Below are 72089 nucleotides of genomic sequence, written 5' to 3'. Positions count from 1 at the left end.
CAGTGCGCCACTAGGGAAGCCCTTTTTTTTTTTTAATCTAGTGACTGAACATATTTCAGCTTCTTCTTGATGACTCAGTGTCATCACTGTCAGCATGTATAATTTTACTGCATGACGGATAAAGCAATGACGTCAGGACCTTGTGAGTTATGAGCTGCGCTGGGAAAATTCCTAGGTAAATGTCTTGGGGTCTTAGATTTATTGAGCTCTACCGGTTTTTCTAATGATTTCCTAGATGTCAGACCTTTACTTGTCCCTGTCTTGCTGTATTTGTCTCTAAAAACCTTCCCCCACTCCCATCCTCTTATTCAAGGATGACTTTGCATGCAGCAGCCATGCTAGCAGGAGAGGCAAACAATAAACAAGGTCACTATTCTAATTTGCTTTGGTCTGGGAGAGTGAATAATCATACTTAGGGGAGTTACACATAAATTAAGGATAAACAGGATTTCAGAACATTGCATGCTCAGTCCACCTCTGTTTATTTCCAAGTGACCCCCAAGCACTGGGGTTGTTGGTTTCATGGCTCCCTGAAAAGGTGGAGCTTCTGTATTCTCACAGGATACTGAGGATAATATGGAAAATGACTCAACATCACTAGAACTTGTTTTCTGACATTCTGCCGAAGGGCCCTTTGCCTACAACTTAAAATTGAGGACAGCATGGCTGGCATCTGAGAGTCTAGAGATTCCAAACACGCCTCCGGGCCTGCTCTGCCTTCCTCCTCGGATTTGCTCTAACTGCCAAGCCCGCTCTCCACGTGGATGCCTCATAGCATCTGAAGTTTACGTTTCCACTCCACCCCTCACCCTTGCCTCCCCCAACACCCTCTTCTTCTCGTATTCCCCATCTTAGCAAGTAGTGCTGTGAGCAGGTTTGTTCTGTCTGCTGGAGAGCAAGCTAAGATGTTGAGATGCCACGGTTTAGGCAACAACCACGAGGACAGCAGAACAAGATTCATAGCTGCCTCCACAAAGGCAAGGGACTACGGGTATTTATAGAATAATGAATAAAGAAGCCGTGTGGTCTCAGGCGTGGGGACCTTGGGGAAAGGTGCAATAATATCACTCTGCTCGGGTGTAACTAAGCTCCAGGCCTCTGCACGTTCTAAATGGAGGCGCTTAGCACGCCCTGAGGGTGGAGTTTTCAGCCTCGTTTCAGTTTCTGACGTCAGAAGGTCCCGGAGCGGACACTTGCCCATGCCCAGTTGGAGGGTCGTGGTCCTCTCCAGTCTTATCCAGTGCAGCTCCAACCAGACACAGCTGACTCCAATTCCTGGAAAACAACTCAGGCAAACATTTTCTTGTTTAGGCCACCTGCCTCTTGGAGGACAGGCAAGTCTTAAAACGAACTTGATTAGTGAAGGCAGGGGAAATGGATTTGACTAATTATTACCCAGTGTTTCATAATCTTCCAAAAGTCAAGGAATTATTCTCAAGTTCTCTCCTCATACCCCACTTGCTGAAGCCCTACCCCACATCCAATTCACCAACTAAGCCTGGGAATTTTTATCTCAAAAACATGTCCCAAATCTGAATCAGATCATGATTCTTCCCTGCCTGAAGACTATCAGGCGTCTTGTTCTGCTCTCAAAAAAAAAAAAAAAAAAAAAAAAAAAAAAATCCAAGCTCCCAACAGTGGTTTCAAGGAAGGATAGGCTCCTTCTTGAATGATCGATCAGCCTCCTGTTTATGATTTTCACTGCTCTTACCATCTGCCCCTCTCCTGCCATGCTCCAACCACACTGGCCTTCTTTCTATTCTCCCCACTTATGTCTTGGGCCAATGAACTATATTGCCTGTGCTTGATGGCTCTGCCCCTGACCAGCCAAATAGCAGGTGCCTTCTTTTTATCACTGAGGTCTTGACTTGAATGTTGCATCCTGTCCTTATAGAGGTCTTCTATGCCAGTTCTTCTCACACCTCAATGTGCATACAAATTATTGAGATGCGGATTCTGTTTCAGTAGGTCTGGGCTGGGAACTGAAATTCTACATCTCCAACAAGTTCCCAGGTGATGCTGATACTGCTGGCCTGTGGACCACACTGAATCCTAGCAGGCAACCAATAAATATTTGTTGTTGAGTATGTCTTCTTTTCCTCCCAGCTCTCAGGGGCATGAAAGAGCCAAGTCTCCAGCTTTGGGTGAGAGCAAGCCAGCGAGCATTGGAAGGTATTTCTGATTCAAGCATTAAGGCTTGATGAGGCCTTCATCCTTTATCAAAATGCCCAAAGAACGAGAGTCTAGTCTATTTGAAATGACTGATGACAAAATCAGTTACTGTTTTCGAGTGGGGTTTGGTTTGTTTGTTTGTTTTTAAAGTTCTCCTGATTTAGAGTTTACATCATTCCTTGAAGTAAACCTTTTCAAATACAGTACTGGTTGGAATTGAGAGGAACAAGGGCTTCCCAGCCAACTCTTTCTTTACTGTAGCTACCTTCCCCATAAACACAGCCTCAGAACATGGGTGTTAACCCAGTGAGAGTTCAGACACTAAATCTGAGATTGTTCTTCAGCTTTCTGTTTTGTAAATTTACATGAAAAATGAAACACAGATCACAGCTGGTGATACAGCTTTCTTTATGGACGAAACAGAGACCATACCTTCCTTTTATGAGATGGCTATGCAATAGTGTCACAAATGCTTGATATGTGCCTACTATATGCAGGATATTTTGTGCAAGGATTTTGAGACAAGGCCACTGCCTTTTGAGGTTATTACAATTTAGGTGAAAGGCACAGATATCCATAGAAAGTTGATAAATCAAAGCAATATAGAATTAATAACCTACCATTTTGAAGGCAAGGACCTAGAGCATCTGAACTAAGGATCTTTCCAAGTCCATGATATGCCACTACGTGTTCAGCACTAAATGAATGGTATAGACCAGTGCGTGTCAAACTTTAAGGTGCAAAGAATGCCCTTGTTAAAAAATAAATTCAGATTCAGTGGGCCTGGGTGGCACCAGAGTACTTGTAGTTCTAACAGGCTCCCAGGTGATAGGAGTGCTGGTGGTATGGGGACCACAATTTTCATTGCAAGGGGATAGAACAATGCTACTCAAAGTGTGGTCACCAGATTCCCAGGTGCCTCCCCAGACCCACTGAATCAGAATTCATGGGGAACGGGGCTCAAGAATGGTGTTTTAACCAACTCTCCAGGTAATTCTTACGCAGTCTAAAGATTGAGAAGTCTTGGTACAGACATTCAGTGCTTAGGGGCCAGATGTGTTGAATTCAGGATACAAGTCCTTTCCCCAGCAATTAGCCCCTAGGATGATATGAGGCCTCAGACTTTTCAGGGACTGTTAATTCAGTACCAAGTGGCCTGGTTTGACTTTTCCAACATAAGCAGGCAGAAGGCTGGCCAGCAGCCCTCACTAGAGACTGATGCACCCTAACATGTGGTTAGGTACAGACTAGATCAGACCAGAGAATAGTGGCCAGAAAGGAGCTGTGATTTAGCCAGATTGATGACTATTCTTATTGTAATACTCATGAGGAACAGAGACTATAATGGGTTTAGCAGATGTGGACATCCTAATGCCAGAGAGTCTCTCTGCCTGAAAGGGAATTGTAATCATCCAATATATTTCCCCATCCTCTGGCCTGAGATTGAGTTGTCACGGGCTCCCAGACACTGCGCGAGGCGCCCCAGATGGTACTGGCTGACACACTCTGAGCATGTCATTATGAACACATGCAAACCACATGAGGGCAACTAGCTTCTGGAGGCAAGATGCAAGGCACCACCCCTCCCCCTAGGTCCCAAAGACACTGCTGGGAGGAAGGGAGATCAGTGGGACCTCAGGTGCTCGGAGGTCTTGGGAAAATGAGGACCCATGGGAAACCCCTAGGGAGAGGGATGTAGGCAGACATTGGGAAATTTCTCTAACAATGAATTAATGTGAGAGCAAAATGTATTCAAGTTCTGGTACTTTCTGTTTTTCTCTCAAATTCAACACTCTCTGACTGTTTGGTTTAGGAAGCATTGTTTTTGGAATTAGAGTAGAACCATTAAGTTTTTATTTTAGCAGAAAATTAAAATACTTTTGTTTGTTTATTTATTTACTTAGCAATGGTATAATGATTTTGTCCAGCTAGTAAAAATAAAACAAAGACTAGCTTGGAATCAATAGACTCCTTGGACAATTAATTTTCTTTGATCTAATTGATTTCGCACATCTAAGAAGCTCATTAATCAGGACTCGTCGCCGACCCTGACTTTGGAAACTGAGCCTGACTTTGGAACTGAAATCCAGTTCTGGAAGATTAACAACAAGCATGTCTGCATCTGGCCAGAATTATCCTGACTCCCTGAATGAAGAGAGGCCCTTTCTACTCTCTGACTTGCTATGAATTCTACTGTTGTAGCTTCAGTTTAAAGTTCTGAATTCCATTAAGATACAAATAGCTCTAGAATGGGTAACACCTTTAAGTGTCCCAAGTGAGGCCTTTTGCTAGGAAGAAGAGAGAAATTACAAGGGCTCAAGGGGCCCCCGGGCACCATGACAGAAGAATAGGGCTCAGAAGTCTTGAGACAAACCTAGTTTTTCTATTTCCAGACTGACTGTTGCTAGGAACATGTATGACTTTAGGAAAGTTACTTAATGCCTCTTAGAATGAAGTTTCTCCTCTGACAGATCATGATAATACTTATCCTACATCTTATCCTCCAATCAAGGCCACTGAGAGAATAGAGTGTAATCATAGATTTGAAAGTATTTTGAAAACCCAAGCCTCTTACAAATCTGGGCTGTTATTTTCTAAGGTAATTTTCTTGTCTTGTGCAAGGTAGAGCTGACCTTTTGAGGATGAACAAGTATCGACCAGTAAACTGGAAGTGAACTGATGCTTTTAAAAGGCAGAGTGTTGTCTACAAACAGTACTTGCATTCTTGGGAGGTCTTGTCTCCTTTAAGACACAACAAAACCCAGTGGTTAAACTGCCAATCATCCAGGAAACTGAGTGACTCCGGGTTTGCACTAACAGCTGCTTAAGATAGAAGACATTTTATGGCACCATCCCAGTAGCCCAAACTAGCCCACTGATAGCCTTGAGTTATTTTGGTTTGTTTGGATCTTGGCTTTTATGTGATCTTAACTGGCTTCCTTTCCAGAACTTCACTGTGTGCAAAAAGCTTTTCCTTTAAATTGTCTATTGAATTATTTCAGGTGTCAGAATCAGAGGGAGACAGCCCTGGAAATGATAAAAATTAAAAAAAAAAAAGTATTTGATCGCGTTAGCCATTGCCCCCCAGACCTTGTGAAGATGGATTTATGAGACTCCAAATTCCCCCAGTCAGGCTATGGATTATATGTACAAATGGAGGACAGGGCATGAAGAGTACAAGGAGCATGTCTAACAGAAAGATATTTCCACCTGGAAGAATGGCTGTGTTCCAGCCCATTCCTCTTGGATTTGTTAATTGGATTTGCTCTTGCATTTAAGGCAAATCAGCATATATGCTAGTTAGTGGTGTCAGGCACCGCAGAATTGGAATACTGCTCAAGGAAAGGTTGGCCAAGAAATAAAAGCACCTTCTCGAGGGGTTTAGTCCTACTGGACTGAAAGAACATTTACATGTTCAGCAGAGCCAGAAAAGAAAGTGAAAGCTCTATTTGTCTAAATTTCACTACTAGGATGGGAGATTCAGATATTTAAGCATTTCCACACACCAAAGAGACACTGGGCTCAGGAGCTCTTTGGAAAAAGTACCTGCATACAAAGGTGTGTGGCCACAAATCCAGCACCTCTGGTCCCACCTGAACTCAATAGACATGTAATAATCTTCCTAGATAAATCATACAGCTGCCCTACTTATTAGAAGATGGCACCCCTGGCATTGCCATTAGTGAGTGTAGGTGGGCCTGCAAGCCCCTGTCGGGAAGACTTCTTTCCACACTGCACATGTCAAGATCGTGCTTCCATTTGCAGCTCTAGTTGTTATCGCAAGGCCAGTGCAGCTGGTGGCATTAAAGTGTGTCTGGGGTTGCCTAGCATTTGGGAAAAGTCACCTAACCCTGGACGGCCTGACAGGACCTGGGTAAGGGCCAGTGGAGAGGAGGCATGCAGTGGACAGCTAAGGACCGCTGCACTAGACCAGGGATGGTCAACTGAAAAGGCTACGGAGCTCAATGCAATGCCGAATCCCAGATTGGATCCTGGAACAGAAGAGTGGAAGAAATGGTGAAATCCGAATCAAGTCTGCTATCTAGTTAATAGTCTTATACCAGTGTTAAGGTCTTAGTTTTGACGAAGTCACGGCAGTTACGGAAGCTGTTAACACCAGGGGGAGCTGAATGAAGCGGGTATGGGAAATCTCTGACCTATTGTTGCCATTTTTCTAGAAGTATAAAATTACTGTAAAACTAAATGTTAAAAGTCTTTGGGGGCTAGCATGTAACTTGGAGGAATGACATGGGCCAAACTGGGACAGTCACAAACTGGCCAGCTCTTGTCTCTAGGAATGCCCACTGGTCACCTCTAGCCAGTTGTTGCCAGGTGGAAATGCAGGCCCCAGTTTATAGATTTTCTGAGTTTTCAAAAGAATCCAAAAAATCTGTGTGTGTGTGTGTGTGTGTGTGTGTGTGTGTTCCTGATTTTAAAACAATGACAAAAATGTAAAAACACTTTAGGGACAAAGCAAATACAGCTGCTCTGTAAGGAGAGCCGCCCCCGTGTGTGACCTCTCTTCTGGGCACCAGAGGAGTAAGTGTACAAGAGAATGAGCCCAGGAGCTTTACAAATGCGGATTCCTAGGGCCCAGCTTACAGGTTCTGATTAGGTAGATTTAGGGTCAAACCCAGGACTCTGCATTTTTATTAAAAACAAAATGTATCATAGGTGATTTTGACACAGAAAATTTGTAGGTTACACAGAGAAATTTTTTTTTTAAGTCTTATTGGATTTGTTACAATATTGCTTCTGTTTTATGTTTTGGTTTTTTGGCCCCCGAGGTATGCAGGATCTTAGCTCCCCGACCAGGGATCAAACCCGCACCCCCTGCATTGGAAGACAAAGTCTTAACCATTGGACCACCAGGGAAGTCCCTGAGAAACATTTCTTAAAGGAATGAAATTCCTTTCCCTTACCTTCTTCAGTCTTTTTTTTTTTTTTTTTTTGCGGTACACAGGCCTCTCACTGTTGCGGCCTCTCCCGTTGCGGAGCACAGGCTCCAGACGCACAAGCCCAGCAGCCGTGGCTCACGGGCCCAGCCGCTCCGCGGCACGCGGGATCCTCCCGGACTGGGGCACGAACCCGTGTCCCCTGAATCAGCAGGCGGACTCCCAACCACTGCGCCACCAGGGAAGCCCTTCTTCACTCTTTTAATTCAACTTCTTTTACTTTCTGTCATCAGTGACATAACTTCAAGGCCAGCATTAAAATGTAGTCCCAGAACTGTGCTGTCTGGGACTACAAGTGGCCAGTGAGCACTTGAAATGTAGGTTCTAGGTGGAAAATACACACAGGACTTCAAAGACTTCATCCAAATTTTAAAATGTAAACCATCTTATTAATAAATGTTTAACATTGATTAAATGTTGAGATGGTAATATTTTAGATATATTGGATTAAGCCAAACTTAATATTGGGTTAAGCAAAACTTCTTATTAAGCAAAACTTAATATTGGATTAAGCAAAACTTCATATTAAGCAAAACTTAAAATTAATTTCAGCTGCTACTAGGAAATACAGTTGCATATGGGGCTCACATTTATGACTCACATTATATTTCTAATGGATGGCGCAGGTCTAGGAAACTGGGGTGAAGAGGGATGTTCTCCCCTCAAACCCAAGTGCATGGTCACAAGGAGGGCTTAGTGTTCATCTGTCCATAGTTCTGCCCAAATCACCAGGACCAGGGATTTCACATTTGGAGACAGAGTTCTAGGCCAACGCTGTTCATGCCTCAGCATCCCTCCCTAGAAAGACAGGGGGAGGCAGCCAGCTGAGATCTGGGGCCCTTGGGTCCTGCCCATTTCTGCCTCTGCCACCAGACGCATGACCAAAAGCCATTCCCATAATCAGTGTATCACAGAAGGATGGGACACGTGCAGTTCATTGCAGGTACCATTTCTAAGAGCTACGAGGAAAGCTACAAATTCTGGTAGGTATTAAACTGGGCAGAGATGAAGGCAATGTCCCTGATCTAGTCTCAGATCAAGAAATGGTATTTTCAGAAGACACCTGTGAGGAAGGTTTAAAAACTTTTCAGGCTGATGTGAGAGTGAGTCATTCAGTGAAGAAAAGGTAACAAAATATGGTCCCTGAGGGAGAACAGGAATCTCACTCCCAAAATGACAAAGTAGGATTACAAGATCCTGTTAGTGGTTTGGGTTGAGCAGAACGACTCAGAAGGAAACAAAAAATAAGGCACCAATAATAAGTACTGCTTTTTTTTTTTTTTTTTTTTTTTCTTTTTGCGGTATGCGGGCCTCTCACTGTTGTGGCCTCTCCCGTTGCGGAGCACAGGCTCCGGATGCGCAGGCCCAGCGGCCATGGCTCACGGGCCCAGCCGCTCCGCGGCATATGGGATCCTCCCAGACCGGGGCACGAACCCGTATCCCCTGCATCGGCAGGCGGACTCTCAACCACTGCGCCACCAGGGAGGCCCCAATAAGTACTGCTTTGATGACCTTGAATTATGAGGACAATTCAGCAAATGTCATTTTTATCAGACAGAAGTGCGAGTAGTTGATATAGTCTCAGTTAGACCTGATGGTTTTAACAGACACCAGATTACAAGTTTGTCTTCAGGATTCCCATTGCTTACCACATTGGTCCCTTTGGTCTCTCAGTCTCCCTATTCAGAGGACAATTTTCCCAAGATGCTTAGAACTCCCCACTGCAGCCTCTTGCAGGTGGTCCCAAACCCTATCAATAGACACACGAGTCCCATCTTGCTCCCTCGGGACCTGCCTTTGAGGAGATGAGGGCTCACCTGAGCCTAAGAGTCAGGAAGGTCAAGCATTGAGGCTTGGATGCCTCAGCTCACTTCTACAACTAACCATTTACAAATGAAGACACGTGTATTAGAACCATAAAAATAAGATCAAAACAGGTCAAAGACTAGAAATTAGAAGGGAGAGGACAGAAGCACATTTCCTCACAGCGATCAGAGGAAAAAGAGAGAGATGTTGAGTTTTATAGTTTTCAGTGTCTGACCAGGGAATCTTGTGAGTTCTTTGGTAGAGACTTGTTTTCTCCTGACAATAAACTCTCAGGGGTTTTTGTTGAATTGATTTTTATATAAATGACAAGACAGAATGAAAGTGCCTTATAGAAGATGTAGAAATGATTTTCTTACAGCCGTTTCTTCCACTGACCTGCAATAAACACCAAGGGCAAGCTGTTTATTAAATCATAACTCAGTGAAGATATTTCTTTGGGGAGTTTAGCTAATGTGGTCCAGACCTGTAACTTTCAGGTGATTTATCTTGACATACAGATAGAGCTCAGACAGCCTAGAGGAATGGGTGGTTAGCACGACTCAGAGACGCTCACTCTCAAGAACTCGTTTTTTCTGCTGACCTTTACACAGAACCTTGGAGACTGGTCCACGTGTTGGAAAGCAAGGCGAGCCATATGCTCTGATGTGCAGGTGTTAAGGCTGAAGTCTTATCATGAGATAAACATTTCTTCATTGTGAAGGTAGGACTATCCTACCTTTCCCTGGTTTTAGGCTAAAAATCCCACCTATGTATACAGTTAGGGCCAGAATTTATATTGGGCAAATAATTATCTAAAAAATTATCCCATTGAAGCTTGAGGTTTCCCACATAAAATGAGGTTGGATCAACTCTGGTCTGGAAATTTTTAAAGGCAGGTATCTGTTGCAATCATAAAACAACTATCCTATGGTACGCTCAAAGGGAGCATTTTGAGCTGTTCTTCCTCTGGTATGCTATGAAATATACTCTCATTTATTTATGTCTTTTGGATGGAGACCTCTTCAGCGACAGAAATGGTAGAGAAAAGCCAGTCTGCATAGCCCAAAGGAAAGGCTCAATGACAGAAATTACACCAAATAATGCCTTTCCTTTGAAATCATGGCCCAGAATAAAGGGTTAACGTCAAAGAAGACCTTTCTAGCTATTACCTTAGCTCACGAAGATTCCAGTCCCTGGATAGCACTGGTTGGTATCAGCCTGTATCAGGCTGTGTATCATGTTGGTTGATAGCAGCCTCCATTTCTCGAGCACGGATGAGTTAGGTGAGCTTGTCACAGCGCATCAGCAGGCTGCACCCTAGGAGCCAGTCTTTGACATTGGAAATAATCACCAAGGTTCAGGAGAGAGATGGCACCATAATCTCAGGGCTCCAGTGTGGAACCTCAAATCTGGTTACTTCTCTACCTGGCATAGGCCAGGTGCCAAATAAGTTGCCAGTGTCTGGCCTAGAGCAGTGAATATTTGTGGAGTCAATAAATAAATAAATGCCAACGAGCATAAGATCAAGCGGAAATTCTGCAGCTGGACCCAGTGATACCAGCTTGATAACCGTGCTAAGAGGAAGTAGGGTGTGATCCATGACTACAGAAAACAGGGGAAGACCGAACAAAATTGGGTTCTGGAATTCTGAGAACCTTGAGATCCTCATGACAAGAAGAGAGAACCAAACCAATGGGTGGGACCTGTGCACAGGCCAGTTAGGTGGAGGTGCTCCTGGTTGTAGGACCAGAAGAAGCCAATGGCCCTTCAGCCATTCTACTTTCTCTTCCCAGCAAGGCTTGCCAGGGTGCCCTCCTTGTCTTATTTGGGAGTGTTTTCCCCCTTCCACTCTCATCCATAAGTCAAGTGAACAAGGGAAGGGCGTGAGAGACCCTCTGAGCCCAGTGGTTCTCAGAGCTTTAAGAAAATACCAGTGCCCAGTTCTCACCCCAGAGGTTCAGATTTAATTGGTCTGGGTGACCCACCAGCATTGGTATTTCTTTTTTAAAGATCCCCAGATTATTTTAAAGTGCAGCTGGTGTTGAGAACCATGCTGGTCAAACATTAAACCCTCACCATCCTCCAGCACGTACTGACTTCTTCACATGAGGGGTTTAGGTGCACGTGAGCCGTCTCATCTCCCTCCTTTGAGAAATCGGAAGGGTTCTGTTCTCACTTACCCTATTCACTTGGAAGGATTGCAGGAGATTGCAATACTATACACAGGATGACTGAGGGCTGACTTAGCTGTTACAAAGGATATTTCCGGTGATAAGATAACATAACTTCAAAAGAACACTATGACTTGACAAAGATGTTTTCATGTAATATTTTTACACAACTATAAATTAATGCCTTAAGCCAGTTAATACTCTCACCACCCAAATATAAACAGCAACAGATGATAAATACCTAAAACTAAAGCTAAAAAAACAATGAAAACTCACGAGTTATCAGTGAGACTGCTGTGGTCTCACCATGGACTCAGGCCTGACCACGCTGCTCCAGCCCACAGATCATACCTCCATCCTGTGCCATGCCCAGCATCAAATCATCCCTCCATGATTTCAATGGGGTGATATTTTTTAAATGGCTGAACATTAAAAAAAATCCTTATAGAATAATTCTGGGGGTTACATGCTTTTGGGGTAAGGCAAATTAAAGAAGTAGGGAGAGGGCTCTTTCTCCCCAGCAGTGATGAGAAGGGGAATTGGGACACTTCCCAGTCTTTTTCCCAGATCAGATACTTCCAGATTTTTTGTGTGTGATTGTATTCCCACCCTGTCTTCATTTTCCCAAAGTGAGCAGTCCTCCATCTTTTAGTCCATTAAAAACCTCTCATCTGCAATTGTGTCATCCTTGACCATCTTCCCTAAATGTGCTAAACAGGGGACGGTCAGTGGTAGGCTTGCTCAATTAATATTTCCAAACAGTACAACCAAATTCTAAGAATACATCCAAAGCAAGAAATGTGCACTCACATTTGGAACACGAACTGGTTTCTCCAGGAAATTTTGGATGGGTTCATTCGAAAGATATAATATGGATAAGCATTTATCTTCTTTGGTAGCTGCAGAACATGAACATGTTCCTTGATACGATGTTTTTAGATGAGAGAGGTTTGAGTTCAGAGACCACAACCTCCCTCAAGTATATTCAGTAAAAGCCGGTAATCCATGGCTGGTCTCTAGGTCCTGTCTGGCTGGCAGCCTCTGCGTTGCTCTTTGCCCCCCACCTGCAGGACCAGTTCAGAGATGAGACAGTCTGAATGAGCTAAGGCCCCCAACTAGAACATTCAGTGGCATTACATTGGTTGGTGGAGAACATCCTTTACATGACTGAATTATAATAACCATAATTCTGCTTGCTCCCCTGTACCTGAGTGTGGCAGAGACTGGCTAGCTGGCCGCCATACCTGTTTCTTCTTCCTCCTGGACACATAGCTAGCTGGATACATGGCTAGATTTGCTGAGTTAATGGGGCCATGCGATCAATTCCTGACCAGTGGATTTTAAGCAGAAGCCATGCGTCCCTTTCAGGTCTTGCTCATTACAAGCCTCCCGTGTGTGATTCTCTATGCTTTCCCCTCTCATCAGTGACCTTAAAAGTCATGTTTGATGATGGCAGAGCCACAAGTTGGACAGTGCCTGGGTCACTGAGTCACGACTTGGAGGAGAGTTGCCTACCAATTAAGAATACTTGGTTTGACATGTAGGAGAGCAATAATAGATAAACTCTTATGAGTTGCATCGCTGTGACTCGGAGATTTATTACATCAGCAAGAGTTACCCTAAACATTACATTGAATTCTTTTCTGGTAACCTTTTGCATTTCTCCAAGTCTCTGAGGACTAGGCCCCAGCACTGCTGTTACCATTGTCCCCTTGGACTTGGAGACCTTTCCTTACCCCAAGCTGGGTGACCTGAGCCTTGAGGTCTCCTATCTCTCTGCTAAACCCCCATTGGCCTGCCGAGAACCTCTTCCTTCAGGTCTCCTCATCACTGGTGTGAGCTACCTTAGTAGATGTGATATCTCAGTGCTTGTTCATCTTCTTTCCACATTCCCCACTCATTTTTGCTACCTGACTTCCCCTGTCAAGTTGTGTTTCCTTGATCCCTTGGTGCCTCTAATTCCAGGCTCTGACATCGCCCAGTTGACTTCCTTTAATCACGGATGGGCATCACCTGCCCAAGCTCTAGGTCAGTGGTTCTCAAAGTGTGGTCAGCATCAGCAACACCTTGGAGCTTGGAAGAAACTCATGTTCTCAGGCTCCACCCCAGATCTACTCCAAGTAACTCCAAGGGTGGAGCCCACAGTTTATGTTTTCACAAGGCCTCCAGGTGATTCAGTTGCATGTTCAAGTGTGAGAACCACAGATCTAGAATCTGACTCTGAAGCATGGACCTTAGTCTTGTCCCCCAGGACCAGAGTTATCAAGAGGCTGCACTGTCATGTTTTTACCAACAGCGGAACATGTCTGGAAGTTTCCTAGATAATCAGTGGGGCTCTTCAGATATCTCTTTGAAATTAAACCTATAATCCCTGTACCAAGACAGAGCATTTTGATTAAGTGCCTGGCCCTAAATTGAAGTGCTTTCCCAACATGAAACAAGGCTCTTCAAATCCTTTGTGTGTGTGTGTGTTTTAATACAGCCATCAGAATTAGATCACTGCTAGAAAGCCAAGAGCAAGATCCATATTTTCTGGAAGAATATGCTGAGCTTAAATCTCAGTGGGTTGCCGATGAGGTCACCTTCCATCTCTAAAGGGGATTTGATACTGACTGAAAAATGATGTTTAAGGTTGGAGAACTGACCCTGAAAACACCAATTTTCCTTTTTAAAACGTTTTTGTCAAACAGTGGTCCCAGGGGATAATAATTCAATGATGAACATCTTGGTTCCTTCAAACAGGTCAACATAGTACAGAGTGGGCTGCCTTTGGGACTGGTTTTCTTACTAGAGAAGCTGACAACTTGGTGAAGATGAGATGCTACCGTCTCCTCTCACGGCCTTAATTACTACAGGATGAGTTTATTCTGAGAGTTTGCAAGGTTAGACGCCACCTGGAGAAAACGATATCTGAAAGCTAGCTAATCTCTGAAAGCAAGCTGTGAAGAAACTAAAAATAAATGTATTTTTAAGTACACGAAAAAGTTGACAGACTCAAAATGGAGAAAACTAGTCCACATTCTCACACACGTGGGAAGAGTTGGATTTTCAATTGTGTTTTAATATTTGATAATAATTTCTAAATTATAATTTCTAATACGCAACAAAGCACAAAGCAAATGTTACTTTGTCTTTTTGTGGGTTACAGCCAGAGTTCAAAGTGTAGCCAGGGCCTCTCCATGGAGGTTACTGCCCCAAACAAGCCCCTCCATCCTGAGTCCCAGACTTTGCCACGCCTCTGTTGACGGTGCAGCGTTTAGCACATAGGGATTTATAACATGTTCGACACTCGTTTCCCAGCTCTAACTGTATGACAAGAGCTGAGAAGTAAATACGTTTAGACCCGAGGGCTGGTTTTTTTGCACATGTTGGAGTGATGATACAGATTCCTATGAAAAGAAATCAAATAAACAACAAAGGTAAGCACAAGGAAAGACAGATGATGTTCAGCTTCTTTAAGACCTGCTCAGCAAATCTCAAACAGCCTCTTTAGATTTCTTTTTGGACAGGAGCATGGGGCTAGTTCTTATTTACATGACTAGCTTGCAGCCTATCCAGATGTGTGTATCTCCAAGAAACGTCCAGGTTCCTCCAAGGAAAAAACTGAGATCTCTGTCTTCAGCAGCAGCATCACCAATCAGTGTGAGATGCTTATGCTCTCTTCTAGTTCAACTGATCCTTTGGAAATTGTGGCCACATTTTTTTTTTTTTAACATTGTGCTTTTGTCTGTTTCCAAAATGCCTACACCTCCTGAAGGAAGAAAGAAACTCCAGCCGTGAAGCCATATTGAAACCTCTACTCTTGCTCAAAAGCCATCTCTGTATCTGTCACTGAAGTTGCTGATAAGTTATCATCATCATTGAAATTCATTTTTAAACACCCTGTTTATAGGAAACTGTGCTATATAACAGACGAATTAGCGGTATAGAAAGAGTTATATTTCTAACAGCTTAAAACTTGAGATAACACTCATAGAGATGGGCAGTAGAGAAATATATACTAGCAGGCAAACCATATTTGGACACAAACATAAACATCTATAAAAATATTAACATTATGAACAAGCAAAACTCGTACATGTTGTGGTATAAGGAGCAGTGGTAGGTATTACAAGCTTCCAAAAGAACAATCTCTTTAGAACTAATACACACAAACACACACACACGCACGCACACATTCCTGGTCTTAACACTTCATTGAGACTCTCTTTATGGGGAGGAAGGTGGCCCATGTGTTCCACTTTCTTCCCCACCAGGCTGGCCCTCAGGGATGTATTGCTCCCTCTTTAGTTCAATGTTCCATTAGGGAGAGCCTCTTTCCAGCCAATGAGTATTTAAAGGCTTCTCCCGTGGGCAGGGTTTCAAAATGGTACCAGGGCAGAGGATGCTGATTTTTGTAAAATAACCATGAGCCCTTGAGTTAGAGAAGCAGAGAGCCACTCTATCCCTGAGTGACAGTCAATATTTTGCAGAACATATTAGAAAGAAGCAGAAACTTCTGTATAAATCAATTCAAAAAGACATAGTCTTCAAAACCTGCATTTCGACAAATTATAAGCCAAAAGTAAAATTTAATTATGAGGACACTGAAACAAGAAGCAGACATTCCACACAGACAAGATTGCTCAAGACAAGGTCACCATGGAACGTCTAAGAGGCTCCAGACTAGACCTACACAAAGATGGCTCCCTTAGCTACATGGGTTAAAAGTTGCCTCTGGCCTCAGTAAGAAAAGATTCGGGACTGATATAGGACTCAGGAGGTACCTTTTCATTAATTGCATAATGTCTAAATTACACTGGCTTGTACTTTGGAGTATGGGACCAGTCACTCTCAAGTCTTTGTATCATAAAGTCCTAAGTTAAAAAAAAAAATAAAACAGGGGTGAGGGACTATCAGTTTTACTATTTGAATTGTTACAGTGGGTATCTACCTTCATAATTCAAAAACCTGAAATAAAATGTCTTAATCATAAACAAAAGAAGGGAAAACCCTATTATAGGGATAAACATAAAGAAACACCAAGGTTAAGCCGTCCCTTAACTACTACAGCGAAGATATGAGTGAAGAAGGGAGAAGCCAGGTGAACAGCCCCATCACAGATGCCTGCCTGGCTGGGCCATAGATTTAATCACTACCCAAAGAGTTTTCTTGTTTCTTGGCTCATATGTTCATAGAGAGGCTGCCATCTGATTTCCTGCTTTCTGGGAACGGCCTCCCCATCCCCTGTCTCCTCCATGGTGAGACGAGATCCCTCTTTTCCAGTTGCTTGAGTAGCCATCTCTTCTAGTCACCTCCATCCCACCTCCCCCTGCCCTGATTCAAGTTGTATTCCCACCTCTGCGTGCCTTAGGAGAATGGCCAATTGCAGCAAATTACCCCTCCCCCTCTGGTGAGACTCCGCCCCTTCCTCTTACAGAGCCCAAGTGAAACAATGCCTTAGACGTGAAACAAACACATCACTCATTCAGCAAGTATTGCTCATATGTACTAACAGGAATTTGGCCACCAAGTTTATCTGGCTCATCCCTGGGGTTGGTGCACACAAACTGTACAGCAGAGAATGGAATGGGAAACAGGAAAGGAAAAAGGCATTTCAGACACAGCCTCAGGGAAAGTTTGGAGTTTCGTTCGTTCATTCAACAGATATTAAATGTATATTCTCTATCAGGCACCGTGCTAATCAAAGGGGATAGATACAGGGAAATACAGAAACAACAAAACAGTGTCTCTTCAACAAATGATGCTGGAACAACTGAACAACCACATACAAAACTGTGAATCTAGGCTTAGACCTCACATCCTTCTCCAAAATTAACTCAAAATGGATCATACAGGGCTTCCCTGGTGGCGCAGTGGTTGAGAGTCCGCCTGCCGATGCAGGGGACACGGGTTCGTGCCCCGGTCCGGGAAGATCCCACATGCCACGGAGCGGCTGGTCTCGTGAGCTATGGCCGCTGGGCCTGCGCATACGGAGCCTGTGCTCTGCAACGGGAGAGGCCACAACAGTGAGAGGCCTGCGTACCGCAAAAAAAACAAAACAAAACAAAAAATGGGTCATACACCTAAATGTAAAATGCAAAAACTATAAAACTCCTAGAAGTTAGCCTAGGAGAAAACCTAGATGACCTTGGATATGGTGATGACTTTTTAGATACATCACCAAAGCACAATCCATGAAAGAAATAATTGATAAGCTGGATGTCAGTAAATTAAAAACTTCTGCTCTGTGAAAGACAATATCGAGAATGAAAAGACAAGCTATAGACTGGGAGAAAATATTTGCAATGGACACATCTGATAAAAGGTTGTTATCCAAAATACACAAAGAACCTTTAAAACTCAATATTGTTGAGTTAATTGGGGTTGTAATTGGGTTGTTTAAAACAACCCAATTGAAAAATGGGTCAGAGACCTTAACAGACATCTCACCAAAGAAGATATGCAGGTGACAAATAAGCATAGGAAAAGATGCTCCACATATGTCATCAGGGGAATGCAACAATGTGAAACAACTACATACCTATTAGAATGGCCAAAATCTGGACCAACAACAACATTAAATGTTGGAGAGTAGGCAGAGCAACGGAAACATTCATTGCTGGTGGGATTGCAAAATTGTACAGACACTTTGGAAGAAGGTTTGGCAGATTCTTACAAAACTAAATATACTTTTACCATACACTCCAGCAATCAAGTTATTTAGTATTTACCCAAAGTAGTTGAAAACTTCTGTCCACACAAAAAGCCTGCACGTAGATATTTGAAGCAGCTTTATTGTTTTTTTGTTTTTTTTCGGTACACGGGCTTCTCACTGCCGCGGCCTCCCCAGTTGCAGAACACAGGCTCTGGACGCACAGGCCCAGCGGCCACGGCCCACGGGCCCAGCCGCTCCACGGCATGAGGGATCTTCCCGGACCGGGGCATGAACCCGTGTCCCCTGCATTGACAGGCGGACCCTCAACCACTGCGCCACCAGGGAAGCCCCCAGCAGCTTTATTCTTAATTGCTAAAACTTAAAAGAAACCAGAATGTCCTTCAGTAGGGAAATGGATAAGTAAGCTGTGGTATACCCTTATTGGATGGACAATGGAATACTATTTAGTGCTAAAAGGAAATAAGCTATCAATCCATGAAAAGACATGCATATTAAATGAATGTTCCTAAGTGAAAGAAGCCAATCTGAAAAGGCTTCATACGGTACGATTCCAACTTTATGACATGGTCGAAAAGGCAACCTATGGAAACAGGAAAAAGATCAGTGGTTGTCAGGGACCATTAGAGCCCAAAGAGGTAACACTTACTCAGTCCACTAAGGATTAATTAGACAAGAGAGCTAACAAACACAGAGAGAGATTGGGAAATGGTCCAGGTGAGAATTCCCTATGGCCATGACAAGTGGTTCTTAATCATTTTTCTGATGCAATACATCTAACAGATGGCATTCATAATGGGCTATGACCAGGTACATAAGATAACATTATATCAGGAAACGCCAAATAACAATGGCTTAAACAAGAACCTCTCTGTCTCCATCTTGATCTAGATCTCTATGTCTATTTCTAGAGTTCAGGGCTGGAATAAAGCTCCATGGTCATCACTAACCCAGGGTTCATCTGTCTTTACACTCTACCATCCTGAAGTGTGGCTTCTAGTCTAAGGTCACCGCATGATCCCAAATGGCTGCTGGAGATCCAACCATTGCGTCCACAATGCAGACAAGAGGAAGAAGGAATCCAAAGTAGGACCCAAGGGTTCCTTCTCAGCTAAGTCAGCTCCCTTTAAGCAACCTTTCTGGAAGTCCCAGGCAGTATTTTTCCTTCTATTTCATTAGCCAGAACTTAGTCCTTTGGCCATACTTTGCTGGAAGAGAGGCTGGGCATATTGTCACCCCAAAGAAAACAGAAGTTTCACCTGAAGAAGAGAAACTGGGGAAGCAGCTAAGTCTGTTTCTGCCAGGGTTACACATAATTCCCAAAGCACTAACACCAATGCTACCTCTTTCTCTCTCCCTCAGGTATGTGCATGAATCTAACAGGAACGTTATTATAGGGCCAACCTTGAATTGGCTTCAGTTGACCTTGAATCTGCGATTTAAAAATCAGCCATTTGCAAACTTTGTGCTTTATATTCTATTTTCTGGATGTACATCAGAATCCACTGTAACTGACCGAGGTGTGTTGACATTAAGTCTGAGAACACTGCCTATATAAAGTAGGTAACTGTGTCTATGAAAGGAGAAAGGGGGCTGAGAAGATGTGAAGGACAACGTGACAGGATGGATTTTTACAGCCAAATATCTATCTTTTAGACATGAAAAGATATAAGTAAAGAAAACTGTTTCGAGGCTCCTTCTAGGAATGCCAGCAATGTGGCTGTGGTGATTATAATGCAGAAGCTTTAGCTAAATGCTCTTGGTTTGGGAGCCTCTCACACATGGGACAGCACTGACCATGGCAGTCTGTTGCTTTAATTGCCCACAGCAAAGCGTGCTTCCTGGAACTCATGCCTTTGTGTGTTCCCCTCCCGTGAATCTGGGCTGCCCTGTGACGGCTTTAACCAAAGTGAAGCTGTGCCAGGGGCCAGACTAGTTTTAAGAAGGCCTGGAAGTTTCTGTTTTTGCTTCTTGGCCATCTCGAGCTGCCATGGAAGAAGTCCGGCCACTCTTCCAGAGAAACCATGTGCAGAGATTCCGTGCAGAGCCCACGTTGAGAAAGAAAAGCCTGAGACTCCCTGAAACCTGAGAAGGAGTCCAGTAGTCTCAGCATCCAGCAAAGACCAGATGCCAGCATCCCTGCCGGCTGAATGCAGCCACACAAGGACCACAGGCAAGCCCAGATGGAATCACGAGCAAATGAGATGGTTGTTGTTTTAAGCCACTACGTTTTGAGGTGGTTCGTACTGAGCAATAAATAACCAGACGCCAGGACCGCCCCCAGCACATCTACAGGCTTGAGCTGGGACCCTAGCCAATGTGGCCACCACACTCTGTGCTGCTACTGTGGTGGCTGCCGTGACAGCCTCAGCTACCGCAGCCAAGGGAGTCAGTGCCCTCTGGGTCCCTCCAGCCTCCCGTGAGGACCACTCCCCAGCCCCACAGCCTTGAACTCCATCTTCTTCCAGATCCCTCCTCCTGACTCAGTCAAGCCTACTGGAAGCATGTCTGACACGAGCACCCCTTGCCCTTTCCAGTTTCCCAACAGGAATTTGTGCCACCCCTTCCCTGCCTCTGGAACCCCACATCAAGAAAGCCAGTCCAGTGTGTGTGTGTGTGAGTCCTCACTGCAAATGGGTCAAGTCTTGTTCGGGAACTGTAGCCAGAAAAATGAGTTCTGGCATCTCCCACTGGAATCTGGAACACATTTTTCCATAAAAGCAGTATTATAGATGATTTTAGGTTCTGTAATACTATTGGAACTAGCGTTCAGCTACATTGCTAGTTAAATAAACATTTAGGGGCTGCTCTGGGAACATAATTACCTTTTATAACATTCTCCTAATGGGAAACAAGATTCAAATATCTGACTTAAGAATGAACTTTTGGAAGCAACCTGGTTATAAATTAGAAACTCTTCTCCTATGTTGGATACCAATTATACAGCAGATGCTGTGGGGTAAGTAGGAGAAAAAATTACGATTGTGCGCTCTTCCCAAGAAGTTATACTTTGGGAGAGAGACAAAAACACAAGAAACAACAAACAGGCAAGGCAGTCTATGAGCAAATCTGAACTTGTGTGAGATTGACCAGTAAGTGCTTCAGAGTTGTAAAAGCAACCCTGGAAATTCTTTTCCATTGTTTATTTACGTCAGCTCCCAGACACCTGTTTCCAGAGGTCTCATGGACACATACTGTCCACAATTACCCAGGAGCTGTTTTCTGTTAGCCGGAAAGGGGTGGGCAGCTATAGGAGGCATCTGTATTCACCTGGCTGTTTAGTAACAAGAATAGGTGGGTTCTGGGCTTAGGAATTAACTGTAGGAGGGCGACATCCAGGGGGCTAGATACAGAACTATGGACAAATAGACGGCCAGTTTCTACAGCAAAATGGGTTTATTAAGGATCAGCAAAGAATGGCAATTCAGGGTCTGTACCCATGGTGAGCCCCGCAAGCCCCCATGCCACAAGGAGAGGGCTCTTATATAGAGGGGAAAGGAAGCTGGGAGGGCTAGTAAACAGAGTCCATTGGAGGAACTGAGAGTTAGAAGAATAGTGGCTTTTCACTGGCTGAGTTGTGACAGTCTCTCATTGGCTGAGCTCTTGCCAGGCGAGAAGGGGAAGTCTTCCTTCTTCCTGCTGGGTTCTGCTATAGTCACAGGGCATGAGAGCTCCCCCTTCTGACCTCCCAACTTGAATTTAGTTGAGGTTTCTGCTTATTTTCACAAAACCCAGGGGTCCTTACCACTGGCCTCATGAAAGGCCACCAGAGAGGCCCCATCACGGTGTTTCTCAGCGTGTGATCTGAGAATACCTGTATCAGAATCATGTGGGGGGCTTACTAAAAATGCTGATTCTTGGGCTGCACCCTGGATCTTGGGGTGAGGCTTGGGAATCTGCATTAGTGATCAACTCCCCTGTTGATTCTTATGCTGATGAAAGTTTGGAATCGCTGTTGCCAACAAAGCCACCCCAAAGAAGAGTCGCGCTAAGATCCTCAGGAGGGTTTCCCCTGGAAAACTAAGGGGGATCCAGAAACAAGTCTACCACACCCCACTTTGGTAACCTCGCTGCCACAAGCCAAGTTTCTAGGAGAAAACAAACACGTTCGAAGAACCAGGCATGGTGTAGGGGCCTTCACGCCCACTCTCAACTCTTTTGGCTCTGTTTCCATCCCAGCCAGAGCACCACACACACACTGCAAAAATGTCTAAGGCATCTGGACTGAAATTCAGCATCTGTTGCAAGAGAAATGAGGTTTCCAAGCAGGGCCCCTTTGAAGTGGGACAGTGCCAAGTGGGATGGGGCCTCCCAGGTAGACCGCATCACGTGGAAACATACAAGCAAATTTCCCCAGGACTAGAAAATGTGCTCTGAGCAAGATTCCAGGACACATACGAGAGCGTGTGGCACTCCATGCTTGGGTCTCCTGCCTCAGACTCCTGCCGTCAGGACCATCCTGCTGCCCTCCAGGGCCTGTGGGCTCCTTACCACCCACGTGTGGTCACCCCAGTGCAGATACCACTGCACATGGGGCAGCGTGCTGGTTTTTATCACTCAGGGTGAAATAACTTTAGAAATAGTTTTTAATTATCCCCCGTGGGGCAGATGATTTTGAGGTGATTGTTGTCTCTCCTGGCTTCCCCACACTCAACCATCTCTGCAATGCTTGAGCACCTAGGCATCCTGTCTCTGGTGCCTCTCGGCTGCCCAAGCAAGGAAGACAAAGGCACCAAACTCCTGACTTCTCCCTCTCAGAAGCCTAGGCCCAGGACACAGACAAAAGATTTGGATAAATATGTAATTAGTTAGAGCTATTTTCTATTCCCTCCAGCGCCACCCCTTATCCCCAGGACTCGGGAAAGTGGCCCAGATGGAGGGAAGGAAGATGCCAACCCAGTGGGTCACTGTGGGGTCCCTTCCCCACCACTGGTCAAGTCCCAGCTGAGTTTGAGGATCTCAGTGGACATGGGTCCCTGGGAAAGCACAGGGAAAGCAAAGGAAATAATGAAGGGCCTCGAGCAGCCCCACCATCTCTTAGGCCCCCAGTATTGTGGGAGAACAGCCGCATATGTCCAGGAGCAGGAAATGGCTGAGAAGTGAACTGTCTGGATGGATGTCAGATGTTTGGATGGGACAGCATATATCTCAGAGAATGTCAGCCTGAAAAGCGGACTCGGGCTCACTTCTCCATCCCCCAAGGCCTTAGAATGGCGATCACCTGGGACCTAGACAAAATCCCAGGACAGGGGGACACGAAACCTGAATTGCCTGAGATTTGGATTTTGCCACTCCCTGGAATGAGGGTTCAAAATGGATATGAAGCTCAGAGAGGTTCAGAAGGGTTGAAGGAGGAGAAAATGTTTACATTCCAAGTATGTTATTACGAGCTTTAGAAAGTTTCTAAGCGGCACATGGTTCATGTTAAAAAGTAATTGGGGCCAAGGTGCTGATGTTGGAAAACCTTCTGTCCGAGGTCTCCTAGGGCCCCTTCAGTTCAGAGCACCAGCCTGCCTCTTTGGTTCTTAGAGGAACCCAGAGAAGGAACCAGAAAGCACATCCCTCTAAGATTCCTGGTAATGTGCCATCTGGTGGCATGGCTGGTTTGCTCAAGGGCTTTGGATGAGTTGGATAACTGTCTACACCTCTCCCCATCAGAAAGGGACTTGTAGAATCTTGTTAATGTCAGTATGAAATGACCTCATCCTGCACAAAGAGCGTTTTGATCCTTTTTTTCTCCTACTTTCTTATTGGTATGTTTCTCATTTTCACTGTCTACATTGTCTTCTCATGTCATTCTCATTTCACTGTCTACACTGTCTTCACTGTCCTCTCCTCCTTATTTACTTCTATTATTTTCTCTTCTATTTTACTTTTCCTCCTCACACCAATTCTCTTCTTTTTCTCTCTCTTTTCCTTCCCTTGACTTCCCCCTATATGTTTTATATTTTAAAATATATTTTTTCAATATATTTATATTTTCTCTTTACCTCTCCTTTTTTGTCCATCCTTAATCCTGTTGCTCCATAATAATAGTAATTAGCATTTACCGAGTACTTAGTATATGCCATGCTTTCTGCTAGGTGTTTTGTTGTTTTTGTTTCTGTTTTTGCGGTACGCGGGCCTCTCACTGTTGTGGCCTCTCCCATTGTGGAGCACAGGCTCCGGACGCGCAGGCTCAGCGGCCATGGCTCACGGGCCCAGCCGCTCCGCGGCATGTGGACTCTTCCCAGACCGGGGCACGAACCCGTGTCCCCTGCATCGGCAGGCGGACTCTCAACCACTGCGCCACCAGGGAAGCCCTCTGCTAGGTGTTTTACTTGTCGTGGTACCATATTTTAGAGGAGAAAAATGAGACTCAGAGAAATTGAGTAACTTGCCCAAGTTACACAGCTCAGAAAGGGGAAGCTAGGGCTCAGATGGACGCATTTGCTGCCGGAGCCCAGGCCCCCATTCTGTGTCTCCTCCAATCACACCCATTGTCCCACTCTTTCTTCTATATCCTGACCGCCTTTCGCCTGTGCTACCCCTGTCTGTACCTCCACCTCTCTCTTCACACCCACATTATGCCCCAGAACACATGTTTAAGTTCTCCCCTCTGCCTTGGTCTATGGTACCCTCCCCTGGGGAGGGTGTGGCTGACAAGGAGGACACACCCCATCCTCCTCATTCCCCGACCTCATTTCTGTCTAGGGAACATGCTCAAATGTCCCCTTTCAGGCCATCCTTTGGGCCAGTGACCTTCCTTTTTTCCTATGTTATTGCAATTCAGAGCCCATTTTTTGTTTCCAATGGTCAGAATTTTTTCACAGTGGCATTCTGATGTTTCTTCCCTCTTCTGTATATGATTCCGTGGATAGGATTTTGTGTGTCTGTGTGTGCGCGCGCAGTACAGTGCACTGGTTTCAATTTTTTCAGAGCGCCTTTTTTTTTTTTGCGGTACGCGGGCCTCTCACTGTTGTGGCCTCTCCCGTTGCGGAGCACAGGCTCCGGACGCGCAGGGTCAACGGCCATGGCTCATGGGCCCAGCCGCTCCGTGGCATGTGGGATCTTCCCGGACCGGGGCACGAACCCGTGTCCCCTGCATCGGCAGGCAGACTCTCAACCACTGCGCCACCAGGGAAGCCCTGGGGTGCCTTCTTTGAAAAAGAAAATGACCACTTTGATCACAGCTAAGTCTATCAAAACCGAATGGCCTCAGCGGGTCTTTCGTGCTGCCTGGCGGTTATATCGTTTTCCCCAGTCCTGTCATTCTCCCCCTCATGAAATGAACACACTCCTCCACCATCCTCACCCTCAGATGACAGCTGAGCAAATGGAAGCAAGCAGAAGAGAACTTCTGAGACTCTCGGCATTGCGTCCCCCGCACCTCCCAGCGTCCCGCCCCTGTAACCCTCCTTCCACGGGTCGCTGCGCAGGAAGCGCGCATGCTCGGCTGCACCGACCCGCCGCCGGGCACCTCGTCCCCTCCTCCCCACCTACTCTGAGACACTGCTCCTCCAAACCTCCCCTTCTCGCCCGAATTCTCACTTTCCGCCTCTGTACCTGATCGGTTTCAACATCATGAAAATATACTATTATAGCTCCCTTCTTAAAAACAAACAAACAGGGCTTTCCAGGTGCCGCAGTGGTTGAGAGTCCGCCTGCCGATGCAGGAGACACGGGTTCGTGCCCCGGTCCGGGAAGATCCCACATGCCGTGGAGCGGCTGGGCCCATGAGCCATGGCCGCTGAGCCTGCGCGTCCGGAGCCTGTGCTCCACAACGGGAGAGGCCACAACAGTGAGAGGCCTGCGTACCGCAAAAACAAACAAACAAAAAACAAAGTAAAAACAAAGTAATCTCTTTCTTAACTCCACTTCTGCTCTCCGGACACTGCCCATTGCTTTCCTTACCCTTTGAGGCAAAACTCCTCCAAAGACCTGTTTCCATGGTCTCCAATCCCCCCACCCACCCGTCCCCACACGCATCCTCTTTAACTCCATGGAGTCATCCAGTCAGGCTTGTGTCCACATACAACTCCCCCAAAACGTCACCAGCGGACGTTACCAGTGGCCTCACGCTGTTGTACCCACTGGACAGTGCACAAGAGCATGTGATGCTGTGGGCTGCTCTCTTCTGCATGGTTCCAAAACTCCACAAACTCTGCTTTTCCTTCTCCTTTCTGGCTGGTTCTCATCAGATTCCTTCTAGCTCCCTAATTTCTAACTCTGCAGTTCTCCGCACTGAATAGGCAGAAGAATCACCTGGAGGGCTTGTTAAAACCTGCAGTGGGGCTTCCCTGGTGGTGCAGTGGTTAAGAATCCGCCTGCCAATGCAGGGGACACAGGTTCAAGCCGTGGTCCGGGAAGATCCCACATGCCTCAGAGCAACTAAACCCGTGCGCCACAACTACTGAGCCCACGTGCCCCAACTACTGAAGGCTGGGTGCCTAGAGCTCATGCTCCGCAACAAGAGAAGCCACCACAATGAGAAGCCTGCCCACTACAATGAAGAGTAGCCCCCGCTCACCACAACTAGAGAAAGCCCACAGCAGCAATGAAGAACCAACACAGCCAAAAATAAATAAATAAAATAAATTTATTTTAAAAAAACCCTGCAGTGAAGGACCCCACCCCAGGAGTTTCTGATTCAACAGGTGTAGGTGGGCCCAAGAATTTGCATATCTAACAAGGTGGTGCTGATGTTGATCAGTGGATCCTATTTTGAGTAGCACTGCCTAAACTTTTCTATCATTATTCACTTTAGTGATGATAGCACGCACTTTCAGTTTCAAATATTTCTACATGCCAAAAAGTACCAAATTTATATCTTCAGGCAGGGCTTCTCCCCTGACCTCCAGAGTTATGTATCTAACTGCCCAGCTTACCTCCTCATTTGGTTGGCTAAAATAGGCAACTCAGCGTTAATATATTCAACCCTGAGCTCCTGAGAACCCCTTTCAAAGCCTGCCCCTTGGGCCTCCCTGGTGGCGCAGTGGTTGAGAGTCCGCCTGCCGATGCAGGGGATACGGGTTCGTGCCCCGGTCCGGGAGGATCCCATATGCCGCGGAGCGGCTGGGCCCGTGAGCCATGGCCGCTGAGCCTGCGCATCCGGAGCCTGTGCTCCGCAAGGGGAGAGGCCACAACAGTGAGAGGCCCGCGTACCGCAAAAAAAAAAAAAAAAAAAAAAAAAAAAAAGCCTGCCCCTTCCATGGTTTTCTCCTCAGTCAGTGGCAACTTCAGCCTTCTAATTGCTCAGGTCCCAAATCTGGGAGTCATTTGGGATTTCTCTTTTTTGTGTGTGTGTGTGATATGCGGGCCACTCACTGTTGTGGCCTCTCCCGTTGTGGAGCACAGGCTCCGGACACGCAGGCTCAGTGGCCATGGCTCATGGGCCTAGCCGCTCCACGGCATGTGGGATCTTCCCGGACCAGGGCACGAACCCGTGTCCCCTGCATCGGCAGGCGGACCCTCAACCACTGCGCCACCAGGGAAGCCCGGGATTTCTCTTTTAATTTTATACCCCACTTCAATCCTTCAAATAACCCTACTGGCTTTAATGTAAAAATATATCTGGAATTCAACCATTTCTCACCATCTCCAGTGCTGCCACATTGGTCCAAGCCAGCATCATCTCCTTACTGAATTATTATAATCATTTCTTCACTGGTCTTTCACCTTCCACATTCTCTACAGTCTGTTCTTAATGAAGCAATTAGAATGATCGGGTGGGCCTAAGCCCTTTTGCTCCATCAAATGGTTCAGCATCACCCAGTGGTGCTCCTGAGATGAGGGGAAACATTTGTACATCCTGCCTTAAGCTTTTGCTGCGACTTCATTTGTATACAGTGTTTTGTTTTTGTTTTTTCTTAAATTTATAACGAGTGACCATTATGTGAATAATGGATTCGATATATAAAAATAACAAACTGTGTTGTAAAAAGACCAGCAAATCATAATTCCTATGTCATAGTGGTTGAGCTTAGAAATACTTCCTTCAGGCTAGTTTTTAAATGAAACTTCTTCACTATCATAGAATTTGAACTTGGGCCTAGTAGCTAAGAGGGTGTGCTCTGAAGACAGACTGGAGGGTTTGAATCTTTGCTCTGCCATTACCTTGGGCAAGTTACTTCTAAGCTAGTTTCTTCATCTGGTTGTAAGGTTAATTCACGTAAAGCAGGGGTCCCAACCCCCAGTACCCGTCCGTGGTCTGCTAGGAACTGGGCCGCACAGCAGGAGGTGAGCGCCGGGTGAGCGAGTGAAGCTTCCTCTGTATTTATAGCTGCTCCCCGTCGCTCTGGTTACTGCCTGAGCTCTGCCTTCTGTCAGCATTATGGTGAGCTGTATAATTATTTCATTATATATTACAATGTAATAATAATAGAAATAAAGTGCACAGTAAATGTAATGCCCTTGAATCATCCTGAAACCTTCCCCCCACCCCCAGTCTGTGGAAAAATTGTCTTCCACAAAACTGGTCCCTGGTGCCAAAAAGGTTGGGGACCACTGATATAAAGGACTTAGAGAAGTACCTGGCACATAACTGGCCTTGCTCAATTATAGATATGACGGTTAGCTCTTGTTCAGTTCAGAATGACTTGTGCATCTTTTTACACTTGCTGTTTTGCAGACCAGAATTTTTTTGCCTCCTTTGGTCATAAGGGGGATTTGTCATGGAACTTAACCATGAAAATGTCAACGCTCTCAAAAGAGGAAGTTTACAAGGACAGAAAATTATTTTTAAATGAATTATTGGGTAGGAAACAACAGGTATTCTCTCCCATTTGATACCCTTTACCCATGTATCTTCAAAGGGGAGTTCTTGGTGTTTCACAGATTTTCTTCTTTGACAGCTTCCTTTTTTGCCTGCCTGATTTCTGGATATGGAAGACCACCCTTCTGTCTGAATGATAGCAGTCACTTTATGTCCCGGCCAAACATTCAAAAAGCCTGTGCAAACAAACATACCCAGCATAGTCACAACAGTGAGTGGGTATCTGTGCACAGAAAGGAGGGCTCAAGCCTGTGAAAGAGAGCTGCTGCTTGAGTAATGCACGTTGTCTAAGCACATCTAAGAAGATGTGCTTGAAAGCGTGTGAACTCACTTGCACAGGCTTGTGGAAAGCCTGAGTCCTTCAAGCCAGGCCCTCAAAGTCTGGAGGTTTTGCGGGTGCATGCTGACACCTCACCTAGGCTCACTTGCTTCCAGCAAAAGTTTGATTGACACTTGCTGCCAAGGTGGTTCTTCCCAGAGGATATGTTTGCTTTATAGATTAGCTGTTCAAAGTCACCTCACCCAGCAATGCCGAAGGAGGTTACAGATATAAACGAGAGAACACAAAAAAGGCTTTGCTCAATCCCATGATGGCTAGACCTTCACCCTATCACTGCTTTTCAAGTGGGAGCTGAGGTCGAATTGCTTTGAGCAGTCGACTTTGGAAAACTCATTTTTCTCTACCTAAAATAGATGAAGCTTCCCTGGCATTTCCAAATCAGACTAAAATCATTGCAGGTACCCCACTGACTGGCTGCCGGGTCAGTGAGAAGTCATAAACCCAGTGCTGGGCTTGGTCAACAGCTTGCTGGGAAGCCAAGAATCACAACCCTCCTAGGGCCGAGTAGTCTTTTTAGTTTTGCTTTCCTAGACACCAACTTATCCACATCCGTAAACATGCCTGAAATATGTAAGGTATATTCTGTCCCATACAGACCACCAAGTCCATGATGATAATACTAACAGCTCACATTTTCCAGCTCCTGACTCCACCTCAGGTGTTACCCCAAGGGCTGGTTCATTGGTATGTCATTAGTACCGTTGTACAGGGTCCCATGCTCAGAAGAGCACCGTACTTGGGGTTTAACAATCTGCATTTTTTCAAGATTCTTTATAATTTTTATCTTTGCATTTTGTAAGTGAAGTCCAATGAGACAAGGAAGCATGCGCCAGGGTCTTAGAGAATGAGCTCAAACATCTTTCTGCCTCTCACCTTCTCCCTACCTCCCCATCAGTGGGTTCTCACCACGCACGTTCCTGCTCCCTGGTGCCCGGGACACAGCCCCACCTCTCCACTCCCACACAGCAACCACTGAGGCCTCCACACCCCTGTCACGAGGAGGGGTGGGGTTCAGTACGCGTAGCTCAGGTGTCTTGGGCTGGGGCATGGCAGCAACCAACCCCACTGCCACTTGAAGCCCCACGAACATTCCTGGGGAGAGTTTCTTGCCCACCTCTGATGCAGGTACTAATTGAGTCCCTTCAAAGAGGTTGCAGTGTCTTAGGGAATCACCTGTCTGCAGTGGGCTGACCAGAAGGCCCATGAGAAGGGAGGACGCCTGGTCCGATTTCCTCCCCTCCAGCTGACAGTTGGCAGCCAGTGGGCCGTGAGTGGGTGCCAGAGCATAGGGAGGGACCCTCAGACATCTCTGAGAGCCTATGGTTGCCTACCACATATCTATAACTACACAACCATAATTCAGTGAGGCCAGTCATGTACCAGGTACTGCTCTAAGTCCTTCAAGTGAATTAACCCACCACCTTACAACCAGATGAGGAAACTAGCATAATTTGCCCAAGGTAATGCTCAAAACCACAGGAGAAAGGAAAAATGTTTATATTTTAGTGCCTTTAGTGCCACTAAATGTTAATTTTGCATTGAGCCCTGTAAATTGTGTAACCAGCCCTGTTCCTCTTAATGTGACTCATGGTCACAAAGCCACCAGCAATGGAGGTGGTAGACCTGCTCGGAAGCTGCTGTTAACAGCTCTGCTACATCGCTCTAAAGTCATGGCCCAGTGAGTTGTACAATGGTCCCCTCCGTTGTCTTAACCCTGACTCTTTGCACAGCTTGAACTGTCTTCTCATTTGAACGCACCATAAAATCTATTCATGTATCACTGGAAAATGGAAGTGATAGAAGTGAGCATCTGGCAAAGTAGGAAAAGAAATAAGACTGCATTGAAGCCATAGGAATGGATGGGAGAATAACCAAAAAGGCACCATATGCACAGAAAGCAAGAGTGAAAGCTGCTTGGAAGTTGTGGGTCTTTCCAACTGCATTGCCAAGTGCATTGCCAACTGTCAGCAGCATTGCCTGAGCAGATGGGCAGGTGCAAAATTGTGATGGTGAGGGACATCACGACAGTACCGTGCCAGCCGCATTTTTCTCACAAGGTGTCCTAGTCATCTGTTAAATAGCTAAGCACCTTTATTAAGCATTTTAGAGATTTTCTAATCTATTCAAGGCATTTAGATTTTACATTTCTAAACAGATGGTGAAAATGGCACGCATGTGTATGTTTCTGGAAATGTGTGAGGAGGCAGGGTGTTGGTGATGAAGCAAAGGAGATTTTATGATATGGAGAGGAAGAACGAGAGGTGCAGCAACGAAGGACCAGCTTTTCTTGCCCACCTCTTGCTTCATTTATGCTTTGGCTGTGTTCCATTTTTCAACTTTGTGAAATCCATACGCAACATATAAAAATTTGAGGTCTAAGTGTGGATTCCTGAAGATGTTCAAATCCTCGCTCTGGAGAACTGCCGATGGACGCAAGAATCCCCTTAATTCTGGGTGCTTGGCTTTCTGCACCCTTCACTAGAAAAGCACGGGGTAGAAGAAAGGACACGAGGCAGGAAGAAGGACTTTCTCGGTCTGTGCTCTCTCACAGCAAGAGGGAGAGGTTGCTTTGGGGGAGATTTTGTGAGACTGATCAAACTAAGCTGATTGGGTTCTCGGAAAGTATCAACTGAGCATGCTGTAGGCTTCTGTTTAACGAGGGCTTAACAAAACTCAACGTCTATTTATAATCAAATCTCTTGGCAAACTGAAAATAGGAGAAAACTTAATCTGATAAAAAGATCTACAAAACAATCTAGAATTAACATCGTACTTGAGAATGATATACTGAATGCTTCCTTCTAAGGTGCAGACCAGGCAAGAACACCCATCTTCATGATTTCTATTCAAAATTGGACTAGAGATCCTAGTCAATTTATAAGAAATAAAAGCCATGTAGATCAGAAAGGAAGAAGTCAGACTTCTTTTCAGATGACATCAATGTTTACATAGAAAATCCTAAGGTATCTATGAAACACCTACTATATCAATAGGTGAATTTAGCAGATTGCAGAATGTAAGACCAAAATACAAGAATCAATTGTATTTCTACATAATGGCAACAACTAAATGGAAAATGAAATCTAAAAAATTCAATTTATAATAGCATCCAAAAAATTAAATACTCGTAAAAATTTAACAAAAGACATATGATACATTTATATCAAAAACTACAAAACATCGTTACAGAAATTAAAGACGAACTAACTAAATAAAGAGATATTGGTTCACAAACTGGCCCCCTTACACACAGGGCAAGGAGAGAATGAAGAAAGAGGCACATCATTCCAGACTGGTCGGTGGCAGGATTAATAAGCAAGGGAACTTACATACGAGGCTTGTCTTAGGCAGCCACAAGATGAGTAGATATCCACACCCACCCACCAGAATCATAAAAGTTTTTGTAGAGACCTTAAGGGGTTCAGTCATGTATACCATCCAGGTGGTTTTAGCAATACCTTACTCTCTCAAGGCTGTGTCCTTGAAAATGGCTCCCGCAGTGGGAATGGTGGGCAGAGGGTACACTCCAAGGACAGGGAGGGGGTGAGGAGCCTCTGACTGCCAAGGTCCAGCTCGAGGGTCAACCCGTAGTCACATCCTCCTGAGGACTGCCTCCAATGAGAGATTTAATGTTTTCATGGACCGAAGGACCCCATAATTTAAGATCAATTTTTCTCATATTATTGTACAGATGCAATGCAATCCATATAAAAATTCTACAAGACTTCTTGTAAAAATTGAAATGTTCTTTCTAAAATCCATATGGAAGCGCAAAAGACCTACAATAGTCAAAACTGTGTTGAAGAAAAAAAACAAAATTGAAGAACTATCACTGCCTGATTTCCAGACTTACTATAAAGTCTGGAAGATTCTGGTACTGCCATAATGACTGTCCAATAGATTAATAAAACAAAATAAAGAGTTTAGAATTAGGCCTGCATGTATATGGTCAACTGATTTTTATAAAGCTGTCAAAGAAAGCTTATGAGAAAAGTTAAATTTTTAAAAATGAATAATACAGGGAAAACTGGATAAATATGTGGAAAAAATGAACTTTTACTCCTATCTCATGCCACTCCCCAACATTAATTCAAGCTGAGTCATAGACTTAACTATATAAAGTTGAAGCTATAAAGCTTATATAAGAAAATGTTGGAGAATATCTCCATGATTTTAAGTGCTAAGAAGAGATTTATTAGAGGGACTGAAAAATTACTAACTATAAAAGAAAAAATGGATAAATTAACACTCCTGTTCACTGAAAACACATTTATAAAATAAAAAGATACTCCACAAACTGAGAGAAGATATTGGCAATGCATGTATCTAACAAAGGCCCTGTATCCCGAATGTGTAAAGATCTACAAATCAATAAGAAAAAGACAAACAGTCCAAAATAAAATGGCAAATTTATATCTCGCAGACACTTCACTAAAGAAGATATTCAGATGACCAATGAGTGCATGAAACGTTGTCAACATCGTTAACCAGGTAAATACAAATTAAAACCGCAGTGGGGTATTGTGAGTGTGATACAAGAATGGCAGACATGGGCTTCCCTGGTGGCGCAGTGGTTGGGAGTCCGCCTGCCGATGCAGGGGACACAGGTTCGTGCCCCGGTCCAGGAGGATCCCGCATGCCGCGGAGCGGCTGGGCCCGTGAGCCATGGCCGCTGGGCCTGCGCGTCCGGAGCCTGTGCTCCGCAGCAGGAGAGGCCACAACAGTGAGAGGCCCGCGTACCACAAAAAAAAAAAAAAAAAAGGAATGGCAGACGTTAAAACTACTAACAACAAATGTTAGCTAGGATTTGGAACAACCAAGACTCTCATATATTGCTGGTAGAGGTGTAAAACGGTGCAACCACTTTGAAAAGCGATTGAAAAACTTTGAAAAACAATTCCACTTCTCTTTTTTTTTTTTTTTGCGGTACGCGGGCCTCTCACTGTTGTGGCCTCTTCCGCTGTGGAGCACAGGCTCTGGACGTGCAGGCTCAGCGGCCATGGCTCACGGACCCAGCTGCTCTGTGGCATGTAGGGATCTTCCCGGACTGGGGCACGAACCTGCGTCCCCTGCATCGGCAGGTGGACTCTCAACCACTGCACCACCAGGGAAGCCCCAACTTCTCAGTATTTTTATCCAGGATAAATGGAAATTTAAATATATACTCTTAAAGAGTCTTGTATCAGAAAGTTCATAGCTACTTTATTCACGAGGGCCCCTAAGTGGAAAAACAAGCCCAGTGTTTATCAACAGAAGAGTAAATAAACAAACTATGTATAGCCATGCAAAGGAATACGACTCAGCAATAAAAAAGGAACAAACCACCAATATATACAACAACTCAGATGAATTCCAAAGACATTCTGCTGAGAGAAAGGAGCTGGACACAATGGAGTAAATGCCGTATGATCTCATTTATATGAAATTCTATAACAGGTAAGATTAGTGTATATGATAGAAATCAGAACAGTGGTTGCCTCTGTGGGCGGAGGAGGGGGGATTGCTTGGGGAGAGGCATAAGGAGAGTTTTAAAATTCTTTTAAAATTGTATTAAAATATTCATAACATAAAATGTACCACTTTAGCCACGTTTAAGTGTACAGTCCTTTGTTAAGTACCTTCACACTGGGCTGCAACCATCACCGCCATCCATCTCTAGAACTTTTTCATCAACCTGAAACTCTGTACCCATTAAACACTAACTCCTCATTCAGTCCCTCCCTCAGCCCCTGGCAACCCCCATGCTACTTTCTGTCTCTGAATCTGACTACTCTAGATATGAGGAGACTTTTTGGAGTAATGAAAATACTTGCTATTATGGGAGGGGTGGTGTGTGTGTTACGTGGGAGTATGTAATTGTCCACGCAGTTCAAATTGTGCATTTAAGACCTGCACATGTCACTGTGTGTGAATTATAAGTCATAAAAATCCCACAGCAAGGTGAATGACCTGTCTTCAAGTTCCTCACAGCCCGGTGAGCAGAGAACCTGATGACCCACCCCATCAACGCCAGCCCTTCAGGACAGCTGCCTTTCCTGCAGCCCTCAGTGAGGGTAGAGCGCCTAATTGGTGGAATGCCACTTAGCTCTCCCTGCCTGGCCACATTGCCAGCCATCCTCCTTCTGCTTCACCCTCCAACTCATTGAGCAGGCAGTGAGTAGAGACAGTTACGTTTGGAGTGTCAAGCCAGGTCAGAGCATGGAGAGGTTTGCACTCCATGTTTAGGGACGAGTATTGTATCTTATATGCTGCGGGAAGCCACTAAGAGATGTTTTAAGAAGTCACAAGTTTTCAGATAATCAGGGCAAGTTATTTTTTGATCACTTTGATCTGCTCTTGGTCTGCAGTCCTCCCTTATCAACAGTGATTACATCTACCACAATGTACTGGGTCATTGGACCCAGAGATTATGTTAGCAATTCCATTTATTGAGTTAGAGATGCATCTAGAAGACACAATAATATCTAAAAGAAGGTTCTAGCATCCACCTTGTGCTTAGAAGCAAAATATCATACTCCAAAGGGGGAAGAAAATTATTTAAAATCCATTAATTTGCATTCTGTCTGCCATGTCATTATAAACATTTTATTAGGTTACATTGGCATTGTATCTGTCTAAAAGCCATGTATTATTTGAAATCATAGAGAGGGCCCCAACCTCTGCTAGGAAATGTGAGATATACAGTTAACACATAAATGTAAAAGCCAAAGACCTTCAAAGGCAACATCAGCTGTAAAACTGAGACAGCTCATCAATACAAATTGATTATGTAAATGTAAACACAATTAACTTACTTCTTTCCTGATAATAAATATTAGCTCAAGTTTCTTCTGGACCATGTAAGGACTTTTTATTTTTTTTATTTTTTTTTATTTTTTTTTTTAATTTATTTATGGCTGTGTTGGCTCCTCGTTTCTGTGCGAGGGCTTTCTCTAGTTGCAGCAAGTGGGGGCCACTCCTCATCGCGGTGCGCGGGCCCCTCACCATCGCGGCCTCTCCCGTTGCGGAGCACAGGCTCCAGACGCGCAGGCTCAGTAATTGTGGCTCATGGGGCTAGTTGCTCCACGGCATGTGGGATCTTCCCAGACCAGGGCTCGAACCCGTGTCCCCTGCATTGGCAGGCAGACTCTCAACCACTGCGCCACCAGGGAAGCCCAGGACTTTTTAAAATATGTAAATCTTAGTGGTCTATGTAATTACAATATAACTAAGCAAAACTATATTTTCACCTGTATCAGGAAAATTGTGTTTATTTGTATGAACAAAATAATAATAACATACTTTGAGCTCCTTTAAAGAGGAACTTGGTATAGAATTGCAAAAGATGATAATACCAAGAAAAGAATTGCAAGCTTTTTAACAAGCAGCAATATGAAAAAACAAAAAACACCCATGTCCCAAAGGCTGGAATGGCTCAGTCATCTATAGAAAGAGTAAACTGTATTTTAAAAGCATTGCTTGGTACAATGAATAATTTGTAAATGTGTCTTTGTTGTGCTCACAATAAATCTAGATAAACTGAAGATTTGGTTAGGCTAGCCAGAATAACGCCAGCCATGTGGAGATGCTCAGGGAAATAGTAAGATAGCAAGTATGCGCCCCCAGGGAAACGGAAAGCAGTGGATGAAGCACTAGGGTTGGTCCAGTTCCACACAAGGCAGGTACCATAATAGATGCTTCCCTCTACAGGCATTATTTCATTTAACTTTCACAGCAAACCTTAAAAGTAGGTATTCTTTCTTTTTCTCTCATTCTGATTTTTACTCGTATTCTTATCTGGCGTTTGGAGAAGTTAACACTTGCAGACTAATACAGCTAACCAGTAGCTCCATCAAGATTTGAACCCAGGTCTCTTGGATTCAAAGTCCACGCACTTTCTGCTGTTTCCATCCTATCTTCTCATCCGTTCATTCAGTGTGTTTTTGTTGTACATTAGAGGTACAACCCATTGAGTCTGTGCAGGCCTGGAGGTTGAGTTTGCCGGGAGGAGAAGCCCCCAGCCAGCATGCCGGAAACATGGACTTCCACCCACAGCACTGAGTAGAATATGTGGAATCATGAACTTCAACCACGGCCTTTCTCCCAGGACCTCTTTGCTGCTCATCCCTGTGGGTCCTGGATCTGCACGTCAGATGCTCACCAGATTCCTGTGAAGCTGCCTCCTCGTGTCCCTGTTTCCATGGCTGTTCCCATCACCTTCCCAGTCAACCAGAGCCAGGGCTTCTCCCTTTTCTAGCCCAGAGCACAGTTAGTTGCCTGAGGTCACCTCCCATCTGTCTAGATGGACAAAGGAAAGAGGCTTTGAGAGCTGAGCTGCCTTTTCATTTAAGTGTCTTATCACTCCCTGGCAGCACTGCCTCTCTTCAGTGGAAATTCTTTATCCCCTTTACCTGTACTCAAAGGATGCAAAGGTGGGAGCTAGGGGCTGGAGAATGGGAAAATGCTCAAACTGAAACTTTCAACTTGAGCCTTCAAGTTAACTGATGATTCCGGGGTTCAATTATGGGCGCAGAGCTTTCCCCGTCTGTCTCACCCTGATTGGTGTGCTGCTGTAAGCTAGGCGGGACTCCCATTCATCTCACATCACGCTTTGGGCCTAGAAGAGCTTCAGGTGTTGTGAGCATCAGCCTCCTCGTGTTCAAAGGCTACAGGGCCAAACTCAATGCTGGTTGGGCTAGAGGCTCCTTTCCCGCCACTCGATGCAGTGTGGGCCCAGAATAAAGATTTATTGTCCTAATTCAGAACTGGTATTTGTCTTTGACAACTTAATTGTATTTGCAGAGAAGTCATGGATTCTTTCTCTTCCTAAGCCCTCGTAGAAAAAGGCCTCATATCTTATACTACCAAGAAGTCTTATGGATTCAAAAGCTAGCTAGAGGGGTTTTGCATCCCCCCTGACTGAAGCAGTGAGTACCTATTAGCAACTTAGGTGCTGAGGGAAGAAAATAGGATCCCAAGGTCCCCTTCCTCTCCCCTTCCCTTTCCATAATTAAAACCTCAGATTCTCAGATTGTAGGATTAAACTACATAGTTTCTGGGGGAGGGGAATGGATCATTTTTAATTACTTATACGTACATAGGTTAGAGGAATAGAGTGTCATGTCTGGTTTCAAAATATTTTCAAGAGGCTTTTATTTTTCACCTTTGTAACAGAGAGTGTGTGAGCTCCTTCACTTTTGACTTTCTAGAAGCTCTGCTCTCTTCTTAGTCCTTGGATTGCATTTTAGCTTCTGTCTGAAGTCAACAATGTCTCCTTAAAAACAAATCAAGTGTCTCCCATAGGTGTGGGATTGGCAAGGGGGCCTGGAAGCCAGAGTAGTCCTCTAAAAAATGAAGCACATCCAGAGTTTCCTGGTTGGAGTCCTTCTATGGAAATTCTGGCTCCACTCTCTCTACATGTGTTGGAGGACAATTTATAGCAGTCAGTAAGGCAGCCAGAAAAAGATTTAGGTTTTCTCTCTCCCATGCACATAGCATGATTACTTGGATTAACTGAAGACTGATTTTTTTTTCCATTTGGCCAAACTTGAACACATGAGAAAATCAAACAAACAAACAAAAAATCGGTGACCAAGTCAGCAAAGAAAAATAACCTTCAGGTGGCAGGTTGGCAGACTGCCCTATTCCACGTGCCAAATCAGGAGGGACCAACCAGGTGGCAACCACCAGGCTGTTCCTAAAAATGGGATGCTCTAAAGAGTAAAGTTTTGGTCTTGTGGTCTTTCTTTAAGCTACAGTGGAGTCGTAGTTGGAGTAGGGCTGGAAGTTGGCTTTTGGTTCTTTACTGTGTGTCCTTTACAATTCCACTTTGGAATCAATGCTCAATACTGAACCGACTCAGAATGTACCAGCAGAGGGGCTTCCCTGGTGGCGCAGTGGTTGAGAGTCCGCCTGCTGATGCAGGGGACGCGGGTTCGTGCCCCGGTCCGGGAAGATCCCACATGTCGCGGAGCAGCTGGGCCCGTGAGCCATGGCCGCTGAGCCTGCACGTCCGGAGCCTGTGCTCCGCAACAGGAGAGGCCACAACAGTGAGAGGCCCGCGTACTGCAAAGAAACAAACAAACAAACAAAAAAGGAATGTACCAGCAGAGTCTGACCCAAAATGCCCCTCTTGTCATATATCCTACAAGTCCTTTTAGATATTAAGCAAAAGTTCATATGACTTATTATGTAATGTATCGCTGTCCTTTTCCATCGGGCTAGAGAGAGAAATGGTTCTCTCTGAAAGTCTATTCATCTGAATCAAATAAAATGGTATTTATCCAGAGGTCTCATAAGCTGAACCATCTGGCATACTGCTGAGAAACCAGAAGTAGAGTTCTCACTACCTAAAAATTCCTATCGTGTAGTACATGCACTGAACTTCATGAGCTGAGTCATGGGCTAGATCCCTGCCCCCTCGTGCAACATGAGCTGATTTACTCATGTTGTGAACAAAATTCCATTTAGCTTTAAGTATCGTTGGTTTGGAAGATGAAACGAGGGCAAGGAAAAGAGAGCAGACTGAAGAAGACAGGTAGGCATTATCTGCCAGGATATAAGCTTTTTGAGGGCAAAGACTTGGTCTGTTTTGTTCACTGCTGAAGTCCCAGGACCTAGAATAGTCCCAGGCATGGAGGAGGTGCTAAGTAAATACCTGCTGACTTAAATAATGAGAGCAATTGAAAGCACTGTCTTTTAGGGACCATCTGCTAAGGAATGGTAGAAAAAAGGAGAAGAAGAAGAGAAAGGGAACAGATGGAGGGGACCTCATAAAGCACTCTAGTCTAAGAACAGTTTAAGTAGTATCAAAAAATTCCACATACTTTGAAAATTCTTGAGAACGTCATTGTTTTACAGCTTAAATGATGATGATGATTAAGGTGGCTGATTATCAAAACCTTAAATCATCAAGACACCAAAATTAATAGAAATTAAAATACATTCATTATCCTCCTTTCAAGGCACCGAAAAATGCAAAATATCTGAAAAATAGTTTCCAAAAATATGACTGTGATTGTTTTGTTTTAAATTTTTTTAATTGAAGATTTTCTAAATTTTACATTTCTGCAACCACAAATGTAGAATACAACTTAGCCCAATGACAGCAGATTAGCAAAATTGATAGAAAAGTTGTTATATTAGCAAAGGCACATAGCATACCTGTCACTCTGCTCACAACCACTTGCTTATAGCTAGAAGGATCACATCCTCTGACACCCACACTTCCCTGGGATTTTGTAGATGCAGCTCCACATAATGTGACTGCCTCTGAGACAGGTAGACAACGCTATGCCCCCACGGGGCTGAAGCTTTCTCTGAACTTTACTTGTATAGAGCAGCTTCCTGATTTTTTTTTTTAACCATTGTGGGAAATTATGTGGCTTTAAAGGCCCCAGAAGTAAGGAAATCTACCTAGAGTTAAGCCACATTTTTGGCTGGTTTTATGATTGCCCTGGGCTTGGCTTTCTTTGAGAAATACTGAGATTTTTGGAAGGAATTTTGAGAGAAAATTTTTAATGTTAAAAAAAAACCTGTGAATGATTTTGAACCTCTGGAAAGAGTAAGCAGAAATCAAAACCTAAGAAAAACCCAGGATCCTTCACAGAACACAAAGGGGCGAGCACCATATGTGTGTGTTCTCCTTGGTCTACAACAAGCCTCTCTGTTGACTCTCTTTTGCAAGGTCAACCAACAGTTTGGTGTTTCATAGACAGTCATGGGGCAAAGTGAAGGAAAAAGCAGTATTAAAAAGAAATTTCCTGGGCTTCCCTGGTGGCGCAGTGGTTGAGAGTCCGCCTGCCGATGCAGGGGACACGGATTTGTGCCCCGGTCCGGGAAGATCCCACATGCCGCGGAGCGGCTGGGCCCGTGAGCCATGGCCGCTGAGCCTGCGCGTCCGGAGCCTGTGCTCTGCAACGGGGGAGGCCACAACAGTGAGAGGCCCGCATATCACAAAAAAAAAAAAAAAAAAAAAAGAAATTTCCTGAATTGCAAGTTTATATGAATTGTCCCTATATATATTTACTTATACCCTAAAAATATCCTTTGAGAAATCTTAGAAATCAAGTGTTTATTTAATTGTCTGAAATTGAAATAAAAGAATGGGTGAGCTGGAGGACTCTGGTGGGTGCATGGTCCAGCCTCTCTTGGCTTCAGTATTTCCATGATGGGGAGGGGCAGAGTGGAGACTAACTTCCGGGAAGCCATTTGTGTAGGAAGCTGGGAGGCCAGGACCAAAGGACAAAGGGGATTTCAGGGATCATGGACATGAGATCCTATCACCTAGCCCTGAAAGTTGGGAGGGAAGGAGCAGACCGTTGGTGCCAGGAGCACGATCAGAATGGTTGGAGGTATTGTAGGTCTCTGTTGCTTTGGTCTGCCAGCACCTTCTTTCCTTGGGGTGGGGGTGGGGTGTTGTCTCTCACCCTCCATATGGACCTGGAGGGGCTAATTGTGGGTTCTTTCTGTCTTAGCGTGAGATTGCCAGAAGCAGATCCCGAGACAAGGATTGAAGTGCAAGCAGTTTGTGAGGCAAGCCCAGCTGACACTGGTAAGAGAGTGAGGCCCGGAGACAAGAGAGGGAAGGAGTGCAGCCAAGGCTCTGTCTTCAAGCTAGTGACATCTGTGGGCATGGAGCTGACACCTGCTAGGAAACTCAGGAGCAGCATGGAGCACGAGATTTAGGATTGGCCACACACAGGGCAAGAAGACCGGGGTCTTTATATACCAACACTCTGGTTGAGAGCAGATTGCAGGCACTTCTGGCCTAGGTTGCACGCAGGCCAGACAAAGCCCTCAGGCAAAAAGAAACAGGGCCTGACACTTAGATGTGTGGCAGGTAAGCACTGAAAGGGACAAGGCCAAGGGCAAAGGGTGGGGTACTGACAGCATCTGCTATACCTTCCCTCTTCTTCTGCTAGAAGCCAGGTCCATCAGAGCCCACATGACTGGTCTGGCTTGGGCGCATGACCAGTGCAGGGCCAGCAGGGCCAATGCAAGTCCTTCCCTGATTTCTGTGCATGGAAAGGTAGATGCTGCCTTTCCTCTATGGTTGCTGAGTGAGGCTGGGTCAGCCTAGAGTTGTCATTGAGGCCCCTTTTCTGGCTCCCTAGGAAGGCTTATTTGCAGGAGGAAAGAATGAGGCCAATAGACAAGAGGAAGAGATGGAAAACAAGAGAGAGACAAGTCATATTATTTTCATTTGAACCCTTGGATCCAGCTTGACCTGAAGCTAGCTTCATTTCTGGACATCTTAAATACGAACCAGTACATTCCTTTTGTGTTCTTGCTTTAGCCAGTTTTTATTTGTAACCAAAAGAGTTTGGCCTAATATCGGAATGGCTTTTCTCTGCCATTTCCTCCCCCTGTAACACGTGTGCACACAGGGGGTTTGGATATATCCCTGAATCATATACCTGTTAGGAAGCTGAGCTCGCTGTCTCTGATGCCACCTGAGAGTGGCAAAGCAGTGTAGCCCAAACTGAAGACGGGGAGTGGGGGTGGTGGCACTGTGACAGAGTGTCCCAAGCAAGAAAAAGGATGCTCTGGAAAGGAGCCCAGAGCATACAAGCTTTCATTCCAGCCCTTTTTACAGAGTACACGCTTGAGAGCCAAAGTGGAAAAAAATAATTAATTCCAATTCCCTAATTATGGAGAGAACAGAACCTACACGGCCAGTTGGAGGGAACTCAGGAAGAGTAGATGGGGGTCTTGAGTCAGGCAGGAGGACAGGGCAAGGCAGGGCTGCGGGCGCTAATGTGCTTTCTTCACGGATGCACATTTGCAGGCTGTGGAGATTCAGGGCAAAGCCGAGCACAGTCCATTCCTACAGGATGGAATAGCTGAGAGGCCACCTGGGGCACAGCACCTGGGCCTGGCTGGGTATTCGAGGGGCACAGCACAGAGCAAGTGCTCAGTCCCTGGCAGCTGATGCTGTGCTTTTTGGTGGAGGACACCAGAGGGCAAGCAGTGGCAGGGAATACCAAAGGTATGACCAGCCTTTGCATGACCCTAGGCGGAGGCTGCCGGCACAGGTGCGTGTAGGAGGGGTCAGGGAGCACTAGTGTGCTGGAGTCAGTCCTTCCCAGCTCCCAAGAGTCAAGGGCAAAATTTTCAGGAATTTTGTGAGACAACTGTTAAACATGGCAATTACTGAAATGAAATCATTTTGTTAATTAATGAATTTATTAAAAGCAATAAATACCCCAAACTCGTCATCTCCTAATTATTTTACTGCATCTTACTATTAGCTATGTTCTTGAGGTTATTGAATTCTTTTGAGCCTGCATGTGGGGATACTGTACAGCGGTGTGTCTCTGCTCATCTCTTCTTAACCCTGTGTTTGGTGGCGTCACATTGGTAGCTGAAAATCTGCCGGGATGAGAGTGCAAATTGCAAATGCTACAAATCAGGGCTTAACTTACTGTTTTGTAGATGCTTAGACTTAAGAATGTGATGAAAAATGCCAACAAGGCAAATTAAACTTAAAAGTGTGTCATGTATGTAGCCATTGCATTGTGAATAGCATCAACCATTGACAGACTATTCTTCCAGCATTGGAAAGCTACAGTCCGATTCAGCAAAGAGGTCACTCATGCATTGACCAGACATGTTGTTTTACTTTCATTATATTCAACAGAAACAAAGATATCAGTCAGCATTTGTGTAAGAACTATTCTTGTTTGTTCATTGAAAGCATTGAACAAATTGGTGATAATTGTAGGTTTACTACAGATATAAAAGTTCAGCAGAAAACAAACACCAAAAAGCATTCTGCGAGAATAAATTGATTGCATGAATTTAGAGAACTGGAGTACTGTGTATTTTATTCTTCCTAAATTTTCTGCCACATAGTCTTTATACCAGGAAAATTTAGAATAAACTGATGTGCATGTGCACATGCATACCTTCTTTCTGGAGAGACAGTTGCTAACTCTTTACCAGCACACCACTGGGGTTGGGACACCCTACCCTTCTCTATCTGGCCTGCCTGGAAAGCCAGAAAAGGAAAGGAGTTTGCTGGAAAAGGGGGCTCCATTTCTGCCCAGCATGAAGTGAGCGTCTTTGTAGAATAGGAACATTGAGAGTATTTACAGCACATATGTGAAGACCACAATAGGTGAAAGAGCCCAGCAGATGCAGGGCTAAGTGCAGGGAAGGTTTGCCGACCATCCTACACACACCTTACATTTGCACGCTCCCCATCCCCTGCGTGCTTCCTTTGTGCTTTTAATTCAAGTCACGTGTAACCTGAGAACTTATAAATTACAGAAGGTCTTTCAAACAAAGTTAGTATGTAAATATAAAATATAACATTAAATTCCCATCATTAATATTGAAGAGTAAGTCAATATTTGATCAAAATCGCCTCAGGGGATTTTGCCTTTCTGCCTGGTTTTATGCCTCGCAGACGCATTCAATTATTATTTAATTACCCGGTTAAATGCCACATCTTACAAAGCAGGGATTATATTAATAATAACACGAGGTTTGTTTTAAACCATCCCATCCATTAGATACAGCTGTTTTTGTTTGACCATCTCATAGAGCACAGAATTTATGCTATTCTTCTGCACCTGGTTTTGAATGAATTAATGCTATTTAAGTTCCACCCCCCCCGCCCTTTTTAAAAGTCATCCTCCTGTATTTGTCATATTTTTCCAGTCTTTCAGCTATTCTCCACCCCACCTCTTCCCACCCACACCCCACCCCAGCACCCCGGGAGTCTGATTTCCACGGTAAATCAAACACCCTAACAAAGGACTGTGCCTGAAACACAGTAACAAAACCGAGATGCTGGGTCACCGAGGACAATCTTGTCTCAAAAGAAGGTGGGGTCCCACGTAGAGCAGTTTCCGAGCCAACCCCTTCCGACTGAATGGTTTGCTCCTTAATTGTCGCTATAAAGTTGCTATAGCAACCGTTCTCTCAGAAGGATTTGTTGGCACCTAGACGGACTTTATTTCTCTGACACTGGGAGAGGAGGAGAAAGACAAAGTCTAATGAGAGGACTGAGTGACATGAGATCACTCCCCTTTCAGCTTTACCACATTGGACTCACATTTGGGGTATTCTGAACATGGCCTTTTGTCAATGTGATGCGGAGTAAAGAAGCGGGGGCGGGGAGGGAGCAGACCCGGGAGGGCCGGGGGGGGGGGAAGGCTGGAGGAACAGCTGAAATGAGGTGGGCCACGCAAGCCTTTTGTCCTCCCCCATCTGTGTGCTGTGGTTTGGGGATGGAGCCAGAGCAACGCTACCTGTCTTGTGCCTCTCGGAGCCAGACGGGTCCTGCCGCAAACACAAGGGCAGTCACGTGCAGTGACAGGGCCATAGCAGCCTGGCAAATCAACTGCTTGAACACTTGGCTTTATGAATATTGAGCAAACTTCTTCAAATACATTATGAAAATGAATCTCAGGGAACAGACATCTGAATCCTATTGCAAGCCTAGGGCCACTGATTTGTAATGCTAAGCATGATAATAGTGGTATAAATGAGGGATGCGTTTCAAAATAACTGGTGACCTTGGAAAACTGGTTGCACTAAAAGGAGTCCTAATTAAACGATTGCTTATAAAGAACCCCAGTGCCTGGGATGTCCAGCCACAGAGCTGGACACACGTGAAACGTGTCCCCAGGCAGTGACTTTTCAGATACTGAACATAAAAACCAAACTACGCAGCTTTGAAAAATTATAATTTCCAAAGTATCACAGAGCATTTCAGGAAGTCAGTTGGCAATAAATATCAAAATCCTTGAAATTTTGAATAATTTTGACTCAGCAGTTCCACCTCTAGCACTTTGTCCCAAGGTAATAATTGCAGATACATAACATACAAAGTCTTCACAATGGGAAGGTCAATTGCAGCGTGTATAATCACTTACCCTTCTAAACGTGCAACCACAGGGAACTGGTTAAAATAAATTATGGTATATCCATGTAACAGAGTACCTTGTAGCCATTAAAGATGATGCTGAAGCATGTTTGATAAAATGGAAACAGCATTGATAATATTCTACTGAAGGAAAAAACAGGTTACAATGGAATACATATGGCCGATTCCATTTTTAAGAGCATATATACATTTAAAAAAAACTGTTGAGATACAATAAAATGTCGGTGGCTGTTAATTTCACGGAGTAGGATTATAGGTGATTTTATTATTTTCTTTTTTAGGCTTACTTATATGCTTTGGCTTTCAACAATGAATACATTTTCCCGCTGTCCTAAAACAAAGAAAATGTACTCTTTTTACATTTCTGTCCATTAATCACATGTATTTCTTAACCAAGTGATTTTAGGAGAGGGGAATTCTGACCAGATGCTCCAGCCTCATGTGTCCTGATAAGCTCACATCCACTCTGGGAATTAATGGCACACAGATGTCCAGCTTCTCTTGAAAGCAGGGAGTTGTGGTAGCAGCCCTCTACACCGGTTAAGTCTTGGTTCCGAGATGTGTTATAAATGTAGTGTGATTATAAATAAGAAGATTGGTTTTATAGCTGACTCATAGAAAACATCCTCTTTATTTTATAGTCAAACCTAATATAATATAGAAAGAGCCCACTGAAACCTAGGAGGGCTTGATCTGGGGGCAGGAGGACCACCTGAGGACAATCTCCCTTCCCCTCTTTCTGGGCCTCCCCAGGAGTCAGGAAAGTTACAAAGGATGCCTGTCCTCTTCTTGCATATTTCTCCCACACCATCCTTGGCAATCAATCAATCAGTCAATCAGTTGGAGGTTGCACTAGCGCTGGGACCCTTTGGCCATTCCTGGCCACACTGAATTTTCCTGAGTCTCGTTACAAAGAACCGTATTTTAAACTTGCCAGGCTTGCTCTCCACTGTGACAAATACAATGCATAGAATCTAGAACACTTTTACAAATCAGATATTTCAGCACTCACAAAAGGCAGTGCACTCATTGTATTTATTGTTATTTGAATAAAAGGTCATATAATAGGTTTGTCCTAACTTCCCACAATCCCTGAATAAGGAATATACTACATATTCAGTATTTTTAGTGGTTGCTATCGTTGGTTACATGTGCTTGTATTAACCTTGGCAGCACTTGCATAAACCTATTACATTAATAGAGTTAAACATGAATTTGATTTCAGAAAAAATCATCTATCCTTGGAAGGAGAGTATCATCACCTCCATGTAAACAATGTTCTCTGCAAACAATGCCCTTTATTTTGGCAACGTATCTTTCCTGCCATCTGCCTTGCAAAGCACTTGCCAGAGTTGCAATAACAATTGAGTTACAGAGGGAATTAGGTGTAATGGAGAGGAAGGAAATTGATTGCTTAATTTTTATTAACAGAAAGGGAGAAAATTGTGGTGCCCTGCTGTGAACCAAAGTGAAACAAAGAGAAAGATACAGAGAGATGACTCCAGGTGGCAGGAAAGTTCCTGAACAAACATTAACAATTGTATGAGGAGGCTGAGAAGAGGCCAGCAATGCTGGTGGAGCAGAGAAAGTGGTAGGAAAGCAAGGGGGCACAGCCCAAGGCTGAAGTGATATGGCTCAACCTGCCAAAAAAGGATACAGATGCTGAGAGACCACAGCTTCTTTTGGAAAGAGTCATTTAATTCTCACTGCATTCTGCTTGTCTGCATGTCAAGATTGTACATCTTAGCCAGCCTGAAGTTAGAGCCTGGGGTGTGTGCAGGTCTGTGTGCAGAATAAGTGACTTTCATTTCTTGCCCTGCCGTCATCAAAAAGTCTACCAGTAATAAATGCTGGAGAGGATGTGGAGAAAAAGGAACCCTCCTACACTATTGGTGGGAATGTAAATTGGTGCAGCTACTATGGAGAGCAGTCTAGAAGTTCCTTAAAAAACTGAAAATAAAGTTACCATATGATCTAGCAATCCCACTCCTGGGCATATATCCAGAAAAAGACGAAAACTCTAATTCCAAAAGATACATGCACACCAACGTTCAGAGCGGCACTATTTACAATAGCCAAGACATGGAAGCAGCCTACACATCCATTGACAGATGAATGAATAAAAATATGTGGGGGCTTCCCTGGTGGTGCAGTGGTTGACAGTCTGCCTGCCGATGCAGGGGACACGGGTTCGTGCCCCGGTCCGGGAAGATCCCACATGCCCCGAGCGGCTGGGCCCGTGAGCCATGGCCCCTGAGCCTGCGCGTCCGGAGCCTGTGCTCCACAACGGGAGAGGCCACAACAGTGAGAGGCCCGCGTACCGCAAAAAAATAAAAAATATAAATAAATAAATAAATAAAATAAAATACATATTTCTGCAGTGGCTGCACCAATTTACATTCCCACCAACAGTGCGCGAGGGTTTCCTTTTCTCCACAGCTACAGCCACTGTGGAAACAGTGTGGAGGTTTCCCAAAAACTAAAAAAAAAACTAGTGGTTACTAGTTTTTTTAACTGGGGACAGGAGGGGGAGGGGCAATTTAGGGGGTGGGGAGAGCGGGAGGCGCAAGCTACTGGCTGCAAGATAGGCTACAAGGATGTATTGTCCAACACAGGGACTACAGACAATATTTTGTAATAACTGTAAATGGAGTGTAACCTTTAAAAATTGTATAAAAACTTTAAAAAATAATAAATTTTAAAAAATCTTACAAAATAAAATACATATTTCTGTTTCCAACAGTTGTATACATGATTCAGAGAGTTATCGGGCACCCCAGAGCCTCAGTTTACAGTGTCCATTCCCACACTCTGCTATTATCAGATTCTCTGGCTCCTGTTGGTTTCATTCTGCTTGTCTGAACACAGTCGGGTATGTAACTGGGTTTCTTCCAAAGACTAACGACCTTTGGAACATCCTTTGTTTATGCAGTTCTTACTTAGAAGCTATGCCATAACTTCAAATATGTAGTTTAAAATGCTGGCCATTCCAGGTCACCTACAACCAAGCTTTCCCTGAAATGTTTAGTGCAGAAAACCACACTGAATTTGTGGTTACAGAATTTTAACTCAAAATGTAATCTACAGATCCCAAGATCCCCATCTTGCAACTATGTCATGACATTTGAGCGATCTGGGCCATTAATTATAATATTCCTAATTGTCTGAAAGATTTTTGGTTGTAACATGGTCTTCCCGGTTCCCAAGAACTGGCAGGATTCTTGGCTACCAGAAGGCTCCCAACGATATTTTTTTTTTTTGCGGTACGCAGGCCTGTCACTGTTGTGGCCTCTCCCATTGCAGAGCACAGGCTCCGGACGCGCAGGTTCAGCGGCCATGGCTCATGGGCCTAGCCGCTCGGGGCATGTGGGATCTTCCCGGACCGGGGCACGAACCCGTGTCCCCTGCATTGGCAGGTGGACTCTCAACCACTGTGCCACCAGGGAAGCCCCCAGCGATATTTTTGATAGCATCTCAGGGTATGAGCTGACCCCATATTCCTTCTTACCTAGGCTTGTTAACGCAGTTCTTGTCTGACATAAACTTGGCACTGTAGGCTTCCCAGTCCTCACTGACTTCACCTGCCAATCCCAAGCATCCAGGGAACTGAACTGATGACAGGGGTGATCATTCAGGAATCCTAATTACTCAGCAACCAAGGGTGAGGCTTTACCAAATACTTTTTCAAAATGAAGTCACGTAACTACTCATAATAGCCCCCAAATGGAAACCCCAATGTGCATCAGCTGAAGAATGGAGAAATAAACTGCTGTATTCACACAATGGAATACTTGATAGCAATGAGGATGAATGATCTACAACTTCATGCAAGGCTGTGGGCGAATCTCACAAACGTGAAGCTGAGCAGGAGAAATCAAACATAAAGAAGAACATGTGTGTTAGTCTGCTACGTACTTGGAGCGTTCTTACAAAGTGCAAAAACAATCAAAACCGATCTATGGTGATAGAAGTCAGGATAGTCGTTATCTTTGCGGATAAGGAGCAGACAGGGGTTTCTGGGATGTTACTGATGTTATTTTGCAGGCTGGGTGCTGCTTAGGACAAGAGTGTTCAGTTTGTTAACAAACAAAAGTCATCAAGCTGCATACTTAGGATGTGGGCACTTTTGCACATATATAATACTTTAATAAAAAGCTACTTGGGGGAATTCCCTGGTGGTCAAGTGGTTGGGACTCTGAGCTCTCGCTACTGAGGGCCCTGGTTGGGAAACTAAGATGCCACAAGCTGTGTGGTGTGCCCCGCCACCCCCCAAAACAAGATAAAAGACTAGTCATAATGACAAACCAGGAGGGAAAAAAACCCTAATTAAAAAAAAATGAATTGCATTAAAAAAAAAAAGAGCTACTTGGAATACAAAGACCTATGGAAAAATCTAAAATTGAGAAAGCAAAGTCTGGACCAGAGGAGTTACAACAAATGCTGGTTAATTCTTTCATAGAGGTTGGGGGGCTTCCCTGGTGGCGCAGTGGTTGAGAATCTGCCTGCTAATGCAGGGGACATGGGTTCGAGCCCTGGTCTGGGAAGATCCCGCATGCCACGGAGCGACTGGGCCCGTGAGCCACAACTACTGAGCCTGCACGTCTGGAGCCTGTGCTCCGCAACAAGAGAGGCCGCGATAGTGAGAGGCCCGTGCACCACGATGAAGAGTGGCCCGCGCTTGCCACAACTAGAGAAAGCCCTCGTATAGAAACGAAGACACAACACAGCAAAAATAAATAAATTAATTAATCATAGAGGTTGGTGCACTTGGCCCCAACTCTGCAGGGTTTTTCTACAGTTCGTTGCAGGGGGGTGGGTGGGCATAGAGGATAATGGGGGAGCCCTTTCCACAGAAGAGCAGCAGCTTCGTTTGCAGGCTCCTTTTCTTTCTTTTCTTTTTTTTTTTTGCGGTACGTGGACCTCTCACCGTTGCGGCCTTTCCCGTTGCGGAGCACAGGCTCCGGACGCGCAGGCCCAGCGGCCATGGCTCACGGGCCCAGCCGCTCCACGGCATGTGGGATCCTCCCAGACCGGGGCACGAACCAGCGTCCCCTGCATCGGCAGGCGGACTCCCAACCACTGCGCCACCAGGGAAGCCCCCAGGCTCCTTTTCTTCTCCAGCACTGAGGCAGGGTTTACCACCCCTCAAGTGACCTCAAACAGGAGCTGGAGGATACTTCCCGAGGTGAGCTCCCACGTGAATCAACAAACACCACACACCCTGCATAAAGACAGCGACCGTCCATAAAACAAGACTCTGTGTGGTCTCTCCAGGGCTGCAGGGGTCGACTGCTGGGTAAGAATCAGCCCCTGCCGTCGGTACATTCCCTCCTGGTTTTGAGCCAGTTTTGCCACTTACAAGCTTTGTGGTCTTGAGAAAGGCATTTCTCCAGTTGTCTAGTTTTCTCTTCTCTAAGATGGCGATAATAATAGGCGTGCTGGACACACAAGGTACTCAACAAACAAGATGCTCAAACAGTAGTATTCCTACTGTTATTACCATCCTTATTCCCTTTTCCCATCAGAAACAGATTTTTCCAGTCCGAATAGCCAAGTACCTGGCCTCACGGGAGAGCTGGCTGTTGGAAGGCCAGGGAAATTGGAGTCCACCTCACTTTGCAGGGGGCCATGAGGGATAAAGAAATCTCTGCAGAATTACCCAGAGACTTCTCCCTCAGAAACTCAGAGCCCAGGAAAAGCAGCATTTGAGACAATGACCCCAGACTAGCAAATCACTTTCTGGAGCTTCTGCCTTACAGAGATATTCGTGAGAAACAGCAGCACATTTCCACGTGTGAGTCCCAGAAACAAACCCTGGCATTGTTGGGGTACAAAAATCTGTGCTGGGGAGGGTAGAAGTGAGCCACTGACACTCTCGGAGAACAGTTGGGTGATTATACTACAGTTAGGTGCTCCCTAAGCCAGCTGTATGTTTGCCTGAAAGGAGAATGGAGAGACGCCTTTGCTGAAAAGAGCCCTTGGAGCTGAATGCTGGGCCAGGCAGCCATGTCATGAGCTCACTGTCTTTGGCAACCATCAGACACGCAGCTCAAGGGCAGCAGCTGCCAGAAAGCTTTGCAGGAAGTAGCACCACCCACGGCATCTGGATAAAGCCAAGAGGGTCAGAGTGGGCCCAGGATGGGATGCTCAGCCTTGATGCAGCCAAGACACCCTCTGACTGCTTGCCTTGCACTTCCTTTGGGTCTAAAGATGCCCAGAGCAGTACTTGACTGTCACTTGCTGATGGGTCAAATCTTGCATAGTATTACTTAATTACAAAGAAAATTCTAAAATTAAATTTTCTTCTAATTTAATAAGATTTTAGGGTCACCACAAGCAGCCATCTCCTCTCTCCAAAAACTTGAACCCTGGAGTGCTTGTGTTGGAAGGGAACATGGAGATTGTTCCGATCTGATCCTGCATGGTACAGACATGGGAATGAGGGCTGGAAATTTACCAATTCTTTGTACCCAGTCACAGAGCAGTGAGGGCAGAAGAGGGACTAAAAGCCAAAGCCGATGACTGGTCCAGTTTTTGCTCTCTGATCCCCACTGCTTCTTTCTCACCTAACAAATAATTTGCCTACAATGGAAACATCAGCTCTGAAGATGGTGGTGTGGGAAGACGTGGAGTTCGCATCTCCCCACGACTATGGTGCCTGCCGGATGCTGGTGGGGGACCTTGACTCCCAAGGAGATGGGAGGAACCCCCAAGCGAACTGGTAGGACATGGGGGCACTGAGGGGGGAGGAGAAGTGGAGGCTGGACAGGACTGGCACCCCTGAGGGGTAGCTGAGAAGGGGGAGGGGTTCCCATGCCTGGAGGGACCCTCAGGGGCTCAGATCAGGGTGGAGTGTGCCCAGCATTTCCCCTGCCCAATTGGTTAGGGAAGTCTGCCAGGCTCTGGGGCTGGGTCCTATGCCCTCAGAGGCTCCCTCTGGGCCGCATTGGTCCTGGGGGCATAGGAAGGAGGCTGAGAGGAGAACAGGAGAGGCAGGTAGGAGGGGCCCTCCAGGACCAGAGGAGCAGAAGGGCGTGGAGGGGGTAGGCCCCGCCCACTCAAGCCCAGGAAGCCTGCTGGGCTCCCAGGTGGGGTCCCCTGTCCTCTGAGACCAGAGGTGGGAGGGATGCCTGGGCCCCTTCTGTTCTGTTGAGGCTAAGCCCCACCCCACCCCACCCCAGGGCCTTTTCCAGCCCTGTGGGTCCTAAGCATAGGCCCTACCCACTGCCCAAAGCTCACCCCTGCTTAGGCCCTACCCTCCACAGCCGAGGACTTTTCCACATTTTCTTTCTTTTTTTTTTTCTCCTCCTCTTTTACTATTGTGGTTCTGTTTTACCTCCATTTGTTGTTTCATCTATATCTTTATATTCTTTCTAACATATCTGTTAGTTTCCTAGTCTAATTTTATTTTTACTTTGTTATTGTTCTCCTTGGCTTGTGGGATCTTGGTTCATGAGCTGGGGGTTGGCTCGAAGCTCCTGCAGTGGGAGCTCTGAGTCCAAACCACTGGACTAACAGAGAACCTCAGACTGCAGGGAATATTCATCAGAGTGAGGCTTCCCAGAGGTCCTCTTCTTGGCACCAACATCAAGCTCTACTCAACAGCCTACAAAGTCCAGTGTTGTAAGCCTCAGGCCAAAAATCCAGTAAGATAGGAACACAATCCCACTCATCAAAAAAAAATGAGATGGCAAAAAATTATGCCACAGATGAAGGAGCAAGGCAAAAACCTACAAGACCAAATAAGTGAAGAGGAAATAGGCAATCTACCTGAAAAAGAATTCAAAGTAATTATAGTAAACATGATCCAGAATCTTGGAAATAGAATGGAGGCATGGATTCAGAAACTACAAGGAATGTTTAACAAAGATCTAGAAAAACTAAAGGACAAACAAAGAGAAATGAACAACACAATAATTGAAATGAAAAATACACTAGAAGGAACCAATAACAGAATAACTGAAGCAGAAGAACGAATAAGTGAGCTGGAAGACAAAATGGTGGAAATAACTGCCAAGGAGCAAAATAAAGAAAAAATATGAAAAGAATTGAAGACAATCTCAGAGAACTCTGGGACAATACTACATGTACCAACATTCAAATTATAGGGGTCCCAGAAGAAGAAGAGAAAAAGAAAAGGTCTGAGAAAGTATTTGAAGAGATTATAGTGGAAAACTTCCCTTAGATGGGAAAGGAAATAGTCATCCAAGTCCAGGAAGCACAGAGAGTCTCATACAGGATAAATCCTAGGAGAAACACACCAAGACACATATTAATCAAACTAACAAAAATTAAATTCAAAGAAAAAATATTAAAAGCAGCAAGGGAAAAACAAAAATAACATACAAAGGAATCCCCATAAGGTTATCAGCTGATTTTTCAGCAGAAACTCTGCAGGCCAGAAGGGAGTGGCAGGACATACTTAAAGTGATGAAAGAGAAAAACCTACAATCACCAAGATTATTGAACCCAGCAAGGATCTCATTCAGATTCGACAGAGAAGTCAAAAGCTTTTCAGACAAGCAAATTCTAAGAAACCAGCTTTATAACAAATGCTAAAGAAACTTCTTGAGGCAGGAAACACAAGAGAAGAAAAAGACCCACAAAAACACACCCAAAACAATTAAGAAAATGGTAATAGGAACATACATATTGATAATAACCTTGAATGTAAATGGTTTAAATGCTCCAACCAAAAGACACAGACTGGCTGAATGGATACAAAAACAAGACCCATATATAGGCTGTCTACAAGAGATCCACTTCAGACCTAGGGACACATGCGGAATGAAAGTGAAGGGATGGAAAAAGATATTCCATGTAAATGGAATTCAAAAGAAAGTTGGAGTAGCAACACTTATATCAGATAAAATAGACTTTAAAATAGAGACTGTTACAAGAGATAAGGAAGAACATTACATAATGATCAAGGGATCAATCCAAGAAGAAGATATAACAATTATAAATGTTTATGCACCCAACATAGGAGCACCTCAATACATAAGGCAAATGTTAACAACCATGAAAGGGGAAATCGACAGTGACACAATAATAGTAAGCGACTTTAACACCCCACTTACACCAATGGACAGATCATCCAAACAGAAAATAAATAAGGAAACACAAGCTTTAAAAGACACAATAGACTGGATAGATTTAATTGATATTTATAGAACATTCCACCCAAAAGTAGCAGAATACACTTTCTTCTCAAGTGCACATGGAACATTCTCCAGGATACATCACATCTTGGGTCACAAATCAAGCCTCAGAAAACTTAAGAAAATCGAAATCATATCAAGCATCTTTTCTGACCACAATGCTATGAAATTGGAAATCAATTACAGGAAAAAAACTGTAAAAAACACAAATACATGGAGGCTAAACAGTGCACTACTAAATGACCAAGGGATCACTGAAGAAATCAAAGAAGAAATAAAAAAGATACATAGAAACAAATGACAAAACACAATGACCCAAAACCTATGGGATGCAGCAAAAGCAGTTCTAAGAGGGAAGTTTATAGCAATTCAATCTCACCTCAAGAAACAAGAAAAATCTCAAATAAACAATCTAGCCCTACACTTAAAACAACTAGAGGAAAAAGAACAAAGAAAACCCAAAGTCACTAGAAGGAAAGAAATCATAAAGATCAGAGCAGAAATAAATGAAATAGAAATGAAGAAAACAATAGCAAAGATCAATAAAACTAAAAGCTGGTTCTTTGAGAAGATAAACAAAATTGATAAACCCTTAGCCAGATACATCAAGAAAAAAAGTGAGAGGATGCAAATCAATAAAATTAGAAATGAAAAAGGAGAAATCACAACTGACACTGCAGAAATACAAAGGATAATAAGAGACTACTACAAACAACTATATGCCAATAAAATGGACAACCACGAAGAAATGGACAAATTCTTGGAAAGACACAGTTTTCCAAGACTGAACCAGGAAGAATTAGAAAATATAAACAGACCTATTACAAGTTATGAAATTGAAATTGTGATTAAAAATCTTCCAACAAAAGTCCAGGACCAGATGGCTTCACAGGCGAATTCTATCAAACATTTAGAGAAGGGCTAACAACGATCCTTCTCAAACTCTTCTAAAAAATTGCAGAGGGAGGAGCACTCCCAAATTCGTTCTACAAAGCCACCATCACCATGATACCAAAACCAGAAAAAGATATCACAAAAAAAGAATTATAGACCGATATTATAGAACAATATCACTGATGAACATAGATGCAAAAATCCTGAACAAAATACTAGCAAACAGAATCCAACAATATATTAAAAGGATCATACACCATGATCAGGTGGGATTTATCCAGGGATGCAAAGATTCTTCAATATATGCAAATCAATCCATGTGATACACCATATTAACAAATTAAAGAATAAAAACTATATGATCATCTCAATAGATGCAGAAAAAGCTTTTGACAAAATTCAACACCCGTTTATGATAAAAACTCTCCAGGAAATAGGCATAGAGGGAACCTACCTCAACATAATAAGGGCCATATATGACAAACCCACAGCAAGCATCATAATGGTGAAGAACTGAAAGCATTTCCACTAGATCAGGAACAAGACAAGGATGTCCCCTCTCGCCACTCTTCTTCAACATAGTTTTGGAAGTCCTAGACACAGCAATCAGAGAAGAAAAAGAAATAAAAGGAATACAAATTGGAAAAGAAGAAGTAAAACTGTCACTGTTTGCAGATGACATGATACTATACATAGAAAATCCTAAAGATGCTACCAGAAAACTACTAGAGCTAATCAATGAATTTGGTAAGGTTGCAGGATACAAGGTTAATGAACAAAAATCTCTGGCATTCCTATATACTAACAAAGAATAATCAGAAAGAGATATTAAGGAAACAATCCCATTTACCATCGCAACAAAAAGAATAAAATACCTAGGAATAAACCAACCTAAGGAGGTGAAAGACTTGTACTCAGAAAACTATAAAACACTGATAAAGGAATCAAAGATGACATAAACAGATGACGAAATAGACCATGTTCTTGGATTGGAAGAATCAATATTGTGAAAATGACTATACTACCCAAAGCAATCTACAGATTCAGTGCAATCCCTATCAAACTACCAATGACATTCTTCACAGAATGAGAACAAAAAATTTTTACAATTTGTATGGAAACACAAAAGACCCCAAATAGCCAAAACAATCTTGAGAAAGAAAAACAGAGCTGGAGGAATCAGGCTCCCTGACTTCAAACTATAGTACAAAGCTACAGTAATCAAGACAGTATGGTACTGGCACAAAAACAGAAATATAGATCAGTGGTACAGGATAGAAATCCCAGAGATAAACCCACGCACATATGGCCACCTAATTTACGACAAAGGAGGCAAGAACATACAATGGAGAAAAGACAGTCTCTTCAATAAGTGGTGCTGGTGAAACTGGACAGCTACACATAAAAGAATGAAATTAGAACACTTCCTAACACCATACACAAAAATAAACTGAAAATGGATTAAAGACCTAAATGTAAGACCAGACACTATAAAACTCTTAGAGGAAAACATAGGAAAAACACTCTTTGACATAAACCACAGCAAGATCTTTTTTGACCCACCTCCTAGAGTAATGGAAGTAAAAACAAAAATAAGCAAATGGGAACTAATGAAACTTAAAAGCTTTTGCACAGCAAAGGAAACCATAAACAAGACGAAAAGACAATCCTCAGAATGCGAGAAAATATTTGCAAATGAAACAATGGACAGAGGATTAATCTCCAAAGTATACAAACAGCTTGTGGAGCTCAATATCAAAAAAACAAACAATCCAATTAAAAAATGGGCAGAAGACCTAAACAGACATTTCACCAAAGAAGACATACAGATGGCCAAGAGGTACATGAAAAGATGCTCAAGATCACTAATTATCAGAGAAATGCAAGTCAAAACTACAATGAGGTATCACCTCACACAGTTCAGAATGGCCATCATCAAAACATCTACAAACAATAAATGCTCGAAAGAGTGTGGTGAAAAGGGAACCCTCCTGCATCGTTGGTGGGAATGTAAACTGATACAACCACTATGGAGAACAGTATGGAGGTTCCCTAAAAAACTAAAAATAGAACTACCATACGACCCAGCAATCCCACTACTGGGAGTATACCCTGAGAAAACCATAATTCAAAAAGACACATGCACCCCAATGTTCATTGCAGCACTACTTACAATTGTCAGAACATGGAAGCAACCTAAATGTCCAGTGACAGATGACTGGATAAAGAAGATGTGGCACATATACACAATGGAATATTAGCCATAAAGAGAAACGAAATTGAGTTATTCGTAGTGAGGTGTATGGACCTAGAGTCTGTCATGCAGAGTGAAGTAAGTCAGAAAGAGAAAAACAAATACCATATGCTAACACATATATATATAGAATCTAAAAAAACCACACAAAAAACCGGTACTGATGAACCTAGTGGCAGGGCAGGAATAAAGACGTAGACATAGAGAATGGACTTGAGGACACGGAGGGGGAAGGGTAAGCTAGGACGAAGTGAGAGAGTGGCATGGACATATATACACTACCAAATGTAAACTAGATAGCTAGTGGGAAGCAGCTGCATAGCACAGGGAGATCAGCTCGGTGCTTTGTGATGATCTAGAGGGGTGGGATAGGGAGGGTGGGAGGGAGGCTCAAGAGGGAGGGATATGGGGATATATGTATGCATATGGTTGATTCACTTTGTTGTACAACAGAAACGAATTGCTTAGTATAATAAGCAATTATACTCCAATAAAGATCTATTTTAAAAAAATATTAAAAAGCACTTAGAACAATGCCAGGCACAGAAAGAAATGCCTGATAGATGTTAGCAATTTATAGGAGTTCATTGACCAGGATGGACAGAAATCATTTATCTGCAGTGATTATTTTCTTCCACTCTATAATTTTTCATTTTGTTTTGTTTTCATCTGTCTTAAAGCGTACTAAAGTTTTTAATTTTTGTACAGTTAAAAAAAAAAAAAGAAAACACCAGTTCTAGGGAGAAAAACTCCTCAGTGTACATGAAGCCTCTAAGTGTGGTGGGCGCAGGAGAAACACAGCTGACTCAGCCACCCCCTTTCGCCCTGGTTGGGGCACATTATTTCACCTCCTGGTGCCTCTGCTGGAAAGCCAATATGCCCTTGAACCATAGAGGAATAACTCGAAGATTAATAAGCTAATGTGGAGGCCAATGAGCACTGCAGCGTGGTGTGTGGCTTGGTAAGTGAGCTAAATCACCATCAGCCGGCACTGCAACCTCGGAACACAAACCCTGGTGAGATAATTTCCTTCTTCACCAGGAAGGTCCTCCGACCTGATGAAAAGCTATGTATCCCTCTTGGAGACAGCAGAGTCTACAGAAATGCTCTAGTACTTGGAACATTTGTACTGACTCTGTACACATTTACGAAGAACTTTCTTTCTCCACTCCCACCCCACTCCCTTACTCGGAATAGCATGTCATATTTATTAAGCACTATTAGGTGTCAGGCACTGCCCTCAGGGATTTACGTGCATTATCTCATCTAATCTGCCCAACAGCCCTGTTAGGGAGGTAGTATTTTTATTGCCATCGTACATATCACACAATGGAGGGGCAGAAAAGGGTAAGCAACTTCCCAAGGTCATAGAGCTGCTAAGTGGTGGTACCTGAACATGAACTCAGGTTAAACCATGACTTTATTTTCTTTTTTTATATGAAAATGAACCTAACCACGAAGGGACTCAAACCCTCAATCTTCTCATTCGAAGTCAGATGCCTTATCCATTAGGCCACGTGGTCACAGCACATATAGCAGTTAGGTGCAGCCTCCTTGAAGGCGATGGTGCTGTTGACTCCAGCCAGGGTGGACAGGGTGCGTCCCAGATCTAACCAGGATTTTCCACTGCCTGCTGTCCTGTTCCCTCCCAGGACCTGCAGTGTGATGGAACAGAAGCACCACTGCATTAAACTCAGCAGGGCGATGGCCACCAGGCAAAGGCTGAGGTCCCAATTCCAGCAGCAGGGGATTGCAAATGGCCTTCAGGCTTTTATATTTTAAAAAAGCTTAATGGGATATCAAGAGTGGAGATCAACTAAATAAAATCTTGACAGAACCCGACGAAGTGGGAAGCTCAGGAGTTTTGAAATTCATATCCTGTTTAAAATCAATGTACCTTAAGCATATTTCATGGTATTAAAGTTATAGGACATAAAATTCAATCACTCTTGTGGACAACTGAATAAAATGAATACAAATGCAGCATAGTCCCTGAACAAACATTCCCCACATGGTGTGGTTCCTGTGGAAACAATGAAAATAATCCAATTTAGTTATGCAGGGTTCACCTTCCCCTGCCTGTAATTAGTGCTGCTGCAATGGAGAAAGCAGAGAAAGAAAACCAGATAAACTACCAACGTAGAATCACATCTAGTCCCCAGCGAGGACCAGGTCTCTCTATCTGCAATTTCCAAATCCCATCTTATTATAGATATTTACCCTCCCTACTGAGGTCTCTCACAACTAACCATGTGATTCTTTTACCATTTTCATTCCAGAGTCTAGTGCATGAAATAGGTGCTCAAAATATATTTGTTGATTGATCTGACCTGTTTTTGTTTATTTGTTTGTTAATTCATAAGAGGACTCTGTTCAGGAATAAAGGCTGAGGCCCAAAACTGAAAACAAGAGACTCTAAGAACCCCTACATTCTAGTGAGAGAGCTCAGATAGGTGGGCACCTCCCTGCAGGATTTACCCATAGCAAGCAGATCGAGCCCGGCTAACACCAGACAAGAATCCCTCCAGAGCCCATATAAAGAGATCAGGAAGAGAGTTGTTGGAAACCTAAATTTGGCGGGAGTGGGGGTGTGAAACCATGCAACTCAGATTGGGACTGGAACCCGGACAAAACCCAGGTTCTTGATGTCTTGTTGCAGAAAGAATTCAGTGAGAGACAAAGTGATAGGTAAGAAGTGGATTTGTTTAGAGAGAAACACACTCCATAGACAGAGTGTGGGCCATCTCAAGAAGGCGAGAGGCATCAGGGTATGGGGTTGTCAGTTTTTACGGGCGTGGGTAATTTCATAGGCTAATGAGTGGGAGGAGTATTCCAGCTATTTTGGGGAAGGGGTGGAGATTTCCAGGAATTGGGCCACCGCCCACTTTTTAGCCTTTTATGGTCAGCCTCAGAACTGTCATGGCACCTGTGGGTGTGTCATTTAGATGCTGATGTATTACAATGAGCGTATAATGAGGCTCAAGGTCTACTGGAAGTCGAATCTTCCGCCATCTCAACCTAGTGGGTTCTAACCAGTTTTTGTCATGTCCTATGTTTCTGTCATTCTTTTAGAGGTTGTGCCCTGCCCCCTTCCCTCCTGTTTCAGGTGGGTATTTGACAGGGACATTATTTCCCTTTCTTATCCAAGTGGGGAATGGGGAAGCCCCAAAGGAATTATTTGTAAAGATTTTGGAGTACCTACAAGAAGGGGTGACTGGCATTTCATGTCCCAGATTGGACATGGGCTTAGCCAGTGGGTTGAATGCCCTGCCCCTGTGCCATCATGAGAGTGATGGCAAAGTAGAAGGAAGGGGAATTGGTGGAGCTCTCTGCATTCCCACATGTGAAGTTCTTGGGGGTATTGTGAACACACAGGAAGGGACTGATCTCTGGTGGCCTTGGCCTGCAGCAGCTTGAAGCAGGATTTCAGTTCCCGGCCAGAGACTGAGGTCCGGCAGCGGCAGTGAGAGGGCTGAATCTTAGCCACTAGACCACCGGGGACCAGTGGCCAGTGACAAGGCCCTGGGCTGTTGGCTGTGTAGAAATGAATTTCCACACAGAGATGGAAAGCAGTGAAGCAAGTAAAGTGTTTATTAGGAGGAAAAAGAGTACAGTACGTATGGATAGACACATAGGCAGGCTCAGAGAGAGAGAGTCGCACCCTCGTGGTAGTTTGAATCACTTTTATGGGGCATTTCTTCTGGGATTCCTTTGACCAATCATCTTGCTTTGCCTGGTTCTGAGTCTGTATTTGGTTTATCTCAGGGTCCTCCCATGTCACATGTGCATCTCTTAGTCAAGATGGATTCTAGTGAAGAGGCCTATGGGTAGTTAGCATCACTTACTATGGGGTGGCACCCCCTCCCTTTTTGACGTCCAAGGAGCCTTTCTGTGCATGTGTAGTCGGGAAGGTCTCCTTGACTTGGAAAATGAGGAATATGCGGTCTTTTTATCTCTTATCTGGGCAGGGCCCAGCCTCCTCCATCATCCTGCTTTCATGGAGTTTCTGCTCTTATGGAGTTTCTGTCCACAGAGGAGAAACTGTTCAGCTTTGGGCCCATCTATCTCCTGCCTCAGGACCTGGACTTGACCTGCATTGCCAGCTTCTCCCCTAAGAGGGCTGTGTGCTGCCCAAGGTATTCTAGCAGCAACAAGTTGATGGGCAGGCCGCTGTGTTGAGAGCAGGAGGATGCGGTCAAGCTAGAGCTAGAGCTTTCACGTGATAGGAGGCTTCACAAGCTTCTGCTGAACTCCACGTGCAGCTCCACGACCGAGCCCACCTCTGGGCACCGGCCACAGAGAGGATTGGTGATGACTCAGTTGTTTTGTTTCCACTTCAGCTGGGGTGTATTGCAATCCAGTTATGATGCTTACCACCAGACACAGCATCAGACACCTCAGGTTTAAGGGATTGGTCTCCAACAAGACTGTCCTGACTTCAGATACCAGCTGCATATGGGGTCCCCAAGCCACCTATAATTTTGACCAACTGGTTGCAAACTGGGGGTTTCCACAACCCCCTCAGTTCAATACTTCACTAGAATGACTCACGGAACTCAAGGAAGGACTATACTTACGACTATAGTTTTACTCTAAAGGACACACATAGTGTGAGGTCTGGGAGGAAACACAGAACGTGTATGCCCTCTCCTCACAGAATCAGGACACATCACCCTACCAGCACATCAATGTGTTCACCAACCAGGAAGCTCCACTGAGCATTGGCGTCCAGAATTTCTACTGGGGCTTCATTGCACAGACATGACTGATTACATCGCTGGCCCTGTGATTTAACTTAATGTCCAGCTCCTCTCACCTCCCCAGAGGTCAGGGCAGCTGAGAGTTCCAACTCCCTAAGCACATTCTTGGTCTTTCTGGGGACCAGCCTCCACCCTGAAGCAATCTAGGAACCCACCAGAGTTGCCTCATTAGCATAACAAAGACATTCCTATCTCTCAGGAAATTCCAAGGGGTTTTGTAGCTCTGTGCCAGGAACTAGGGACATTGGATATATTCCCCATGAAACAGTGACAGCCAGAGAAGCAGCCACAACGAAAAGGAGACATTTAATAAAACTCTACCCTCTTCCCTGCCCCCAAACCAGAACCAGAATCTATTCAAGGGAGGAGAGGGTAGTCTGTAAATAGAAGACCACACTCCTTTCTACTCCAAGCCTCTTAAGCCGCAAGGCGCCTAAGTCTGGACTGGCGAAGGGAAAGAGCTCTGAATCAGATAGACACTGAAATTTCACACTGAACCAAACTAAATTTTAATAACTGAAAAGGACCTAAAAGTTATGAGATTTTTCTCAAGATACCATTCAGTGGTGGGAGAGTAGGGTTTGACAGCATGTTTGAAAGCATGGGCTAGAAAAATAAAATTGCTTCATGTTTAAAGCACACTGAGCTTAACACTCATTTATAGCCATTTATAGCCGCTAGGAGAGCTAATATAAAAAAAGATGGAGGGCTTCCCTGGTGGTGCTGTGGTTGGGAGTCCGCCTGCCGATGCAGGGGATACGGGTTCGTGCCCTGGTCCGGGAAGATCCCACATGCCGCGGAGCGGCTGGGCCCGTGAGCCATGGCCGCTGAGCCTGCGCGTCCGGAGCCTGTGCTCCGCAATGGGAGAGGCCGCAACAGTGAGAGGCCCGCGTACTGCAAAAAAAAAAAAAAAAAAAAAGATGGAAAATATCAAGTGTTGGCAAGGATGTGGAGCCACCAGAACTCTCATATACTTCTGAGGAGTGTAAACTCTTGCAACCACTTTGGAAAATGTTTGGCAACATCTATTAAAGTTAAGTATAAGCATACATATGACCCACTCAATTCTACCCATAAGGATGTACCCAACAGAAATTCATTTGTTTGTTCATCAGAAGATATACTATCATGTTCATAGCAACACTATTCATAATAACCCCAAACTGCAGATTATCCAAATGGCCATCAACAGTAGAATGGATAGAAATAAGTTGTGGAATGTTTACAAATGGAATACTATACAGCAGTGAGAATAAATAATCCCAAACTACTTGCAACAATGTGGATGAATCTCACAAACACAATATTGGTACAGAGATCAGTCTTGGAAGATAGAAATAATGTCTCCCTTTGGAGCAAGAGGAAGATTTGTTTGTAGCTCACTCCAGTGTGATCCAGATTTCCTAAGCTCAAGATCCTTTTCCTACAAGACAACCCACTGCGTGTGCAGGTGTAGCCTGGCCCTTCGCCTGTCACCCCCGTGGGACTTGGGGCTCAGGGAACTGACACAAGAAAATGACAATATTCTAGCTCTAGCTATTGCTGTAAGTAATAAAATGTCCTATGTCTCTGATCCAGGATTCTCGGTGTCCTCTGCCAGCATCCATGAAACCAGCCGGCTAGCCTGATAGCTTGTAAATAGGGTACAATCCTCCCAGTTCCTGACCACCTCATGCTTCCATGTGCACCCATTTGAAAGATAATACTCCTGAGGGTACATCTTTGAATTTAATCTATAGACAATACTGGGGGGAGTACCTATGGAGTTGCAAAAACTCCACTTATCAGCCTTCTCTCCTCTGACCTAGGTATACCCATGCATTTTCAATTTTCTTTGTGCATCAATTCCTTAAATATTTTGTAGTGTCATTTGCTTTCATCAGATCACCCCCAGGTGAGGTTTCACAGGCAAGCTACCATTCACCCCACTGTCCCTTTCACACGGCTGAAATTTACTGGTTTCAGTCTCCTCTAATTTATCAAACTTAAGCTGTATTTAACCTTTCCTTTCCCTGTACAAGTTCCCCTTTTTCCGCTCTCTGCAGAAAGGCTCACTGGTCCTTTCTCCATTTAGACTTCTTGTTTGGAATGACGTTGACTGAGCTTTTGTTTTTGTTTTTGTTTTTGTGGTACGCGGGCCTCTCACTGTTGTGGCCTCTCCCGTTGCGGAGCACAGGCTCCGGATGCGCAGGCTCAGCGGCCATGGCTCACGGGCCCAGCCGCTCCACGGCATGTGGGATCTTCCCGGACCGGGGCACGAACCCGTGTCCCCTGCATCGGCAGGCAGACTCTCAACCACTGCACCACCAGGGAAGCCCCTGACTGAGCTTTTGTAGGCTGCCACTTAATCCTCCCCTCCAGCTGACCCCACGTCACTGGTGTCTTCCTGATCAATTTTAACATTCAGTCATGTGTTGGTACTTCCTTATGAAGCTGTCACAAGAACAGAGCCATCATCCCATTTCACATGATAGCTAGTGTGAAATTGTACCAATGCAAAGTAGTTGATGTTTTCCCCAAATCCCTGACCCTTATTTTGTTGATGACCCTTTTTTTCTACACTATTTCCTAACAGCAATGTTTCAGATGATTTTTAAGGTGTCTTGCTGGTTACTGAGGTTTTCTCCATATAATTTTTTCTGTTCCGACTATAATTCTATTCTTGAATTTCCCAGTATGCAAGAAAGGCAACAATAGCAGGATGGTGTCTTAGTTTCGTCTCAATAAAAATGAGTCATTAATTTAATTCTATTTCACATGAACCGGCCTAACGCTTCTGAAACAGTTTGGGGTTGAACATTTTCTTTGGCTGAGTCAGATAAACACAATTCTTTCCATTGACAGCGTTTTCCAATAAAAGATAAAGACTTAATATAATTGCTGTGTTTTAGTCATGAGTTACACCCTGCATGTGTTCAAGAAATATATACTTAAACAAAATTATAAACCATATCAGACTTCTAGAGAAGGTAAGACCCTTCCTCTTACCTAACATCTCAGTAGCATCTCATTTATATCTGTTTCACGACCACCACACATTTGGAGTTCTCCCTTCAGGAAGTGAGCTTAATTAGCTGGTCGGCTTGAGAGACCTGGCTGTAGTGCATGGTGGGGCTCAGGCAAGCTGAGTCTGAGCTGAACTCTGGAGTCCTGCAGTCGGCGTGGTGGACTAATTGATACTCAAGGGTAAAAATTAAATCTAGTTCCTGGTAGCTAGCCAGAGTATTGCACAGAGCTAAAGCTGGGGATGCAGATTGCAGAGCTGAAATACACTTAATGTGTTCTTCCTCTTCATGCTGTGGTATGGAAATTGCTTCCGGGGCCTCTCACCTGCATATTTGTGTCTATTGCACTTATCACGTGACATTTTTAGCAAAATGTACGTTCATGAAAACAAGGCTAAGTGATTATTGAGTTTGCAGTCCAAATTAATAGATACTTATTTCTCCACTCAATCACGTTTCAAAATTCTATCAATATTCTATGTATCTCATTTCACTATAAGGTTCATCTTTAACCAAAATTGATAGTAATTAGCTTTCACTATAACTTCGCAGTATATCAGTTCCCATGTCAACACACTGCATCTCAAAGTAACCAAGCATCCATCCTGAGAGAAGAGTAAAAGAATTTTCTTCTCTCACGTTTCTCTTAGTCTTTCTTGTGTCCAAGTTTCTGGTGTCCAACATCTCCTGCAATTTTCTTTTTTTCTCCATTTGCACTTGAGTTCCAGGAGGGCCCTGCAAGGTGTCTTTGTTGGAAAGTCCTATGGACACCAAAGAGCATCATTAAAGTCAGGCTCTGTCCACTATAAAACTCTTAGAGGAAAATATAGGCAGAACACTCTATGACATAAATCACAACAAGATCCTTTTTGACCCACCTCCTAGAGAAATGGAAATAAAAACAAAAATAAACAAATGGGACCTAATGAAACTTAAAAGCTTTTGCAAAGCAAAGGAAAACATAAACAAGACGAAAAGACAACCCTCAGAATAGGAGAAAATATTTGCAAATAAAGCAACTGACAAACGATTAATCTCCAAAATTCACAAGTAGCTCATGCAGCTCAATACCAAAAAAACAAACAACCCAATCCAAAAATGGACAGAAGACCTAAATAGACATTTCTCTAAAGAAGATATACAGATTGCCAACAAACACATGAAAGAATGCTCAACATCATTAATCATTAGAGAAATGCAAATCAAAACTACAATGAGATATCATCTCACACAGGTCAGAATGGCCATCATCAAAAAATCTACAAACAATAAATGCTGGAGAGGGTGTGGAGAAAAGGGAACCCTCTTGCACTGTTAGTGGGAATGTAAATTGATACAGCCACTATGGAGAACAGCATGGAGGTTCCTTAAAAAACTAAAAATAGAACTACCATATGACCCAGCAATCCCACTACTGTGCATATACCCGGAAAAAACCATAATTCAAAAAGAGTCATGTACCAAAATGTTCATTGCAGCTCTATTTACAATAACCAGGACATGGAAGCAACCTAAGCGTCCATCAACAGATGAATGGATAAAGAAGATGTGGCACATATATATAATGGAATATTACTCAGCCATAAAAAGAAATGAAATTGAGTTACTTGTAGTGAGGTGGATGGACCTAGAGACTGTCATACAGAGTGAAGTAAGTCAGAAAGAGAAAAACAAATACCGTATGCTAACATATATATATGGATTCTTAAAAAAAAAAAAAAAGGTTCTGAAGAACCTAGGGGAAGGACAGGAATAAAGATGCAGACGTAGAGAATGGACTTGAGCACACGGGAAGGGGGAAGGGTAAGCTGGGACGAAGTGAGAGAGTGGCATAGACATATATACACTACCAAATGTAAACTAGATAGCTAGCGGGAAGCAGCTGCATAGCACAGGGGGATCAGCTCAGTGCTTTGTGACCACCTAGAGGGATGGGATAGGGAGGGTGGGAGGGAGACGAAAGAGGGAGGAGATATGGGTATATATATATATGTATAGCTGATTCACTTTGTTATAAAGCAGAAACTAACACACCATTGTAAAGCAATTTTACTCCAACAAAGATGTTCAGTTTTAGTTGGACAGAAAGGAGTTCGGGATTGAATGCTGACTCTTGTTATGCCAGGAAGGTAAATCTTGGCAACCTCTGGACATCGACTTCCTGTTTTTACCTCCAGGTTCTACTGAAATCAAGGGTCAGCTTGACCTAAGTGCTGTTAAGTCATAACCCTGGGGTTTGTGTCATCCTTCTATTATGTGGACTGATTCAAGGATGTAATTAGTGGCTGCCTTATGAGTTATAACTGGACATATTGCATAGTTTTAGCCATTTTACTCAAATCAAGGTTATGAAGCAAGTATAAATGACACCTCTCTGCTTGCAAGTGTGTTTTTAGTTATTTATTCATAATGATGATGGGTTTGCATAGTGATTCAGGTACACTTTCTAACCACTTCTTTCCTTATAATAAGCAATTTACTTAGGCAAGGTGGTTGGCTTGATTTAAGGGTATTGTCTGTGGTCATAATATGTAACTGATCCATGCCATTCTTGACCCCATTATCTTGCCCTCCTTAGGACAATGTCTAAATCAATTAAAAACTTGGTCCAACGGAATCAATTTTTATCTTGTGTTTACCATAGATTCCAGGCAATAATTAAATAACCCAGTGGAATATGTAGCTCCCAATTCTCAGTGGCTGAGGCTAGAACTTGGAGAAATAATTGTCATAGTTAATGCCATAGTTCAATTTTGGTCTCAAGGGCCATCTCTTTTTTTGGCTGAATCGACCTAAAGTACTGACCAGAGATATGACTCCCTGTGGTTCTCCTGCCCCTTCCATGGAGGGTCTACGAACAGTAAACTGGGAGATCTGGGATTGAGGGTCAGTAAAGGAAAGAACCTGCATTTGAGAATTATTCAAAATAACCTTGAATAAGTTAGTATTTAAAGAGCATAGAGCATCCTTCCTTTTTAAGAAGGATGCAGTTTTCAAGGGCTGTTGCATTCTACTTCTATTCTTCAGTTTGGTTCACATTCAAAGCCTAGAAGGGCCAGATGATGTGGCTGCTTGAAGCAGCTCAGGAGAGACTGTGGCAAACTGGAGAACTCGCTTTCTGAAGAGGCAGCCTGGCTTCAGCTCCTGCCAATGCGGCCAGGGGGCAATCAATGTCCCTGGCAGCAGATTTTCTACTTGTCCAGAGAAACCAGGAATCTTGACTTTTTGATCCCATCAGCAGATTATTTCAATGCTGGCAAATAATTCAAAAACATTTTGAATGCCCTCCGGGCTAAATAATTCATGAGTGCAGAACAGATTCAGCCATGGGCCATGAGCTGGCGACCTCCACCTTGACACATCCTTGGAATTTCTGCTGATAGCCACATTTCAGTCTTTGTTTTTCAGAGTTGCTACAATGTCGCTATTGAGCATGAAAAAAATGAAATCTATTGTTGCCATGGGAGCCTCAGCATTTTCATTGATGGGTAGAGATGATTTGTATTTAAACACTGTTAGCTAATATGGAATTCTATGAGTTAAAAATATAACAGATTACTATTTTTTAGGAAAAGCAAGCAATTCTGTTTTAATCTTATCCAGCACAGGATTAGGCTTAGAAACACTTATGATTTAATAAAGTCAGAAACCCTATCTGTAAGCATTTCCCCTTTAATTTTAAGCCCTGTGTACCTCTAAAGGAAATGCAGTATATCCATTTCTGGTTCATTTACATTAAATCAGTAAAATGTTGCTTCATATAATCCTTTTGATGTCTAAGATGCTTTTGGAAGTTGTTCAAAGAATGTTCTAATCCTTTTTCCCCTGTAGTCACATTTTTGACCAAAATAAACAAGTTCAAGCACCAGAGGATTCTACTTCTAGGCTAGAACCCAAACCCTGCAGATTCTGTAAATTCTACATGGAGAAAAATGAATGATTCTCTCCCTAATTATCACTATCGTCACTTATTCCATCCCATAGCAATGGTGAAATAAACTCATCAAGCAAAGAATTCCCATTTTACAGTTGCAAGACATAAAACCTATCCATTTTCAGTATGACTCTGAACTGAGGTCAAACCCTTAGATTCTTAAAATAACATGAACTTGGTCATGCTGCTCAAAGTTACTGCTTGGTGTTCCTCTGAATGCACACATAACAAGGGCTGAAAAGATGTGCCATATGGGAAAGGAATATGTATTTATGAGATGATTCTTTATGCAGAGAGGACATACATTGTTTTACATGCACATTCAAACAGGCAGAATCGATCTTCTGTGAAAGATGGAGCTATCCCCACATTACCAAGAACTGTCACTTAGAATAAATTTTGATTAATATCATTTGCAAATCGAATACTGACTTGGTTTCTTTCCTTCCAACAGGAAATGCAGATCTGTAGGGATACAGTCAGAGAACATATGTAATCTCTTGGGAATGGACCATGATGAAATGACCCAAAACATGATTATTCCTTGCTACTTCCCAAAATCTGTTCCTCAAATCCCCAAACTCACAGTTCCCTGAATTTATGGTTCACAAAAGTGTTCAAGGGTTTTCAGACCACTAGCCCAGCTCCACAGAAAGTGCGGAAGGGAGGGATTTCAAAGATGTGCACGAATGGGTCAGCCAAGGTTCATTCCTTGAAATCTTCCAGATATTTATTAGAAGTTCATGGGAAGGGATGTTCATTTCTATTGACAAAGGATGGATTGCCCAAAATGTAAAGTGCAGGTACTTTTAAGTCTGTAGCCAGACTGAGATAAGCTTGCCTGCCCATGCCAGCTTGTTCAAATGTACAATGTCTAATTTACCCAGAGGCCACCAAGCAGAGCAGGAGGGGGAGGGGGAGGGGGAGGCCTGCCAGGAAATTTTAAATAAAAGGGACTTTCCCAGGCTAGAGCAGCAAGAATCAGTTGAGCCCAGAGTCTCCAACAGGAGAGCTATCCTGACCCACTCGAAGCTAACCTAAGAGTGAGGGGCTACTGTGAGCACAACGCCCAGCTCTGCATCAAAGGGGGAAGTCCACCCAAGGGCATCTTGTGAAATAAGCTTGTGTACCTTCACACAATCAGACTTGTTTCTTTGGGTTTTTTTTTTTTCTTCTTCTCTGTTTGTCATTAATTTTTTTAAATTTTTTTTCACATTTTTTTATTGGAGTATAATTGTTTTACAATATTGTGTTAGTTTCTGCTGTACATTGAAGTGAATCAGTTATATGTATACATATATCCCCTCTCTCTTGAACCACCACCCCCCATCCCACCCATCTAGGTCATTACAGAGCACCGAGCTGAGCTCCCTGTGCTATACAGCAGGTTCCCGCTAATTGTCTATTTTAGACATGATAGTGTATGTCTAATCTCCCAATTCGTCCCACCCTCCCCTTCCCCGCCGTGTCCACACGTCCATTCTCTACGTCTGCATTTCTATTCCTGCCCTGCAGATAGGTTCATCAGTACCATTTTTCTAGATTCCACATATATGCATTAATATATGATATTTGTTTTTCTCTTTCTGACTTACTTCACTCTGTAAGGCAGACTCTAGGTCCATCCACATGTCTACAAATGACCCAATTTCATTTCTTTTTATGGCTGAGTAATATTCCATTATATATGTGTACCACATCTTCTTTATCCATTCATCTGTCGATGGACATTTAGGTTGTTTCCATGTCCTGGCTATTGTAGGTAGTGCTACAATGAACATTGGGGTACATGTGTCTTTTTGAATTATGGTTTTCTTAGGGTATATGCCAAGTAGTGGGATTGCTGGGTCATAATGGTAGTTCTATTTTTAGTTTTTCAAGGAACCTCCATACTGTTCTCCGTAGGGGTTGTATCAGTTTACATTCCCACCAACAGTGCAAGAGGGTTCCCTTTTCTCCACACCCTCTCCAGCATTTATTGTTTGTAGATGTTTTGATGATGACCATTCTGACCTGTCTGAGGTGATACCACATTGTAGTTTTGATTTTCATTTCCCTAATAATTAGTGATGTTGAGCATCTCTTCATGTGCCTCTTGGCCATCTGTATGTCTTCTTTGGTGAAATGTCTGTTTAGGTCTTCTGCCCATTTTTTGACTGGGTTGTTTGTTTTTTTGTTATTGAGCTGCATGAACTGTTTGTGTATTTTGTCTGCCTAGAAAGACTCAATCAGAAAATTAGCAAATGTTTATTTACTATTGTGTGTGTATACCATGATGCTGGGTATGAGGGCTCTAGGGGGCAGCCTGACTGGTGGTGCTGTCTTCTTTCTCCCTTCCACCCCCAATCCTGGA

The sequence above is a fragment of the Mesoplodon bidens genome (assembly GCF_964165515.1).
Source record: "Mesoplodon bidens genome assembly, chromosome: 4".
Taxonomy (NCBI): Eukaryota; Metazoa; Chordata; class Mammalia; order Artiodactyla; family Ziphiidae; genus Mesoplodon; species Mesoplodon bidens.
Note: the sequence above shows the minus strand (reverse complement) of the source record.